This window comes from Talpa europaea (genome assembly GCF_964194135.1).
Source record: "Talpa europaea genome assembly, chromosome: 2".
Lineage (NCBI taxonomy): Eukaryota > Metazoa > Chordata > Mammalia > Eulipotyphla > Talpidae > Talpa > Talpa europaea.
The window spans coordinates 83,165,795-83,237,883 of NC_140068.1; the positions used below are offsets into that span (position 1 = coordinate 83,165,795).

Sequence of the window (72,089 nt, forward strand, 5' to 3'; positions counted from 1 at the left end):
GGATATAGGTGATAGGCATACAATGAGAAAATAATATCAAGGTATTGATGCCATATATATATATTTAAAGATTTATTTATTTACTTATTTATACAAGCACTGGGTACAGTCAGAAGCTCGGGGAGGGTGAGAGAATTCACCAGAGCCAGAGCGGAGAGCAGAACAGGCAGACTGACGAAATACACAGGCAGAAGGATCAAAGTACTGCTGAGGGGAACAGCGGGTGAGACAGGAGAGGTCTGCCGCCCCAGGTGGGACCCTCGCTGGCCCGCCGGGATCTCAACCAGGCTGCAGAAGCTGTGGACAGCTTCACAGCACGGCGCTCAACTGTCTGTACCACCAGGGGAAGCCCTATCTATTTATTTTAAGGATGTTACTTAGGGCAACATACAACTGTGGCTCTAAGAATTGTCCATAAATCTATTCTTTTCTAAATATCATCTAAGGGAAATTGATTTTAAAAATAGACAGAAGCTGTTGTTTGTAGAATAGACACTGTTTTAGATTTGAAATACATCATCAGAGAAAACCTAAAAAAGTTAAGGATCAAGTTATTTATGAGCTCTGGGAGACATGTAAATATCTTCTGAGATTCACCTTACATCCTATTCCTAAGTGCATCCAAAGCAATACTTCTATACTTTTTTCAAAGTTCTCTGCTCTCTATAAAACATCACAGTTAAGTAGAGTATCTGCTTTTTTTTTTTTTTTGCCATAAGGACAAATAAACCAAAAGACAAAGCACATTACTTTCCAAGAAAAATTGCATTAGTTATAGGTAATTACATTTGGAATGTATCCATCAAGCTAAGCTGAACTTTTCTCTGAGTTTAAAAGGAAAAAGAAAAAAAAAAAAAAAGAGGTGTGGGGAGGATGGATACTACTAATGTGAGATAAATTTAAAGAGCTTTGTTGTATAAATATAAGCGAACAAATTGATACCTAGAGAAATAGATGCATTTATACATTATTACAAGATTTACTCATAAGCTTCATCGCTCTTTCTATTTATAGCATATCAGAAAATTCCTACAAAGTCAAATTATAATTTTTTTCACTTCTTAGTTCAATCATTTATTGTTTAAGTAATTTTAAGACTGGAACTTAGTCTCTCTGTGCCTCAGATATACAGGATGGGAAAATAGTGACTATTCTAGGATTTACTCCTCATAGGGTTGTTAATTACAATTAAACATTAATATAAATGCATATATACATGTAATGGGCTTAAAATAGTGACTGGCATATAGAACAGATCAATAAAAACCATTTTTTTTTATCACTGTTGTTGTAATATAGCCCTGTTGTACCATTTGAAAAGCTATACTAATTTTGAGGACCTCCTTGGGGGTGAAATTGGCTAAGGCGCATTAGTTTCTATTACTTAAAAAAATAATTTCATTTTTCAAAAGAACTCTAAAGTAGTTTTATTATTGAATTTGGAAAATGTCCCTCCTTCATCTTTCTCTTTTTTGTTTTAATAACTACAACCAAGTTTTGAATATAGTTGGTACAGTAACTTCATTGCCTTGATAATAATAGAGGTCATTAAAAGGAGAGTAAACTTACCTAAGACAAGAGAAAGTGGTTCTATGGCAGTTTAGTAGCGAAGAAATACATTCAACGGCAGGAACTCTTGTCAAGAAAAGCACGTTAGAACACAAAAATTATTCAGTCATTTTAGACATGATAAAGCGCAAATGGCAAATTTGAATATTTGTTTTTGCTTCCCTCCTTTCCTCTTTCTCTTCCTCAAAGCTGAATATTTCTTGACAATAAATGAAACATGAGAGGATTTAGGGGACTCTAGTTTGGAAATGAAGCCAACCTGAACTATTCACCTACTAATTATGACAGGTGCACTTGTATTTATTTTTGGTAAGCAGAGAATGCCAGGATATTCTATCCAACCAAAAGAAAAGAAAGCTAATCCCTTAATCTTAGGTTCCAATGCAGGTGTCTCATATTTAAACAAAAACTGTTTGTTGAATATATGCCCAACTGAGAGTTGGGGAAACCGGAAGGGCTTACGTAAAATAATTTTATTTTTTTAATTTATTTTTTAATTTATTTATTTATACAAGCACTGGGTACAGTCAGAAGCGTGGGAGGGTGAGAGAATTCACCAGAGCCAGAGCGGGGAACAGAACAGGCAGATGGACGAAATACACTGCTGAGGGGAGCAGCGGGCGGCAGGAGAGGTCTGCGCGCCATGTGGGACCCTCACCGGCAGCCGGGAATTGAACCTGCGCTGCAGAGGCTGCGGGCAGCTTCGCAACCCAGCGCTTAACCGCTGGGCCACCGGGGAGGCCTATGTAAAATAATTTTAAATGATTGACAGAACAATAAGGTTCTGCAACGGATCAGAACATGTTGTTCTTGCCCTTTTCCCCCAAAATTACACCAGCTTACCTTTCTTCAGTGGCATTATTGGGGATTGATTCCCCTGTGTGTTCAACAGCTTTCTCTTTTGGTCTTTTTCAATCTTTTTCAAGATGGTATGTGAAAATATTTGATTGATTTACTTTTAAAGATCATCCTTTTTTGTTTGTTTCTGGGGTAACATTGGTTTGCGGCACTGTATATGATTCAGGGGAATAGCTTCACATCTCTTCAGATGTACATCACTCCCCACTCCCCACCAGAGAACCCTTTACCATATGCCATTGGACCCCTCCCTAATTCATTTTGTCCCTACCCCCCCACCCCCCACCAGTAGGCTCAATTCTGCAGTAAAGTTTTTAGGTTTTGTTTTGGTTGAATTTTTGTCATTTTTTTATAGGACAGGTAGAGGGGCAGCCCAAACCCTCCCTTAGGTGGGGCAGGGAACCTCCCCCTTTCCTGGGGACCACCCTGTTACAATTTCAGTTCTTTTTTTTCTTTCTCTATATTCCACATCGGAATGAAATCATCTGGTATTTGTCTTTCTCCCTCTGGCTTATTTTGTTTAGCACAATCCTCTCTAGTTCTATCTATGTTGTTGTCAATGGCAAGAGTTCAATAGCTGGGTAGTATTCCAGCACATACACATGTTACACCTTAATCCAATCATCTGTTCTTGGACACTAGAATTGTTTCCATAACTTGGTTACTGTGAGTAGTGCTGCCATAAATGCCTGGGACCAGCCTCTGCAAACTGTCGTGTCAGGGGTTCCTGAAGGATGAGATGGCGCCAGCGCAACTGTGGAAATGAGGGGTGTGGGGGGTGGAGTGAGGAGATGCAAACACTTGATCAGGGAGCAGACATCATCCAGCGGAGGGTCTCAGCAGCCCTTTATTTATACATTTCAAGCAAACCTCGAGAGTGCATATGCATATGCGTTAAGGCAGGAAGATGGGCCTCCCCGGTGGTGCAGTGGTTGAGCGCTGGGTTGCGAAGCTGCCAGCAGCCTCTGCAGCACTGGTTCAATCCCCGGTTGCTCCCAGGCCACCCGCGGAGGATCCCACTTGGCACGCAGACCTCTCCGGCCGCCCGCTGCTCCCCTCAGCAGTGTACTTCGGTCCTTCTGCCTGCTCTGCTCCCCTCTCTGGCCCTGGTGAATTCTGAAACTAACATTTCTATGTTTGCCATAGTGAACGATTAAGGGCTAGGGGAAGCAAAACACAGGAAGTTACCTGGGGGAAGGGAGACAAAGGGATTTTTTTCTAGGTAACCTATAAAGTTTAGACTAACATAAACTGAAAGGTCCATGCAGCAGGCCGCAATGCAAAAGCCTACTAGGAAGCCCACCTGGGGGGCAGGAATGAGGATACCTGCCTGGAGGACTCAGACAATGAGCCTCCCCCCTCCCCCTATGAGTCTCTTCTCAGACAAAGAACCTCTACCTGCCCTACAAACGTTTCCCGCAGAAGGAGCCCAACTACCCACCTGACCTCTCCTCACCCTATAAAACCCTGCTTCCCCCTAACAACGTGGGCGGCTTCACTGACCCCCACCTTGGGTGCGTGAGGTCCGCCCGGGGCGCAATAAACTTTCTCTCCCTTTGAGAAATGTAGCCTGGCTCTCCTTTTCTTTACTGCGCCGAACCTTTCAATAACCATATGATTAAAGCAAAAAACAGAAGGCTTTCATATAAAAATCATCATCTAATAATGTATTGTTTTAACTGAAAGGTACGGCGAGGTAAAGAACAGTCAGGCCAAGCTTCCTTGGGGGAAGGGAAAGTTTATTGCTCCCGGGCGGACGTCACAGACCCAAGGCGGGGGGTCAGTGGAGTCGCACACGTTGTCAGGGGGAAGCAGAGTTTTATAGGGTGAGGAGAGGTCAGGTGGATAGTTGGGCTCGTTCAGCGGGAAAAGTTTGTAGGGCGCGAAAAGGTTTGTGGGGCAGGTAGAGATTCTTTGTCTGAGAAGAGACACGTAGGGGGATGGGGGAGGCTCACTGCCTGAATCCTCCAGGCAGGTATCCTATCCGCATTCCTGCCCCCCAGGTGGGCTTCCTGGTTGGCTCCTGCATTCCGGCCCCCTGCATGGACCTTTCATTAATAAGATATTGATTTAATATTAAGGAACCAAGGGGCTGAAGGGCATCAGTGCTGGGCAGGCTGCAGACTTTTCCCTAGCCCCAAGCCTTTAATTAAGGGAGGAATTTTCCTAATCTAACAAAAGAGGTGGTTTTTTTTTTTTTTTTTTTTACCTATTACTCCTCTACTTATCTAGTCAGCCTAGTTTCTGTATCTAACTTTAAGATCAAGGGGAAATTCCTTTTTCTGTAAGATTGCTGATTGTTGTTTCAAGGAACTACAAATATTTCATTGGAGGTATACTCTAACAGCTACCATACCAACTGTCACCTCCAGGGGAGTCAGCCTAAACAAACAGGAAGAATTTAGCAGGAGTTTGCTATGGTGCCTCCTCGCTTATTAGGAATTTTCTTAGACTTGGAGAGTGGCTCACGTCTGCCACCCAACTGCCATCTTTATTTTTATTTATTTATTTATTTATTAAATATATGAATTTTTTTTTTAAGATTTATTTATTTATTTATTTATACACGCTGGTAAGAAACGCTGCCTCTGATCTCAACAAGCAGCTGCCTGGACATTTTCTCCAGTGTTGAGATCACTGGTATATCTCTGCTACCTTCCAGCTGTGGGGAAATTAGTCTGTCCCTTTGTCCACCCTAAAAAACAAAAAACAAAAACAAAAACAAAAAAAACTATAATTTACTAAATTGTAGTTTCTCAGTGTTTTTGCAAATATTGGTAAAAATAACTGTTTCTTAAAATTAGTGCACGTGGCAAAAAAATTTCAAATAAAAATTAAGAGATCTCTTTATTCTTGCTTTTTGCCTCCGGAAAATTAATTATAAATGGCGCCTAAAAAAAAAAAAATCCTAAATTTTAAAATTACAATCTAAAATTGTAGTAAACAAAAGCTAATTCAAAATTTAATAGTTTAGAGCATACATGCCTTAAGGTTTAAGTGTTAAAAAAAAAAATTGGTGCTTTGCTTTGTTTAAATATGTTTACTTGTGCTGTACGAAAAAAAATAATTAACCTGGCCTATGCTAACAAACTTACTTCTAGGCTTTTATCTAAACTTCTCTTGATAAGATCTTGTTCCAGAAAGACTGATCTACTTGTCTTTTCCCCTTGGACAAAAACAATATATTTTCCCAGTAAAGGACTAAACTTCCTTGCAAAATTCAAGGTAATATCTAAAGCCATATGGACAAGTTACTGAAAAAATGTATATAGTATTAGGTGTCTATTTTTTTTTCCTTTTCTTTCTTGCTTTTGTCAATCTATCTGTAACAGGGTGGTCCCCAGGAAAGGGGGAAATTCCAGGTTCCCTGCCCCACCCAAAAGAGGGAGGAAAAAAAATCCAGAAGGAGACCTGGAGGAGGCACATGGAGCCTAGGGACACGTGAAAAAACTGCGCTTGCCTTTTGGTTGTGGACTGGGTAACACAGATGTGGGTGAGACCCGTGGGGAGGAGACAATGGCAACTTTTACCTTAATTTTAATTTTGCTCTTTTCCTTCCGAGCTTGTCTGGTTGTTTCTAACCCTTTCCTGTGGGTCCTCACTGGAAGAGGCCTTAAACTTGTGGCAGGCTTTGGGGCCTGGCTTGGGCCAATCCCATTTGGACAGAGTTTTACCCATGAGGGGACAGAGTTTTACCCACTTTGGGTGCTTAATTTAGAAACTAAATTCTTTGCCTTTCCTGTATTGTCTCCTAATTGTATTAAAGTTCCTTCCCATTAAAGTCTTGTATGTTTTGTGTTGATGCAGCTGATGGCAGAACCTATTTAGAACAGGCAGGTTTGGGGGTCTGGGCTGCCCCTCTCCCTGCCCTGTAACATATCTAGTGCTTGCCTAAAGAAAAAAACTTGGTATATAAAATTATTACAGTGACACCTCTGAAGTTGACTTAAAATTCCAGTTCTAAGGAAAAACTAAAACTAAACTAAGGTTTTGCTAAGTTTAATAATAAAAATTTGCTAACCATTTACTGAACTTTGTTTACATTTTGTTCCTTATTGTAAGGAGACTAAAGTTTAATGTCATCTCAACTAAATTTTTAATTAAAAATGTGTCTAAGTTGTGCATTCTAAAGAAATGATAAATAGCTATTACGGTGTCTTACATGCACAGATTAGAAACTAGGATGTAATAATTCTGAATACAAGTAAAGTGAAGGTAATGCCTTATACTGTTGTGCGTGTTTTAACTTCTTTTCCCAGGAGTCCTGTATCTCTGTATTTTGGCCTTGACTCTATAAACTGTATAATGTTATAATTGTTTTTAATAGTCTGGACTCTGGTTAAAAATTAGTATAAAAATTTTAACTTCTTAAGTAAATCTAAAAATTTCAGTTTTGTATTTTATGAAATCCCTTGCCTTTTTGGTAATACATTACTGGATTTTGGCAATTGCCTATTCATTGCTTGGTTGAAAAAAACCAACTATTTTATCCCATGTGCCCCTGGCAAAGAGGTGTTATATCCAAAAGTGTGTATGTGAAAAATAGTAACATTTTAGACACAGGACAGGTAAACAAGGTAAAGTAAAATAATTTATATCAAACACCTGTTTTATAGTTAATGACAGAAATGGTAAAAAACTAGTTAGCTTCTTCACAAAAGAGGCAGCATAATAACTTTTGTGTTTCCTGTATTTTTCTCTCCAGTACTATATGTAGACACTATAAAAAAAATTTATAATGTTTAATTATTCAAAATTGGGAGAATATTATTCACTGTTTTGGTGTCACTTAATATCCAAGTGGTCTTTGGTCTCTATTTTATAAAGATTGTATAAAACATATAAAAATGTATAATTAAAATATGTATCTTTTAGCCATCCTTGTTCTGACATCAGGTGCAGGCTCCGGAGACTAAATCAAGGGCCTAAAATCCTTTTAACACTTTTATTAGACATAGCCTTCAAGGCCTACAGTAAGATGGAGGGGACTTGCTAAAAAAAAAAAAAAAAAAAAAAAAATGGGAGAGAGGCAAAAAAAAGGGCTCAGTAGATGGCAGTTGCCATCACAGTATTCTGCCACCTCAGACTCACCCAAGGCTCCATGCGACCTAGGGCATTCAGGACCTCAACCTCTCAATGGGCTGCCAGCTTGCATCCACTGCCAGTAACCAGGATACCTAGGCTGCAAAAAGCTGTCCCCAGGGCCATGCCTTCAGTGCCATCATACAAGGCTCTGAAAAAGGGGTCTGTCCCACTCTCCAGAGAGGGAGGGGGCCAGCCCAAACCACAGGCCAGGATGGGAGGACAGGCTTGACGGTCAGCTGCCTCTGATGAAGAATCCAGTGCAGGAGAAGACCTTCTCTGAAGAAGCCCAGAGGTGAGACAAGCTCCCCTGTTTACTGTTTATATGGATAAGCCTCGGGTGACCCTAGAAGTGGCAGACAAAAAGATCATCTTTTTGGTAAATAAGGGGCCACTTGCTCTGCCTTACTCCAATTCTTTGGATTGACCTACTGGTCGATTGTCCCCCTCACTAATAAAGATGGCCAGACTGAGCCAAGACACTTTACAGCACTGCTACCTTGCTCGCTACAAGGCTACTTGTTTAAAGAATAGCTTTGTGTTTCTTTGTCATTGACAAAGTTGCACCAGAAATGTTTATGAAAGTATTTCTTTAAAACCGTTTTATAAAAACATAAAAATATAACTGTGAAAAATTTTTGTTTGCATGATCATGGTTGGCCAGGTCTCGTTGTGCATTGATGTTGAGCATCAGTTCAAAGAAACTGTTCGTTGCAGATCTTGATTGGTACCGGTGAGTCTGTAATTTTGCAACTTGTCCACATTTAAAAAAATTATCATGTAAAATTTCCATTTTTCTATAAAAATAAGTGCAATAATAATCAAAGTTTTAATGTCCTGAGTCTTCATCTTGGAGAATTACCTTATTCTGTGTAAACTTAACATTTTATGTACTAACATTTAGAGGGCCACATTTTGATAACTGCAGTAACATTAAGTATGTATAAAACCCTAAAGCCCTAGACCTGTTAATGGCTAAAGTTTAAAAAAAAAAAAAATTGTGACCTCCTTACTCTTGAACTGAAATCTTTTGTTTTTGTTTTTCTCTTGCTTGGGCCTTACATCATCAATGCCTTCATCAAGGTCATTTCTCACCTGGAGACCATCGAACTATAAAGTCTCCACTGTCCTTTCGAGGTCCCTTAGATCATCGCCCTGCGGTGGAGCCCTGACTGTTTCCCCTCATCGCCCACTTTCAGCAGGAAGCAGTTACTGATCAGAACGACGCCCCTTTTCCTAATTGCAGTTAGGGGCTCCATTCGCAGAAGGGGAGAAATGAGACATAGAGCAAGTTAGGGTAATTAGGCAGTGTTAGGGACAGTGCAGGAGGGGACCTCTGAAGAGTTTAGGAAGGCTTCAGAGATAACAACTAAAGGAATGTGTTAACGTTGGCCTTGGTTTCCTTCAAGTGATAACAGAGAGTGTTTTAATTGGAGCAGCAGACTCATTTATGCAAGGAGGAAATGAAAAGGGGTTAGTATTAAGACTGGTGGGCAGCAACCTGTTTTATTCAATAGCTGATGTTTAGTGACCAAATGAATAACTCTGTGACTGGCTAACTGGAGAGAGATCCCTTGTTTGAGCAGAGTAATTCTCATTTGTTACTGAAGATAATACCTCTTGCTGACTAAATAGATGGTTTAGAGTCTGATTTTCAGAGGTCGTGGTCTGAGATGACCCAAAAAAAGTCAGTGTTTTGTATAAGAATGGCAATTTTAAATTTTCCTGTACTTATAAACCTGTAAACACATTATGTGGCTGAACTTAACCATAATTCTGAGACTGACTAACGGATAAAAGGCTTGGTAGCTGTTGTTTTCTTAGCTGACTAGCCATTTTTCAGAAAAAAAAAAAAAAAAAATGGGGGAATGTGGAACCAAGCTTAGCCGAGGTTTCGCCATTTTGTATATCCTCCACCTTGATATGTTAGTCCTTGTCCAGCCGCATTCCGGAGATAGTTTCAGCAGTCACAACCCTCACTCCACTTGGTGACGAAAAAGCAAACCACCCCAGCCGCCAATGAGGGCAGTCCTATCCATAAATGGGACAGCATCTCTAACCGTCCAATCAGTTTGAAACTGTAACCGCGCGCGCCAAAATGCCTTTGTAGTAGCCAGTGAGTAATTGCCAGCTTCTTGCAAAGTTCGCGCCACTCACGACCCTATAAGATACCCCTGCTTCCTCTGTTCGGGGCTCTCGACCTCTGCCGTTGCATCGGTGTGTGTCGAGGGCCCGGTCTCGAGCCCGTAATAAACTCCCTTTTGCATTTGCATCAGCTGTCTTTGGATTCTTGGAGGCTATGCTCGCCGAGTCTGCTGATCTTGGGCACAACACTGGGTACAGTCAGAAGTGCGGGAGGTTGAGAGAATTCACCAGAGCCAGAGCGGGGAGCAGAGCAGGCAGAAGGACCAAAGTACACTGCTGAAGAATTTCCTTCTCCATTTAGCCCTTGCCTCAAAAGACCACATATACACATATCCACATTAAAGACTTGGCCAAGGGATGTTTACAGCCTTTTGTTCCCAGAAGTTTTTTCACTTGTTTATGTAAGGCCGAATGTGAATTACTGCCTTTTGGCAGAGAATTACTAATTTTATAAAAAATGTAATATTTGTATCACGCAGTGCCATTTGCCATCAAATTGGTTTTTCAGTAATTGATCAAACAGCATTTGCAGTTTTGCCTTTAAATGCATATTTTAACAATGGTAGAAACTAGCCATAAACAAATGAGGAGAATCTAGCAGGAGTCAGCTAGAGATTCCTGACTTTTCAGGAATCTGCCCCATGCCTGGGGACTCCCAGCACATAAACATACTGTAACAGGGTGATCCCCAGGAAAGGGGGAGGTTCCCTGCCCCTCCCAAGGGAGGGTGGAGCTGAGCAGGAAGAGGAGAAGCTGCAGAAGAGACTGAGGAAAGAAGCAGGATGGAGCCAGGAGACCTGGAGGAGGCGCATGGAGCCTAGAGACATGTGAAGAAACTGCGCTTGTCTTTTGGTCGTGGACTGGGTGACACAGATGTGGGTGAGACCCGTGGGGAGGTGACAATGGCAGCTTTTATCTTGATGTTGATTTTGCTCTTTTCCTTCTGGGCTTGTCTGATTGTTTCTGACCCTTTGCTGTGGGTCCCCACTGGAAGGTGCTTTAGACTCATGGCAGGCTTTGGGGCCTTGCTCTGGGCCAATCCCATATGGATGGACTTTTACCCACGAGGGGACGGGTAACTTTGGGTGCTTCACTTAGAAACTAGACTCTTTGCCTTACCTGTATTGTTTCCTAGTTTTATTAAAGTTCCTTCCCATTAAAGTCTCATATGTTTTGTGTTGATGCGGCAGATGGCAGAACCCATTTAGAATAGGCAGGTTTGCGGGGTTTGGGCTGCCCCTCTCCCTGTCCTATAACAATACTGCGGCATGTATCCCTCAGAATTAGTGGATAATACCAAATAGTGGAATTTGGATAACACCAAGTAGTGGAATTGTTAGATCAATTTTTTTTTTTTAATATTTCGAGACTCCTCTATATTACTTACCAGAGGGACTGGACCAGTCTATATTTCTACCAATAAAGAACGTTTTTATCTCTACACCCTTTGTTAATAGTTATAGATTTTGTGATCCTTCATTTGGATTTTGTGTGTGTGCGTGTGTGATGTCTTCCCATGTACTTTTCTCTTAGTCATATAATAGCCATCCCTGTCTTTAGTTGCCTTTATTAGGTGGAAATTTATCTGACATAGGTTTGGCTGTCACAACCCTTCTTTGTGTCCCATTTGCTTATAGGATTGTTTTCCGTCCATTCACCATGAGCCTCAGTTTCTTTAGAACTTGGATGGATTTCTTGGAGATAACAGAAAGCTGCAAATTTCAATGTGTCTTGGTGTAATTTCATTAAATTTAGGTAACCAGCTATTCTTTTAGCTTCATGATTTACATATTTAATTCCTTCTCTGGGTGAGGGAAGTTTTCCTCTATCATTTCTTTGTATAGACTCTCTGCCTTCTCTGCTATTATCTCTACTGAGAACCCAATCTGTGTGAACCATTGGGCTCCTCTACAAGTCATTCCCCTCCTTCAAGGGTGTAAGCACTACACAACCTTTGATACCACCCCACCCCACCCCCACCTTCCCTCCAGATGCCCTGGCTGAATCAACAGTTCTGTTACCAACATCCTCTACTCCAAACCACAACCTCCGAGTTCCTCTTGATCACTTCTTCGATGTAGAATGATGAATCTCCTCAGTATTAAAGTCTGCACCGGTCTCTTGGAGGATAAAGGTTAATCAATTCCACTCCTATCCATGCAACTGAGTCTCAAACCTGTGTCCCTCTGGTTTGCTGCTCCAAGAGCCACTGTCAGTGGGGAGCCAGGCCTTGTCATTGGCTCTTATAACTGGCAGTTGGTGGTCAGGAGTGACTGGGCTTCTGCCTCTGATGGCTGGGTTCCATTCCATTGTTTTAATTTGCACTTAAGTGATTATTATAAGGTTGAACCGCTTTCAAATAATTACTGACCATTTATGTATCTTCCCTTGATAACTGCCCATCTTCCTTTTGGTATTAGGTATTTCAGAGCTTTTCATAAGAGGTTATACATATAAACACAGAAATTGTTTTATGTATTTTGTAGTTGTGTTTCAGTCTGTGCAATCTTCAGCTTGATTTTTTTTTTTCTTAAAAAGTCTGAAGTTTAATGACCAACCTTTTTCCCTTGTTTATTTTTGCTTACATGTATGATAAGGCTTTTGATACATTAACATCAGTTATCCATTTATAATTTCTTTGTGGTTTCTAGGTTTACACTTAACTTTATTTATTTTGAATATATTCTAGCATAAAGTAGAACTATTAACCACTGCCCTCTGCTCTCATCTTTGGTGTGATGAGCTAGTCTTCTCAAGACCATTTATGGGATAATGTATTTTTTTCTGCACTTTATTTAAAATGCTATCATCAGATGCTACATTTTATCTTATATATTGCCATTTCAAAATACTCTTTTATTAAATGTTTTATTAAAGGAACAGTCACTAGAGAGGTGTCGTATCATGGCTTGTGCATGTGAGAACTTATATAGGTAAGGCTATTACATAGGATGGTCATAGAATTATTGGGGCATATACAGTTGAATTTTCATTTTATTTGGGCCTATGATCATGTTTTCAATTTTCACAAAGACTATACCAAAGTTCAGCCTTTGAAAAATGTGTTTTTGATTGTCTGTCACCTGCCAGAGCTTTCTGTAGATCTTCTAGAATTAAATCACAGATTTTAAACCTCAAAGAGGGTATACCAGTTCAAGACTAATGAAGAACTACCCCTTAGCAATAACGGTTAAGTAAAATTTCTGTTGACTTTTAATATCTTGACTTTCAAAAGATGTTTTGAGAGGAACACAAACATTAACTACAACTCCTCCCCCCTCACCAAAAGCTACTGTACACATTTCGACTGATGACAGAAATCAGTGAGGTAGGCGCTCTATGACTCTAAGAACATTAAGTATTAAGTTTCCATGTGAAGAGTTTTTAAGTTCTAAGACATTTCAAAATCTACATTTAGTTGTTTTGCCTATCTGTCATGTAATAGGCAGTGCAAAGTATAGATAATGTTTTTACTTTAAATTAAATGTGTGCACTATAGATTTCATTTCTTCAAGACTTTCTTTCCATCTAAAATTTATCAGCCTTCTTTTACCATTATTTTCTAAAAGAATACTGCTTTTGACCAATTTACTGAGCCGCCCCAGGGTTTCCCATCCCATAATGTGTGATCTTCTTCACTTCAATAAGCATTAAACTCAACTTTGTTTAATTAAAGTTGTGTTCTAGTAGTCATTATCTGGAGGGCATTAGCAGAGTCACCTTCTGATAACTGACTAAATATTCTAGGTTAGACAGAAAAATAGCAGTTATTTTCTTTTATAAATAGACAAAAGCAACTCAGACAATAAACTATAGTTGGTTGAAAATGACTTTTAATATACTTAAGTAATAATGCATTCACATGTATATACATTCAGGAAGGTTTAGAAAAAAGGGTTTTATTTTTGACTTTTAAGGGAATAAATGTGCTTAGATTCCTTTTTAATAAAGATATGCTTTGATGGCAATGGAAAACAGTCAGCATCTATTCATCATTTCCCAACCAAAGCAATAAAATGTCCATGCCAACTCCAATAATGAAGACACCAGGGATATTTTAATAATGCCACAAAAAGTCTATGGAGTTATATAAAAAAGAAAAGGTATTTGGGGATTTTTCATATTCTACATCACCAGACAGAAAATGCAAATCTTTAGCTAAAGAATGATAGTAAATAGTTATCATTTTTATGTACTAGGTACTACATATACTTTACATATTGTCAGTATCATATTTCCATTAATAAGTGCTCTATTCAGTCATCATATGCCATGAGATTGTGGCTTTCATTATTTATGGTTTCAGGCAGATAACTGTAAGTAGAGCAAGACAAATGTGAGATCCTAGACTTGGAAATTGTTAAAAATAATTTTCAGGATGTCATCAGATGCTAACGGTAGATCTATAGTGGCCAATTTTAAAGTGCATATTAGGATACAAAAAATCCTGAGGAAGGCTTGGTTTATCATATCACTGGTTAGCAGTTTTACAAATTCATAAAAATTAAGTTACTATCTCATCCAATCTCTTATAGGTTTCTTCAAAGAAAATGAACATGTTCTTCATCTGGGATGAATTGTGCAGAACATCCAAGTCGTTCAGAAGAGCATTCTTGTTTGGAATTAATGCCAAAATTTCTTCCTATGGGCATGATAGTACAATTATCTTTAAACATTTTATTATGAAAAATGTCAAAAGTATGTTATTTAGAGAGCTGGTATAATAAACTTCATGACCTATTACCCAACTTCAATAATCATCAATTCATTGACATTCTTCTTGCAAATTTATAATACTCTGTTTTCTCTCAGATTATTCCTGCTCCTCTCATCCTATTATTTCCTATTATAGCTAGGAAAGCTTTAATTTTTAAGTAGACATGAAGACTTCTACCACATAACGATTTTACAGTATCCCAGTAGACCCTTTGAAGAAAGATAAATTTTCGGGATACAGTTTACTACAAATAAGACATAGTACTATTTTATGAAGCCATTGTTATAAGAATAAACAAAAAAAAAGTTAAAATTTACATACAGAAATAGAAATCTATTCTACAGTATAACTACACAAATATGTAAGTATATATGTACAGAAATGTAGCCAGAATGGTCTGTAATAAAAAAAGTTTTTCTATCAGTAATTCACAAATTACATTATGGGACATCAATATAATAGATTATTACATAGCTATTGACAAGAATGAGGCAGATCTACATGAACTGACAAGAAAAGATATTCAAAGGAGACTGTCAAACAAGAAAAATAATTTTGCCAGTTTCTATCATGGATTCTATTTGTTTAAAAAAAAAAACCAAAAAGAGTAAGATAAACATGTACATTTTTTGGTACACAGTCAGTATTGCAAATTGGTACTTACCTGAAGTGTGGGTGCTTTGAGACTCTTTTGAGAAAGTTCTGGAAGAGAGAGTTCCCCATTGCTATCTATTTGAAGCACCTAAAGTAGAAAAAGTAAACTATGGATCATTTTAGTATATTTAATTTCTATCTCCTTAGTACACTCAAAAGTTTTCTTGGTAGATATTAAACATTGAAAATTATACCCAGATCTAAAAATATATTTTTTAGCAATTACCTGCTTCAGTTTCTCCTCCTCTTCTTCTACCTGACTTGTCAGAATTTCAATTTTGTTCTTTAGGCTCTCAATACTTCCAGTCATTGACTCTACAGTCTCCACTATTTTATCTATTTCTTCCTGAGGCAGAAAGAGAAAGTTAATATCTTATGTTAATTATTAATATTTATTATTGATTTGTTTTAATACCTCTATTATTAAATGTAACCCAAACATTCATATATATCTTTTTTTTTAAAGTTTTTTTTTAAATTAATTTACTTATTTATACAAGCACTGGGTACAGTCAGAAGCACGGGAGGGTGAGAGAATTCACCAGAGCCAGAGCAGGGAACAGAATAGGCAGACTGACAAAATACACTTCTGAGGGGAGCAGTGGGTGCGGCAGGAGAGGTCTGTGCGCCATGTGGGACCCTCTCCAGTAGCCGGGGATCGAACCGGCACTGCAAAGGCTGCGGACAGCTTCGCAGCCCAGAGCTCAACTGCTGCGCCACCAGGGGAGGCTCCATATATACATCTTTAAAACATTTTTTTACATATTTTTAAACACCTTATATCGAAAAACTTCCAAAGCTGCTAAAGGGAGCCTGGAAGACCCATGTAGATTTAGATGAACCTCAGGACTGATGGCAGCACATACAATAGATTCCTTTTTATAATTTAGAAATATTTGAATGCTGATATTTTCATTTGCCAAAATAAAGCAATACTGGGTATTAGGGCAGAAATAGTAATAGAAAATGAGTGGCAATTTCTCCCACAAGAGATGTAATTTATGGAAGAAAGAAAATAAGAAATGAATGAAATGAGTGCAGGAAATCAGGAATATGCTGGTTGTAAGTCAAGTACAGAATTAGCCAGTTTCCAGGTTTTGGGTAATAAGTATGGAATTGCTTCCAAATCTCATCCTAGGAATAATCAGTGACAGAAAATGTGCTTGAGAATATGGGAACAAGTGAATAAGCTGCACAGAAGTCTTAAATCCTGCTAAGCTATAGTATCAATACTATATCTACAGTTTTCTCCAAAACTGGAAGCAGAATTGTTACTGGCAACTACAGTAATTTTCCTCAACAAATATGATTTCTATTGATCATTAAAAACAAAGAAACAAGCAAACAAAAGAGGTACATTTTAAAGTTAAAATGTAAAACAAAAGCACAACAAAAAATTATGCAACAGAAACCACATATAGCCCATAAAGTAAAATATTTGTGATCTGACTGTTTACATGAAGATTATGCTGAAAGCTGAGAACCTAAGGCTTTGGGACTGTGAGCCTCACTTAATAGGATGTAAACTCCAGGGAGGCAGAGGTTTTAATTTTTTATTATACTTTCAGTATTCTGGATTTTTGGCTATTCTAATAAGTGAGCATTAAGTTATTTTTTCATTTATGGTTTCCCACTCTTTTTTTTTTCTTTTAGTTCCTTTCATTTTTGCAGGAAACTAGATAGTTTGCTCTGTCAAATTTTCCACATCTAGAATTTTACCAAATGCATTTGTTGATCAAGAATAACCTATTTCTCAGACCTTTATTCCTGAATTGGTTGTTGGATTTAGAGTGCTGTCCAATACAAAAATAATGTGAACCACATGTATTAATTTTCTGTGCCTACTAAACAAATTACCACAAACTTGGTGGCTTAAAACAACCAAATTTATTCTCTCACAGTTCTGGGGGGCAGTTGTTCTAAAGGCAAGGAGATGCTCTCTCTGTAGGCTCTAGGAAAGAAACCTGTCTTGCCCCCGCCAGCTTCTAATAACTGAGAATTGCTTATGGCTGCATCAATCTAATTTCTGCATGTCTTCCTCCTGGTCTTCTCCTTGTCTCTGTGTCTTGCACAAGGTCATTTGTCATTGGATTTAGGGGCCTACCCACTTAGGATGGTCTCATCTCAAAATCTTTCACTTTTTTTTTTTTTTAATATATAGAGGCATGTTTTATTTATTTATTTGTTTGTTTGTTTGTTTTGTTTATACATGCACTGGGTACAGTCAGAAGCGCGGGAGGGTGAGAGAATTCACCAGAGCCAGAGCGGGGAGCAGAGCAGCCAGAAGGACCGAAGTACACTGCTGAGGGGAGCAGCGGGCGGCAGGAGAGGTCTGCGCACCATGTGGGACCCTCCTTCGGTGGCTGGGGAGCAGCCGGGGATCGAACTGGCGCCGCAGAGGCTGCGGGCAGCTTCGCAACCCAGCGCTCAACCACTGCGCCACCAGGGAGGCCCTCAAAATCTTTCACTTAATTAGATCTAGAAAAATTGTCTTGAATATAGTCACATTCAATTTCCAGGGATTAAGACTGAGACGTATCTTTTGAGAGAGCACATTTCAATGCACTACAAAAGGAAATGAAGTAAAATGAAATTAATACACTAAAGGCTAAAATGTTTCATTATAAATTAAAGAAATTTATTTTGTTCCATTACTTTCATTATCTTCTTTAGGTACTCCTACTATACCTGTGTCATATCTTATTTGCCATATTTTTAATTTTTTAAAGATTTATTTATTTATTTATACAAGAACTGGGGTACCGGCCAGATGCGTGGGAAGGTGAGAGGATTCACCAGAGAAATAGTGGGTAACATAACAGGCAGACTGATGAAATACACTGCTGAGGGGAGCAGCGAGTGAGACAGGAGAGGTCTGCCGCGCCATGTGGGACCCTCACTGGCCGGCCGGGATTGAACTGGCGCTGTAGAGGCTGCAGACAGCTTCACAGTGCAGCGCTCAACCACCTGCGCCACCAGGGGAGGCCCTTATTTGCCATATTTTTATATTGGTCACTTTTTCTCAATACTTTTAAAATTATCTTTTAGATTCTTACACATTTTCATTTTTTATTTACTGTAAGCATTATCTGTTGTTTACTTGCTTTAGTGTGCTAATTTAGTGTGCCTAAAGTTAAAATTAAAAAAATTTTTCTTGAATTCTTTATTTTTTAGTATTTCTAATACTAATTTATGATTATTTACCTATCTCTAACTCTTTTTTTAAATCCAGTTCACTTGAGAAATTAGTGTTCATCTGTATCATCATCATTTATTTTTGGCATGATTTATTGCATATGGGAGTACTACTTTATGTCTGGTGAAAATTTATAAAGGATATCTTAGAGTGGAACGCTTGTAGAGGGTATTCTGATGTTCTATCACACATCCTCAATTACAACAAACAGAAGAAGTCAATTAAATGTCAGTTATATTCCCCAGTAAGAAGGAAGATTTCCTTCTAACCCAGCAACAAGTTCAGTAAACAAGAAGTCATTGTTACGTGAACTTTATTTTATGATTCATGAACCAAGCAGCACCTCATATGGCAAGCAGAAAGAAACTTCAAGATGTTATACAACATGGAAAACACTTTGAGAGACAGGACAGGAACTCTTGAGAAAGAGAAAAATGAAAGTTTATCAGATAGCAAGAGTTCAGGTGACAGTGCCTTCTCATTGGCTGAGCTGCAGTGTTTCCATTGGCTGGGCTTATATCTGGGCAAGGACATTTTCTCGTTGTGTCTGTGATGAGGTTTAACTGATTGATACTCAATTGGCATATCTTTCAGTTTGGGGTAGCTGATGGGTAGTAGAGTGAGAGCTCCCTCTACAGGTCTTACCAAATTAAATTTCTGTTGAGATTTCCTATATTAACTTCCACAATAATAAATGGCAATAGTAAGTACAGTGCTTTCCTAAGTTCTATGAGTTTCTCTCTCAAATTATGAAGCCCAAAGAGACCTGAGAAACCCCAATTTATACTTGGTTAGAAGTACATGAGGTTTGGATTTGAAGTCTGGAAGTGTAATATCTCTGGTTCTAACTCTTTTTTTTAATCAGGATTGCTTTAACTATTTGGGGTCTTTTGTGGTTCCATATAAATTCTAGTAATGTTGTATTTCCTTTAAGAATGCCATTGAAACTTTGATAGGAAGTATACTGAATCTGTATATTCCTTTGAATAAGATGTCCATTTAACAATGTTAATTCTTCCAATCCATGAGCAGGGAAGATCTTTCCCTTTCTTTGGGACTTCTATTTATTTTAACAATGTCTTATAGTTTTCATTGTATATATCTTTTGTTAAGTTTATTCCTAGTCATTTAATACTTTTTGATGTTATACTAAAGGGGATTGTTTTCTTGATTACTTTCTCTTCTAGTTCTTTGCATATAAGAACACAAGTGATTTGTGTAGACTGATTTTGTAACTCATCTCTACTATACTGGTTTATTGTTTCTAACAATTTTTTTAGCAGAGTCCTTATTAGGGTTTTCCATGTATATTATCATGTCAAAAAGTAATATTTTTACTTCTTTCACAATTTGGATTTATATCTTTCTCAAATACTTTAAAATTTTATTTATAAGTTATATCTTAATCAAATTAAAATAAGCTCTCTTAATGTCATCCCAAACTGTTCTTTCTACGGTAAAGTTAGTAAAGAAGTAAGGTTGGATGAAAACTAAATATCATCTCACACTATGAAGAAAGTGAGGCAACCACTATAAAACACTCCTCCATTAATTTATATGTGAATTTGTTGTTCAGAAATTAATCCTACCAATGTAATTCAAATCATTAATAAAACTGAAATGAATTATTTGTGAATTTTAAATTGCTAGAATTTCCTGGGGATGCATTCCTTGATAAACTACCTTGCATTTACAGAATGCTTAACAAAAACCTAAGTACCACATCTACAAAGTACTTTGAAATGGCGAAGGAATCTACAGTCCAATTAGTTTTAGTTTTTTTTATTATTTACTAAGTCCCTAATAGTTGCTTTTCTTAATAATTCAAGTATCCTAAAATTAAAACTCTACAGATAATCACGGCAGCTAATGTTATCATGTTGTCCCTCATCACCTTATACAAAACAATGATTAATAACCATGTCCTGAAGTCAGGCTAACTACATTTGCATCTCAATTTTAAGCAGTTCATTTAAAATTCAATTAGAAATGTTAGCGAGTCTTTTTTTTCACAATTGTAAAGTGAGGTTAATATAGTATAGACCTTTATAAGTCATTGTGAGGTTTAAAGAATATATATATATATATATAAAGTGCTCAGAATGTCTAGAACATAGAAAATACTTATTACGTGTTAGCTATAATGATAACAACAATGTCAATTGTGTAGTTCTTACCAATTAAGTACCATCTGCAGAATGGAAAGGCTAATAGGCTGTGAAATTCCATAGCATTTAATGACTAATTACTGTAATATGATAATCAAAAATGCTAACTTCAGTTATAGCTATACTCTAATGAGAAAAATAGGACAGAAAATTAATTAACATATCTGAAATACTTTTAACTATAAAGGCCCAAAGTTCATGCAACATTTTGGCTTTGATTTAAAATAAAACAAAAAAAAATAAAAAACCTGGTCTAACATCTAAAATAACTAGGAGAACATCTTGGGGCCTCCTTGGTGGTGCAGGGGTTAAAGACAGTGCTATCAAGCTGTCACCAGCTACTGCAGCACAAGTTCAATCCCTGGTCAGCCAGGAAGCTAACCCAAATGGTGCAGCAGAACTCTTCTGTCTCACCTGCTGCTCTCTTTAGCAGTGTATTTTAGTAGATGCCTGTTCTGCTCCTTACTCTCTTTGGTGAATCCTCTCACCCCCCCATACCTCTAGCTCACAACCCAGTTCTTGTATGCATAAACAAATAAATCTTTAAAAAAATTAAAAATTAAAACAAACAAACAAACAAACAAAAACCTCTTGACTTCCTCCCTTTCCCCTCTCTAATTATGGACTACCTGTTCAAATTTCATACCTGCAACAATGCCAGACCTTCTTCATTAGCTTTGTGCTGTGTTCTTTCCATTTTCAGTAGATTTGACACATTAGTTAAATCTTTTACCTTTTGGGGAGGGACTTGCAGGGTTTCACACAGTTGGAGCAATCTTCAGGACAGAACAAAAAAAATAATTATTTGTTTAATTTTTAGTACCATTATTATTATTTTGTTTTGCTTTGAAATGCTGTTGTCATCTTTTTTTCTGCCCTCTTATACCCAAAGGCTATGCTATTCTTTTATTATCAGTAGCTAACCTTAGCACTGAGTCTCCCCAAAATAGTACTGACAGATATCATTTAACCTATTAATTTATTAAGATTTGCCTCAAATCATGGGACACTTAGATTGCTTTATAAAAGTTTTAATTGTATATATTTACTAGACTAACACAGCACATCCATGTATCATTTACTATGAATTACTGAATAAGAGATGGAATACTACTCTATTAAAAGTCTTAACTGTGACCTCGTTTTAGAGAATGTAATCAATAACTGAGAATTTCTGTATCAGTTGATCTACCTTAATGTTTTCCAAAAAAAAAAGGTCACATAGTTTAAGGCAAATAAAACATTAAGATTAAAATGCTCTGTTCTAAAGTACTATTAACACAAAGAGTACTCAAGTTTAAAAAACTTCCTTCAAATTTGGATCAATTAAATCAACAAAAACTGACCTATTCACACGCTATATAACTGACAAGGGGTTAATGTCCAAAATATACAAACACCTCATGCAATTCAATAATAGAAAAACAAACTACCCAGTTAATAAAAGAGTGGCAGACAGAAACAATTTACCAAAAAGGATATCCAAAAGGCCTATAAGACATGGTAAAAAGTTCAATATTGCTTCCGATTAGAGATGCACGCTGAAAATACAATGTGCTATCATACCCATCATAAAGAGGAATCCTAGTACCTATTGGTGGGAATATAAACTGGTGCAGCCATTATCAAAGTGATCTCAATTTATCTGAAACACAAATCAAAACTGGAAATACCAACTGACTCAGCTACCCCACTGTTGGGTACTACCCAAAAAGCATAAACCATCAACGCAAAAAACTATATGATCTACAATGTTTAATGTAGTACTATTTATAACAGCTAAGATATGGAAGCAACTTATATCCATCAATCGATGACTGGATCAAGAATAGGCATATATAACCAAATTACAAAATACTACTCAGCTATAAGGAAAGATGAAATACAGCCATTTATGGCAAAATGGAGGGAGTTTGAGGGTATTATGTGTAGCAAAACAAGTCAGAATTACAAAGACAAATACAAGACATTTATATAGTGGATGATTTGACAAAATATTCACAAAAACTAGTAAACATTAATAAACATGGTAAAGGCTCTGAGGTTAAAGGGAAGGAGAAGAGAGAAAAGGAAAAAAGGATATGAAGGATCCTGGTGGAGAAAAAAATAAAAAAACAAAACAAAGAGAAAGGTTGAACTGTTAATCTATGGTACTTGCAAACCAGGGGAGCCACTCAGCAATTTAAAAAAAAAAAAAGTACTACCAACACGAACAGTATTCAATATCAAAGTTAAACAATCATCTTAAAATTTAGGTTGATTGTATCAATAGGCACTGACCTATCACTGTCCTCACTTCCAGCAGAGACTAACCTATTTTCCCAGATTTGAGTTTTGAATTTGATGAGGCAGAAATAGAGGAGGAAAATCTATATTTGATTTCTTCCACTTAAACCATTTTTTGGGTTCTAAGAAGTTCTAATATTTGGGATTTGTAGGCAATTTGAACACTACTGGAACCCAAGACTTTTTTTTTTGGGATCTTATTCAAAATATTAATTTTTGTAAAGAAAAAGCAGCAGACATTATAAATCCCACAAATTACAGTTTTCATGAAACTTTTGAGATAAACTTCAGTTATTCAGAAAATCATTACTAGGCCATCATAATGAAACATAAAAACCTGTGTGTATAAGTCTTCCCAAGAGGGATAAGGTTTTGATTTCTTAACTAAATGTTCCATTCATGAACAGTTTCTTCTAAAAACATATTAAAAGTCAATACTGTGGGTCATTCATATTCCACATGTTTTCAACAGTGGTCAGATTTTCAGAATTCTTAAAAAATCTTATTAAAGAAAAAGTGTGATATGTATACATGTTACTGTATCAACAACATCTAAATGACACATTGGTTGCTATAGGACAGAATTCCCAAAGTAGTTCCTCTGAAACTGTAGTCTTTTTTTATTTAACTAACAGTCCTATTTGTCTGATCATGGGGCTATGCATATGTTCCAGTTTAGCTCAAACATTACAGCTTTGCCAAAAAATCAGCTCAAAGATAGGCAAGCACATCACCTAATTTGGGTCAATCAAAGATCATCTCCCAGAATTTCAAAATGATGCTAAGAGGACAAGATTTTTCTTTCTCTTCTTTCTTTACAAGGCTGAAAAGAGAAACAGGGAGAGGGCTATGCCTACAGATCTAATGCAATGGGACAACTTGTCTATTTTTATTTATTTTTATTTTTTTATTTTTATAGAGGCATGTTTATTTATTTGTTTGTTTGTTTGTTTTGTTTATACATGCACTGGGTACAGTCAGAAGTGCAGGAGGGTGAGAGAATTCATCAGAGCCAGAGCGGGGAGCAGAGCAGGCAGAAGGACCGAAGTACACTGCTGAGGGGAGCAGCGGGCGGCAGGAGAGGTCTGCGTGCCATGTGGGACCCTCCTCCAGTGGCCGGGGAGCAGCCGGGGATCGAACCGGCGCCGCAGAGGCTGCAGGCAGGTTCGCAACCCAGGGCTCAACCGCTGCGCCACCGGGGAGGCCCCATGGGACAACTTGTCTAAAAGAATGAGGTTAAATGCAGACAGAAGCAGGGATGAGACTAATATATGAATATATGAAATAGAGAATCATTGTAGTAAATATCAATTTGAGATGCTAGGTTAAACAAAATAGATTTATTTACTCAGGACTTTAATAGGCTCATGTATCCAAGCATAATTCATTATACATCACTTCTATTCAGAGAGTAACTATAAGAACAACTGTTCCAAATATACTTTGAGAGATGCAGTTATAGGAAAACTTATTCAGGGTTCCAATTAGCATCAGTTGTATTTTGCTATATCAAGAAAAAAGGAAATATCTTGGGTATTGTTACTTTGGGAACATGAGAGTTTTGAAAGCAAAAATGAGAAGACAACATTTAGGTCTTCAAGTATATATCTCCATTGCTGCTACATGAACAAGAGACAGCATATATACTGATTAGAATTTGATCTTTCCTTCTTTCCTGATCACAGTGGGTGATCACTGTGAAGAATAGCTATTACATATTGTAAAATTCTTACTCATAAACATGACTATTTATTCTGTATTAAAAAAAACCTCTAAATAGCCATATTTTCATCACATTAGCTTATCAATTTTTTAGTGTTCCTTTTCCTCTACTATTAGGCTGTCATTCCCTTAAGTAGTTTACAAATCTACTTCTAGCAGTCTTTCTTTAATCTCTCAACCTTTCTCTACAAACTCATATACCCCACACCCCTATGCCATGCCATCCCACTTTTTTCTATACTGCTGCTATGATGAGCATAGAATTATACTCAAAGAAAATGTAATAAGAATTTATTCCTAGACTTCTCTTCTTAGACTTCTGAAGAATAACAGACTAGGTCATAAATATATCCAGAATGTTCTGAATATTCAGAACATTTTTCCATTAAAAAGACAAAGTTGTGCCAATATTAGAGAACAGCTGTCACTGAAAATCACTGGCAGTGGAGTGAATTTTAAGAGCACTTGAAAAGAAAGTTCCATTTGTGACTTGTTATAGATCTTGGGAAATCATACTTGTTATTTATGCAAACAATGTAATACAATATGAACAGAAGCAATAGGGTAGGGGTGATAAGCTGTCAACTTCAAATTATTCAAAATGAAGTTGAAGAGAGTTAAAGTTGAAATCCTTATCAAATTTCAGTATGGAAGTCAACTATGGAAGTGTTTGTGATTTTCAGTTTCTTTATAAACTTAACTTACTTCATAATTGCACGCAGCAGAAGTTTGGAATATGTATTTCCAAATTGTACATCATCTTTTTTTTTTTTTTAATTGAAGCAACATTGGTTTACATTGTTGTTGGTATTTTGGAAGTACAGGATTCACTCCTCAGGTATCTATAGTAGTGTACCCTCCACTAAATCACCCATAATATACCACTTTAAAATAATAACAATGAAAAACCAAAACCCCAAAATTTATCTTCTACAAATGTATGTCCTGGCAATGTGTTAGAATTTCACAAATTATGTTTTAATTATTTTCTATTGATAATATGATTTACCTTGTCTTCAGGCAATTAAGATGATAGTGAATTTGGTCATGTGTTTTACTATGGGTACTCAAAATTTCTCTAGATGTGAAAAAAAAAAAAAAGGATTGAATAATTGTTAGTTTGAAACACAAATAATGTAACCTATTTTTTTCTCTGATTTTTTTTTAGGAGTTACTCCTTACTAACCCGGTAGATTTTTTCTTTTATGTTAAACACATTTTAAGTAGCGGTATAATGAAAGATTTAAATGCTCAACTTTCGCAATGGATTTCACTGTTGATAACATAATTCTGTCTTATTTTCTTTGTAACCTTCTTACATGTAGCTTCCATATTAAGTGTCAATTTGAATTCAGCATCTTCCTAAAGTATCCCCAGTGACAAAACAAGCTCAAATTTTAGAGAGCAGATCAAGCCTGAGATTTAAATTTTTATTTCACTGAGACTATGAAGTCTATCAGATGTTAATAAGGACATTTTTGCTGAAGGTGAATGCCATCAAAAGGCAATAATCTGAAATAACAAAACACGCTATCATAAAATAGGCAACATTTAAAAGGATAGATTCCTTGGGACGCCCTGGTGACCTGGAGGGTGAGTCACAGGGCTGACACTGCTGTGGCCTAGGGTTGATCCCCGGCCAGGGAGCTAATCCACATATGGTGCAGCAGAACCTCTCCTCTCTTTTCTGCTGCTCCCCTTGGCAGTATGTTTTGGTAGATCAACTGTTCTACTCCCCACTCTGTCTCTGGTGAGTCCTCTCACCCCACCCCTCTATGGTTCTACACAAAAATAAGTTAAAAAATAAATAAAAGGATAGATTCCATACTCACATAATTACTGGTTCCATCATGGTTTGCAAATGCTCTCTAGTACTCTTTGGAAAAGGCTGCCAGGTTTTTCTCCTGTTAGGTGCTATCTTTACCTGTTTTAGATTACTATGGTCTGTCTGTCCTGTTTCTGGTGATTGAAAAAAGACTCCAGTCAATTTAGAAGTTTGTTTTCACTTTTAAAAGTAATTCAAATATATTTATCTAAAACAGCTAAGATTATGAGGACCAAAATATTATAAAGATGATAAACTGTTTAATTTCTTTTATTGCCTAGCTATAACATAACAGGTATTGCATATGGAAAGACCATCTATTATAGTGAAACATGACTAAAATATAGCTGATGTTGCAGATATAAACCCAAGACATTTAGATATTTCCTTTTTAAAAGTGAATCTGACCAATGGCTATAAATAAGGAATCAAGAGTAGAGGTAGAGTGAAGTTTAAGGAGAGATCATTTGCTAAAAGAGGGAAATTTGGTTAAAATGACGTCTTTCCAGAAGCTGGTATCCCATGCAGTCACAACACTGAGTTAGTTTCCCAATACCAGCAAGCTGGAAGCTGGCAGTCTTCCATCACAGGTAAAAATTATCAATCACTGATTACTGAATATTGATTACTTAATCACATAGTCTACCACTAAAGGTTTACTGAGTATGTATGTATGGAACTTAATCAAATGGCCAAAGAAGCATCAAAATACAGAGTAGAAATTAAAGGTATGGGCTTTGGAGGATGAGAACTCAGGGTTTGCATCCCAGCTCTGCCACTCACCAGCTGTGTGACCTTGGACATGTGGCTTAACATCTCTGAACCTCAAGTCTCTCATAAGCAGCAATGGGTATACAATCATGCATCGGCTCAGCAAAGTAGCTGATATCAGGTAACCACTAAGTAAATGGCAGTTAATTTTATCATTCTTATGTTTTTTAAATTTTTTAAAAACTATGATTATCATGTACATTTCTTGTACTGATGTGTTTGCCCTTTTGGCCTCCTTTCTCCCAATTCTCCCTCCCTCTTCTGATAACCATAAATCTGATCTCTTTTTCCACGAGTGTATTTCTAAGATTCTACATCTGAGATTATACAGTATTTGTCTTTCTCTGACTTATTTCACTGAGTATAATACCCTCAAATTCCATTCATGTTGTTTCAAATGGGAGGGTGTCCTTTTTTTTTATGGTGGACTACTTTATTGTGTGAATATGCGTGCGTGTGTGGGGTGTGTAATTTCTATTTTTATATATATAAACATGCATATGTTATGTTCTGGCTACTATAAACAATTCTGCTATGACCATGGGGATGCAGATTCCTTTTTGAGTTAGTGTCTTCATTTACTATGGCTATATTCTCAGAAGTGGAATTGCTGAATTATATGGTAGTTCTAGTTTTAATTTTTTGAGGCTCCGCCATACTGTTTTCCATACTACAGCAGCAGTACCAATTTACAGTCCCACCAACAGTACATAAAGTTCCTCTTTTCTCCACAACCTTGCCAACATTTGTTGGCAAGATTTAATTTTAAGAGAAGAATCAAACTATATTAGGATTCTACAAATAAAGTTTGGTTCTCAGAAATGATCTGGATTAAAGAGCTTTGTTGAGAAGACTAGAAAACCACTTCTACCAAATGTTGGATGGCAAATGCAACAAAACAGATTAACTAAACTATAAATAAATATTCAGAATCTGCTAGGTTGCTACTGTTCTACTCACAAGGAATAAAGAAAGGACATATACTAATGAATGGCTCAGTAAAGATTAGTTTTGGAGAGAATGGAGATAAATTACAAGTTTATAAAACATTACAAAGGTATTAAGCAATATGAAAATAATAAACCAGGGAACCTAACTGATTTTGAGTGAGGGGCAGTAAGGAATCCACCCATGAAAAAGGTGATGTTTATAAAAAAAAAAAAAAAAAAAAAAAAGAAGAAAAAGGTGATGTTTAAATAAAAAAAAAAAAGTAAACAAATTTAGTCAAAACAAAATTAGATAGGGGTTCCATACTAATGTATACATTAATGGTAGAACATGTCTTTTGCCTTAAAGAGAAATCTGTTTAGTTGTCTATCATAGATCAGTAACAATTCAAAGTGTGGAACACACTAATTTTCTCTAGTTCTTATCAACTGACACACCTACCCAGTGTATTTGCTAACAATAGTTAAGTAAAATTTTAGTTGACCAAAATAACTGATTAACCAATACTACTTATTCTAGCATTGCAGTGAGATATGTGGATGTTTATTACTCTACCCTTTGCTTTTGCAGAACTCAAAAACAAGATGCTGAGAATTTTTTTCATGAATATAGATAGCTTGGGAAAGACAGGTTAAACAAGATATACAAAAGAAATACCTTCAGAAGACAGATGCTTTTTATTTCTTTTCTTTGTGTTTCTAACCTGGAGGGAAAAATACATGTACATGCACATAAAATTAAACATAAAAAGATATTGCTTTTGCAACAATTGTAATACATGTTGAAGAATAGTTACAGACCTTCTAGTTAGATGGGAAAAAAGTATACTTTTTTCTTCTATAGAAAAAGGGTGTGCATTTATCACCAGGAGGGGATTTACTAAAGTAATTCCTGGATAATGGTTATAATGTATGACAGAATTTCATGTGGTGTCAAGAATGTTTTAAATAAATCATTATTTATTTTGCCGGTGAAATAATTCACCAGCAAAACAAATATAGACAATGCCAAAACACACAAAAAGGTTTTGATTAATTCATTTTTTTTTTATAAGAGGGGCAAAATTATGGCAGGAAGATGGTAATTCCTCCCAAACTATTTTTTTCTCCGAGTTAACAAATAGTCTATCTACCAATAGATTTCTTGTCTTTTAACTCATAAAAGTCATAAGCATTTATACTTTATTTCTAGACTTCCTGTTAAACAACTTAGCAATATTCCATGATTCCCACCTGTCCAAAGAGTTCTATGACCAGTCTTAGAAACTGAAGAAAACATGTTATTGAGAACTTTTACAAATCATGTTGCAACACTCCATAGAACAATATGAATTATTATAAATTGAGGGGAAACTGACCCATAGTTTTCATATACTCCTTTAACAAAAAACAGATGAAATTTCTAATCAGAGTTTTGAATGAATTTAAGTTTCATTACCTCTTTCTCTAAGAAATCCATTTCTTCATCATGAGTTTTCCGTTTTACATTTTTTTTTAACTGTTGAGATTTTTTCTTGGAAGTATTTGCTTTGGCAGGCATCTTGATGAAAACAAAACAATTATAACAGTGCCTCCAAAAAAAATCTATAAAGATGAAAATGACACAAAAAATGTTAAGAAGTTGCAAAATATTTTATTAAAAAGACACATATAAATGTTCCAAATTTGTTTCTAAAAAATCATAATAAAGTTTTTGAGATACAGTGTTCTTTTAAATAGACATTTAAAAACAAGTAACTTTGGTTATAAGTAAATAAGGACATCTAATTTGATTTCATTCCTAGAAATTTCTTTCTTTTGTACGGCTTTTAAAAAATCATGAAATCTTTTTCCCCCTACTGAAGCGCTGCCCGGCCTACACTGCTCTGGCAAATCGCAGACAACTAGTGTTTGCGCCACAAAATGGGGTTTGTAAAAGTTGTCAAGAATAAGGCCTACTTCAAGAGATATCAAGTGAAATTTAGAAGGCCAGAGGGCAAAAGTGATTACTATGCTTGAAAACGCTTGGTAATCCAGGATAAAAATAAGTACAACACACCCAAATACAGGATGATAGTTCGGGTAACCAACAGAGATATCATTTGTCAGATTGCTTATGCCCGTATAGAAGGAGATAGGATAGTTTGTGCAGCTTATGCTCATGAACTCCCCAACTATGGTGTGAAGGTTGGCCTGACAAATTATGCTGCAGCATATTGTACTGGCCTGCTGCTGGCCCGCAGGCGTCTCAATAGGTTTGGCATGGACAAGATCTATGAAGGCCAAGTAAAGGTGACTGGAGATGAATACAATGTGGAAAGCATCGATGGTCAGCCAGCCAGGTGCCTTTACTTGCTTTTTGGATGCTGGACTTGCCAGAACTACTACAGGGAATAAAGTTTTTGGGGCCCTGAAGGGAGCTGTGGATGGAGGCTTGTCTATTCCTCATAGTATCAAACGATTCCCTGGTTATGATTCAGAAAGCAAGAAATTCCATGCTGAAGTACATCATGGGAAGCACATCATGGGCCAGAATGTTGCAGATTACATGCGTTACTTAATGGAGGAAGATGAAGATGCTTATAAGAAACAATTCTCTCAGTACATAAAGAACAACGTTAATGCCAGACATGATGGAGGAGATGTATAAGAAAGCTCATGCTGCTATATGAGAGAATGGAGTCTATGAAAAGAAGCTGAAGAAAGAAGTTAAGAAGAGGTGGAACCATCCCAAGATGTCTCTTGCCCAGAAGAAAGATGGGGTAGCTCAGAAGGCAAGCTTCCTCAGAGCTCAGGAGCTGGCTGCTGAGAGCTAATAAGCCGAACCATTTTTTAATGGAGATTTTTAAAGACAATACAATAATAAAATTATTGACCCAGCAATGAAAAAAAAATCATGTAAAAATGCTTTTACATTTCTTACTTTATACGCCTCACACAATAGTATCTTCACATTTTATATTTAAGACAAAAGAAATATAAAGTGTTAAATTGTCTTATTGTTCATAGATAATGTTAATTTTATTAGCAATACTGAGATCTTATGTTAAGCCTAATGCATCTAACATTCAATTTATGCCTAAGGGGAAGGAGGTAACTTTTAGGATTATGTATTTATGCTGATTAATTCAGATAACAGTCTGACACTCAAAAGGATTTAGATGTAACTCTGGCTATGTGCATTGTAATAAGAGTTCCCACAAATTACAAAACAGACACAGAGGTGGGGATGGGAGAATGTCACTGACCAAATTTAGATGAATTTCCTTTCCCTATGAAGTCTCCTTTATGACCAAACTCATTTCTGATAAAAAGAACAGAGGAATAGATTATATATTCTTGCATTAGACCAGGAGACAGTTTAGAAGTTAGGTACTGAATACAGTAGACACATATGTACACACACATCTGTGGCATGTACATTTTTTTCAGGCACATACAAAAATATTAATAGGTGATTAGTCACTGTTCTTTTTTAAAAATTTAAGTTAATTGTGTTAATATAGTTTAAATATATTTGCAGATTGAGAGTCAGACAATAAATGGGTTACTTTGGGGGCAATGTTTTCATTGATACCTTGAGTTGAAGCAAGAAACCACAGTGCAGTTTCTCAATCTCAACGCTTAATATTTTGGATGGGTAACTCTTTGTTGAAGAAGGCGTTCTGTGCACTGTAGGATGTTCAGCAGCATTCCTGGCCTCTACCCACTAGATGCCAGTACCTCTCCAATACTGCTCCACCTCCCCAAATTGTGACAACCCATATTGTCTCCATATGTTATCAAATGTCTCCTTATGTCAAATGGCCTGAGATTGAGAACCACTGCCAGGAGTGGGTCAGGGATGACAATAAATTTCCCATGTTCCAAATCCTGGCTCTGCCATTTAAGTAGCTATATAGCCTTGCTGAAAGTTAATGTGCTCACTTTCCCCAGTGGTAAATGGACTAATAAAAGTACCAACACCAAGACTTTTGTAAAATTTTGTACAGAACACATCAAGTGTCTGGAATAATACTTGAACCACAGTAATAAATTAATAAATAGAAGCCATAATTTTCTATCACAATTGGGCTAGTGATATTTTGCCTTGTTATAGATCTTAAAGATTTATAGGAAATCAGAGCCCAGTTGTGAGTAGACACATATGAAAACAATTACTATATACAATATGATAAATACTATGAGACATATGAGTAAATGTCTCAAGTCGTTGCTTTGGCGTAGAACTATACAATATTCAGAGAAAAAAGTAATTATCTGAACTACATTTTTAATTGTTTAGCCAGAAGGAAGGGGAATGAAATATTCGAGAGAAAACAACAAAGGCCTGATGGCAGCACAGCTTGAAATAAACCGATGTGAGGAGGAACAGTGAAGTTTAGCGAGATTCTTTACTGTAAGGGAGGAATGGAAAGAAGACAGACTGGAATAATTTGCAGCAAACAATATATCGCAGGTAGGAAACAGGGAAGTATCCCAGGCTGTTTTGTTTGCCGAAAGTGATGGAAAGAAGGATCTCAATCTAAAATTCATGAGGGCGAACAAGTGATACACAACGTTTGACAAAACACAAATACACACTATTTAAGCTTAGACAACTGACGCCGCCTCTGGAGAGCGACGATGCTGACCGCTGCAACCTAAAATCCAAAGTCACGAACCTCTAAAAATGCACTTCACCTTCGACTAGCTGCAGAAGAGATAAAGAAAGGAGGGTGAAGAGAACTAGGAAGGCGGTTAGAACCATGCGTGGATTCACGCCTTCTCCGCCTCCTTTTTTTTTTTTTTAAAGATTTATTTATTCATGCATACAAGAACTGGGGTACAGGTCAGAAGTGTGGGGGATGAGAGGATTTACCAGAGACATAGTGGGGAACAGAATAGGCAGAATGGCCGAAATACACTGCTGAGGGAAGTGGGCGAGTTAGGAGGGGTCTGCTGCGCTATGTTGGTAGCTCCCTGGCCGTGGATGGCACTCGTGCTGCAGAGGCTGCGGACAGCTTCACAGTGCTGTGCTTAGCCCCTTGCGCCACCGGAGAGGCGGTTCCCCGCATCTTAAATAACTTCTGCCTGTGGTCCCAAAGAGCAGGGCTGTCCTGATTTCCCTCCCATCACGCTCCTCAAACACAAATCGCGGGGCGCGTACAAAATCCACCCCCCAAGCTGCCCCACAGGGCGGGGGTTATGCGTTCTCTTTACTCACTTATAAATCATACAGCATCCTCCGGACCTCCGCGCTCAGAGCAATTCGCGCCCAAACATTCGAAAGCCGAGCAGACCCGGAAGAGGGAGGCTAGGGACCGGAAGCACTTGTGGCGAGCGGCGGAAAGCAAGTAGCTGTTGACGTCATCAGGAGCGCGTCCCCTAGAGAGCCTGGGGATTGGCTGGCGCGAGGGCGGTGTCGGCCTACGCCTCCAGACTGGCTCGGCTGACTTTGGCGCTTGCCTGGTGGGACGTCCAGGTGTGTGGACTTCTGACTTTGAGGGCTTGGGGTATCGAAATCCCGCCTTCTCCTGCCACAGCGGAGGCCCGACGACAGCCGGCTGGTGAGTAGGACTGTGGACGTGGAGGCACGTCGGCGTTTCAGGTTCCTCCTTTCCACTAGGACCTCTCTTCACAGGCCCCTACTCTTGTCCTCCGAATCTCTGTCCTTTCCCTCCTGTCAACTTTCTCCTTTTTCACCTTCCTTACGGTGGCGGCATCCCGTCCTTCTCTACCTTCCTTAGGTTTAGATTCTCCACCGACCTGTCACTTAAAGTGATGTTCTTGGGAATTGGGCAATACTCAGGAGAGAAGTTGCTTGTAATGTCTCAGGGGCCATTTTGCCGTGTTTCCTGGCCACCCAAGTACCCGAAGTTCCTCTAAGGCAGAGGTCACTTGTAGGGTTCCAAAGGGGTGCTCTTGACGCCATAGCTGTTAGGCCTGGGCTACTGTTACTCTGAGGGTTTTCTAAAAGACGTGACGGGACTCAAAGTGATTTTCTGTATAAAAGTGGAGGTAAGGGTGAGAGGTGGAATAGGAAAGAAAGTTATAAATTGACATAAAACTATAAGTTACTTACTTGTTCGAAGTTTTATCTAGAAAGAGAGCACTCTTTCAGAAACTTGAAACCCTGGATAATATATGTATGCAAAGTTTTAAATCACTTGACCATTTAAAAAAATTGTGCTTATGTTTATTTATGCTAATATTTAATTTGCATGCTCTATGTTGTCATCTCCAACTCAGATTGGCTGAATGTTAGAAGTGACTAGCCTTTCTTGAAGTATTGTTATAGGGCAGGGAGAGGGGCAGCCCAAATCCCACAAACCTGCCTATTCTAAATGAGTTCGGCAAATTGACATATGAAACAAACACACTAGAGAAACCAAAAATCACATTTGCGCTTATGGTAGCCAGTGCCATAGGGAAGCCCAATTTCCCCATGGGGCTGACTAACCACGGATGGCTCTGTCCTAAATCACGTTGGACGCCAAATCTGTTATAGGGCAGGGAGAGGGGCAGCCCAAACCCCGCAAACCTGCCTATTCTAAATGGGTTCGGCCATCCGCCGCATCAACACAAAACACATGAGACTAATGGGAAGGATCTTTAATAAAACTAGGAAACAATACAGGTAAGGCAAAGAGTCTAGTTTCTAAATGAAGCACCCAGAGTTACCCGTCCCCTCGTGGGTAAAAGTCCATCCATATGGGATCGGCCCAGAGCAAAGCCCCAAAGCCTGCCACAAGTCTAAAGCATCTTCCAGTGGGGACCCACAGCAAAGGGTCACAAACAACCGGACAAGCCCGGAAGGAAAAGAGCAAAATCAACATCAAGATAAAAACTGCCATTGTCACCTCCCCACGGGTCTCACCCACATTTGTGTCACCCAGTCTACGACCAAAAGACAAGTACAGTTTCTTTACGTGTCTGTAGGCTTCATGCGCCTCTTCCAGGTCTCCTGGCTTCATCCTGCTTCCTTCCTCAGTCTCTTCTGCAGCTTTTTCTCTTCCTGCTCAGCTCCACCCTCCCTTGGGTGGGGCAGGGAACCTCCCTCTTTTCTGGGGACCACCCTGTTACAATATGACCACATGTAAGCAGTCAAAATATGATAGTGGCCTTCCTGATGGCGCAAGGGGTGAAGACACAACCTTTGAAGCTGTCCGCAGCCACTGCAGCACGAGTTCGATCCCCAGCCAGGGATTGACCCACATGGCACATCAGACCTCTCCTGACTTGCCTGCTGCTCCCCTCAGCAGTGTATTTCAGTCAATCTGCCTGTTATGTTCCCCACTGTATCTCTGGTGAATCCTCTCACCTCCCACACCTCTGGCCTGTACCCCAGGGGATGTGGGATGTGGGGGTGGAGTTCACTGCTCTTTAACACATTCTGATCTTCAATAACTTACTATCATTTCTTTGCATGTTGCTTTTTTGAGTGCTTGAAACCTTGCTTGATTGATTTTTCTGAAAAATTCAGAAATCCTGTTACCATAAACAGTAGTTGTCTTCTCATCTAAAAATGACATCTATTTCCAGTCTTTGCCAATTTGCCATGTGATTTGCAGAAGTCTTTTATATGTAGGGCTCTTTCCTGTAATTTTTCCAGGTTTAGGAAAGCCCCACGAGTATTTTGTGTGAGGTGTGATCTTTCCTATCTACAATCTAGTCACAGGGAGTTTTCAAATTATCTTTTATATCATTACAACCCTAATGGTTCAATTCTAACTTAATTATTTTCTCACCCAACTTTCAAGCTAGTGCATGTATTATATGGCTTACAAGAGGATAGATGACAAAAATCATAATAGTTTTTTTGAAAGTGGAAATTGTTTTTGTTGTATTTCTGTTTAGACTCTTAATGCACTTCTTAACTTAGTTGAACATATATTTATGATTTTTTGTCCTCTTTCAATTTTTTTTTTGTTTTTTTCTTTTTTTTAAAGATTTATTTATTTATTTATACAAGCACTGGGTACAGTCAGAAGCATGGGAGAGTGAGAGAATTCACCAGAGCCAGAGCGGGGAGCAGAGCAGGCAGAAGGACCGAAGTACACTGCTGAGGGGAGCAGTGGGCGGCAGGAGAGGTCTGTGCGCCATGTGGGACCTTCTTCCGGTGGCCAGGGAGCAGCTGGGGATCGAACTGAGACAGGGCAAGCTAGGGTTATTAGGCAGTTTTAGGTATAGTGCAGGAGGGGACCTCTGAAAAATTTAGGGAGGCTTCAGAGATAAGGACAAGCAAGGGAAAGTAACCCATTCCATTAGAAAAAACAAACATGCCAGGACCAAGGACAACATTGTTAATGCTGGTCCTGGTTTCCTTCAGGTGGTAAAGGGAGGCAGAGATTGGAGAAATGGAGAGTGGTTTAATTTATGGTCACATTAGAAGGGCAGCTGTTTAACTTCAATGCAGGGATACCTATCCAGAAGACTGGGCCATAAATTTAAAGATGCAACAAATGGGGAAAGAGAAAGCTGTTAGATAAGGAATGTGAAGATCCTGCACTCAGTAGCAAATTAAGTAAGACAGCCGAGAACTAACCAATCACAAAGAGACTGGTGAAGTTTTAGAATAATGAGGGAAAAAAGGTATATATTCCCTAAGACAGGACTCTACTTTGGCTTCCTTGCCCCTCCCAGGCCTGGTTCCCTGGCCTGGGAGTCCCACTTTATTTCTGCTCTTTTTCTCCTCAATAAACTTTTCTTCTAAACAAACCTGCCTCTTCTCGCTTGCTTGCCTGAGCGTCTGCGAAGTTCCTGCTGCAGCTTCGTGAGAGACACCAACCCGTGGGGGTCTAGCGGCTGGGGCTCAGCGCTGCCCTGCAGCCTGAAATTCGATCCTGGCTGGGAGACTAGGCCTGACAATTCCGGCATCAGAACCGGCGCTGCAGTGGCTGCTGGCAGCTTCGCAACCCAGCGCGCTCAACCGCTGCGCCTCTGGGGAGGCCCTTTCAATGTTTTAAGCCTGTCTCTTTTTTAAAGAAACTCCATAACATATTTAAAATTTTCACTCATGTATAGTGTACTTAGATAAATGCACACATCAAAATTGCAAATTTCGACAGATTTCCACAAACTGAACATATCTATAGGATCAGCATTTCTATGTCACCCCAAAACTCCTCCCTTGTTGCTTTTCTGTACTAAGTTTTTTCATTACAAATAAAATGATAGGAAACGTGGACTTTATGTAATCACTATCCAAGGAGTGATGTTCCTCCATTGAATGACATAATCATTTCTGAAACTTTTGTACATATTGCCAATTTGCTTTCTGAAGTAGTTTAAATAGTTTGTACTCCTACCAGTGGTTTATGTCTTATTTCCAAACTGCCTAACAAATGATGAGTGTTACTATTTTCTTCATTGAATTGATAGGTAAGATAGTATGGAGAATTGAATGTTAAGCTCACTTGTTGTTTTATCTATTATAAAACAATATAGCATGATGAATATATTAATGAAATTAGCATATCAAAAATACTACCTTATATGTTGACTAACAAGTATTTGGTAATTCAAGTGAATACTTTACTGCTTTGTTGTATGGAATTTTGATCAAGCTACTTTATTTCTCTGCTTCTTAATTTCTATATCTCTAAAATCATGTAATTAAACTGCATCACCTAGTATAAGACTCTGTCAGTTATCAGAAATAGACAACTCTAATGTTGGAACACTTTATAGACTAGCTGAAAAGAAATACACATATTTGTGTACTCACACATACACACATATATATGTATATAATTTTATATATATGAGCCCCCCTGGTGGCACAAGGGGTTAAAATGCAACCTATGAAGCTTGCCGCAGCCACTGCAGCACAAGTTCCATCCCCAGCCAGGGAGCTACCCACATGGCGCAGTAGACCTCTCCTCTCTCTCCCGCTGCTTCCCTCAGCAGTGTATTTTAGTCGATCTGCCTGTTCTGTTTCCCACTCTGTCTCTGGTGAATCTTCTCCCCCCCCAACTCTGGCCTGTACCCCAGTTCTTGTATGTATAAATAAATAAATCTTAAAAAAATAATTTTATATATAGGTATTTTATGTAAACAAAATATGAATGCAAACATAAAATATGAATGCATATATTTTATGCTAAACATCAAAAATAGTCTTCTGTATGTTGTCATGTAGGAAATAATAGATGATAGATGTTTAAACAGGGACACAGAGTGTTGTAGATTACAGAAGAGGTCATTAGCCCAGCTTGTGGCTTCAAGGAGAGACTGTGAGTATATTAGTTAAACGTAAGAACTTTGAAACCTGGCTCTCAGGTTCAAAACTGCCTCTTCTCTGCTTTGGTTTCCTCATAGGTAAAATGGGGATAATAGTATCTATCTCTTGGTGTTGTGAGGAATAAAATTACTATTATATGTAAAGTTCTTAGAACAATGCCTGTCACATAGAAAATGCTGTACACTGAGGATGATGTCTTAGCCAAATTAAACAAAGAACATCGTAGGGAGATGGAAGAGCAAGTCATATAGCTTTCACATATGTAAAGAACTGTAGTTAATCTGAAACGGGGCTCCTCAGAGGAGGCCAAAGCCAAACCAAGGGGTATAACTACTATAGAGTACCAAATGTTTAGAATACAAAGACAGAAATGAGTCTAAGAGGTAAGGAGGAATCAGGTCATTGAGGTCTTGAATACCAATTTGTCTTGTGATCACTTTTTTCCCCAGCATGCACACAGTCCTGTCATAAAGTAGGTATTAAAAACCTTCTGAATGAAAAAAATCAATGAGTAAGATGCTATATCTTCTGTATGAATGAGAACCTTTGAAAAATCAGAACTAAAACAACATGATAGATTTTCTTTGGTGTGATTGTGCAAAGTGGTTATGGGGAGCCAAGAATGGTCAGTGTAACCAGCTAAGAGGTGTTGAAGACTACAATTAGAACAGTGATACTAGTTGTGGAGAAGTTGGGCTAATATTATGAACTATCAGGAACAGGAAACAGGAAAGAAGAGGTGAAATCACACTAATATCTTCTTTCTTCTTTTTTCCCCTTTTCACCAATAGCTCCCATTTTCTTCTCTTATAAATACATACGCACTGTGCTTTTTCCCTAGGTCAATTCTTGTTCCTGTTGGGTATTTTCCATGCTCCATCATGTTGAGGGCTAAGACTCGGCTTTTTTTGCTTTCACCTCATCACCTGAAGCAGCTGAAAGAATCATCCAGCTCCAAGCTTATATGGCAGCGACTTCTACACCAGCAACAACCTCTTCATCCAGAATGGGCTGCCCTTGCTAAAAAGCAGCTGAAAGGCAAAAACCCAGAAGACCTAATATGGCACACTCCAGAGGGAATCTCCATAAAGCCTTTATATTCCAGCAGAGATACCAAGGATTTACCTGAAGAACTTCCAGGGGTGAAGCCATTCACACGTGGACCATATCCCACCATGTATACCTTTAGGCCCTGGACCATCCGCCAGTATGCTGGATTTAGTACTGTGGAAGAGAGCAATAAATTCTATAAGGACAATATTAAGGGTGAGATTTTAATATGAGATATAATATTTATGAGTAAATCTATATTTCCTAATCATAGGTTTTTTTTTGAAGGGAAGCTGGCTAATCTTTGTAAAGATAATATATAGTTACTTAATAATTCAGTAGACTATCCTGTGAAAAATGAATTTTTCAACTTCCGTGATCAAAAAAATAGTGAGCCAGATTAAAACACCAAAATCTTGAGAGAAAACAATACTTACATGCACATTGTATAAAAGGAAATAGGTGAAGAGTCATTGACTTTGCCTCTGAAAAAATTTAATTAACATTAAATTAACTCTAACATGTTAGAGTAAGAATTGGAGGGAGAAATGGTTCACATGGTCCCAAAGAAAGTTATAAGTAGTAATATGCTACAGAAATATTCAGTGCAACAAGCAAACAGTCTCTGAAAATCATTTTAACTATAATCTTTTTCAGATCTGTAATAAAACCATATTGTTTGAATCCTAACTTTGAGGATCTCTATATTTGGATTGCCCATAGAGGACTGGTATTGTATTTAGTTTTTGGCAGTTTTCACAATTCTATTTCCAGAATATTTGAGTAGCCCAAGCATCTAGTTATGACCATAGTAAATAAAGAACAAAAATAAATAAGCAAATTTAATGCAAGTGTTATATTGACTTGCATATATATAAATAGCCAGATCTTTTATGAATCTTAAAAATATTCCTATCAAAAGCTGTGAAGATAAAAAAAATCTTTGGATAAACCTGAGATAACTGAGGTGTTTTGGTCCTTTAATTCTTTCTTATAGGAAGGTCTGGAACTCCATTTGTGCATTTTTAGCACATGGGAAATAACTGACCCTCTTAGGAAATGAAGTATCTTTAGTTTATTTTGACATGTGTCAGTTTAAAATGTTATAAAAAGACACAATAGTGAGATGAATCAACACTTTTGGTAGTTTAAAGGCAAAAAGGTAGGTCAGTTTACTTTGATGCCAAACTAATCCTATGTCATTTTTTTACATATTTAGCTGGTCAGCAGGGATTATCAGTTGCTTTTGATCTTGCAACACATCGTGGCTATGATTCAGACAACCCTCGAGTTCGTGGTGATGTTGGAATGGCTGGAGTTGCTATTGACACTGTGGAAGATACCAAAATTCTTTTTGATGGAATTCCTTTAGAAAAAATGTCAGTTTCTATGACCATGAATGGAGCAGTTATTCCAGTTCTTGCAACTTTTATAGTAACTGGAGAAGAGCAAGGTGTACCTAAAGAGAAACTTACTGGTACAATCCAAAATGATATACTAAAGGAGTTTATGGTCAGAAATACTTATATTTTTCCTCCAGAACCATCTATGAAAATTATTGCTGACATCTTCCAATATACAGCAAAGGTATCCTCTGTGGTTATTATAGATTTTTCTATATTTCTTTAAATGTAGGGTTTTTGTAATATACCCTAACCTAATTTGAATTTGATGATTGAATCTGAGTGTGGCTCTGTATGTGTGTGGCTTTATTATTTTGTTTTTTAATTTCATTAAATTAAAATGAAAGGACTGTAGGACTCAGGGCATTAGATGTTTATTATATTTTATTATTGAAATTTTTTTCTTGATAATCTTTAGAATTGGGGAGTGATCACAATTTATACTTCTTTAGTCTCTCTGGGGTTCAGATTCAGTTTTGAAGTAGACACTGGTGTAAGACAGATGAGGAGCAAAATGTCAGCTTTATTTCTGCTAAATACTGAATTAAAAACATCACTTATATCTGCAATCAAAATGCAAGTTCCTAATATTTAATACCTGAATTAGGTTCATCTTTCTGTGTCCAAGTGGTGGAAAAAGTTTCTTACAATGTTTTTATATTTAGTAGCAGTCCTTCCATGGGGAAATAGAAAGTTTATTCATTTTCCTCTAAGTAATTTATATGTATTTCCCCTATCATTTACACTGCTTCTTGCTGGCGGTGCTCTCCATCTCTTTATATACCTTAAAATTCTCTACCATCAAACCTTTTCTTTTTTAATCTCTTGTAAATGTGATTATCTCAGAACTCTTGTAGGCATTGCCTTCTCTCCTCATTTGATACTTAGTCTTTATAATTTGCAACTTTATTTCTTTTCACTGATTTTATCTACCCTCGTGAATTGTATTATATAGAATTGTATATTCATCACCTTTCAATTTCAAGAACATATAAATAGATAGGTTACATTTAGCTAGCAGTATGTGACACATAAACAGACACACACAAATATGTACAAATACAGCTTCAACTAAATAGGAGTCAGTTCTTTTTCATTTATAATATGTTGGCAAGGAGGCCATCAGGGTTTTGGTTGTATCAAACTTCCATGGACCTTAGTCCAGGCTTCTCTTGTTAGTGTGCCACTTTATGGTTAGCGAAGTAGTTGGGCCAGGTGTGTTTCATGGAGAGACAACCCTGCTCTTCTTACTTTTAAGGTGAACTTCTAGAAGGAACAAATCAAACTTCTGTTTATATCGTGGACACATATAATAGTGGGAGTAGATTAGAAATGTAAGTCCTTACACATTGGCACTTTGAATTTATGTTTCATATTACAGGATAAGTGTGGAGAATGGCTAGCCAATTTCAAAGTTTAAACTTTTACTATTGTAAAATTTACTTTTTTTTTATTTCATATAGCACATGCCAAAATTTAATTCAATTTCAATTAGTGGATACCATATGCAGGAAGCAGGAGCTGATGCCATTCTAGAACTGGCCTATACTATAGCAGATGGATTGGAGTACTGTAGAACTGGACTCCAAGCTGGTCTGACAATTGATGAATTTGCACCCAGGTGAGTAAATTAAACTCAGGTACTGTCTCAACATCAAGAAAATTCATAGGACCATTGTATGAGTATACAGAAAAATATTTGATACAATAAATTTGTACATATAAATGTCATATTAGATTCTCATATTGTATCTGAGTGACAATGAGAAAATACGCCAAAACTATTTGGAATGAAAAACCAGGTATTAAATTTGATCATACTTATTAGTAAATTAGAGGAATCTTATTCCTATTTATTCAGAGAACACAACTGGCATATTTTGACAAATCTTAAATATAAATAAGGTTCAAGACAGATTTGCTTTTTTCCATTTTAAACAGAAGTCATCCAGTTTTCTTATCACTTCTGTAATATAAATGTTTTGGAATGCACAGTACTATTGAAAACATTACTATTTTAAAACAACTTGTTAATAATGTTGTATAAAAATGTAGAAACAACTAAAAAAAGGAATATATGGAAGAACTTAACTGAATTTTTTGAAGTATTTAAGTGAGTCAGATGATTAGTTAATTGCTCAACCTTGCTCTGGGCCAAACACTAACTTTTTTTTGCTGTGAATGAAACATGTGACAAACATGGTTTTCACTTTCGGAATTTATATATAGACTAGTGACTGTTTCTTTATACCAGTGGTTGTTGCATACTTACCATGACAGTAGTTCTGAAAGTGTGATTCAAGGACCCCTGGAGGTTACTGAAACCCTTCCTGGGGTCTTTGAGGTCAGAATTCTTTTCATGATTATGTTAAGATTTTATTTGTCTTGTTTACTTTCATTCTCTCAAAAACATACAGTGGTGTTTTCTAGCATATCTGCAACATGATCAATGCAGAAGCAGATATGAGACTCCAACTCTCTTCTACTAAGCTACATATTATAAAGAGATTTGTAAAAATGTAAAATAATGATTTTTTGTTACATTTTTTGTTTTAACAAGTTCTATTTTTTAATAAAAATAGCATATTAACATATTGTCAGTTTATTTTTATTTCTAAATGAATTGATATATAAATTATCCAAATAGAGAAACATTTTGGGGATCTTTAGTAATTTTTAAGTGTGGAAAAAAAATCCTGAGATAAGTTTTTTAACTACATCTTGCACGTGTATATAAAACTAAATAATAAACCTAGGGTTAGTTTCTTTAATAAACCTAGGGTTTAGTTTTTTCCCTAAAGGTGAGCCTATTTTAATACAAGGGATTTTAATCTTTGTATCTTTGGATGCAGGCAGGTAAACTAAATATATAAATTAGCTACAGTTAAGATAAAAGGGATGGTGTAAGATGAGAATGGCACATATTAAAAAAAACTAGCAACAACAAATGTTGTCGAGGTTGTGGAGAAAAAGGAACTCTCCTGCATTGCTGGTGGGAGTGTAAACTGGTCCAACCACTATGGAGAGCTGTGTGGAGATTTCGTGACCTACTAAACATAGAGCTTCCGTATGATCCAGCATTTCCACTGCTAGGTATTTACCCAAATAACACAGAAATATTAATTCCAAAGGACACCTGCACCCCTATGTTTATAGCAGCACTATTTACAATAGCTAAGCTATGGAAACAATGCAAATGCCCAAAAATAGATTACTAGATCAAGAAGATGTGCATATACACAATGGAATATTACTCAGCAATCAAAAAAGATAAACACATGCAGTTTGCAGCAACATGGATGGAGCTAGAAAGGATCAGGCTCAGCGAAATAAGTCAGAAAGAAAAAGAAAAATACTGGATGGTCTCACTCATAGCAGGAATTTAGAAAACCTAAATAAGGGACCAGGAAAAAGACTAATTACTACAAAGTAAAAATCAAAATCAACAAGCAACTATAAACCAGAGACATACTACGGGGGGGGGGGAGGGATGGGGAGAGGAAGGATTAGGGTCAAAATAAGGGGGGGTGCAATTGTATGGGGACTATAACCAAATTGAAAATGCATACATTGTGCAAAAATGAAAAATGATGTAAGAATTATATAAAATAAAATATTTAAAAAAAAGATAAAAGGGATTACTAAGATTAGGGACAATTGGCAAAATATACCTATAGCAAATGCACATTCTTTGAAAGTTTTCTTGCTATCCAAATCAAGGGAATTTGTGGTTTAATTCCTTTTATATTATAAATCCTACATTATGTATTGGGTATTCTTGATTTTTTATATATGTATATATATAAAATACACATATATTTATTTATATATGTTTATATTTATATGTATATATATATATATATTTAGAAAGTGTAATTAAGGATATAAGAGGAGTTTCTTTCCTAACAAAAATTTACTATAAAGTGAATGATCACAGTTATTTACAGTAATTTACTTATTGTAAAGCAAATAATCTCAGTGATATCTTCTCTATACATAAAACTGTACTGTACTTTTTTATATTTTTTTTATTTTATTTATTTATACAAGTACTGGGTACAGTCAGAAGCACGGGAGGGTGAGAGAATTCACCAGAGCCAGAGCGGGGAGCAGAGCAGGCAGAAGGACCGAAGTACACTGCTGAGGGGAGCAGCGGGAGGCAGGAGAGGTCTGCGCGCCATGTGGGACCCTCCTCCGGTGGCCGGGGAGCAGCCGGGGATCGAACCGGTGCTGCTGAGGCTGCGGGCAGCTTCGCAACCCAGTGCTCAACCGCTGCGCCACTGGGGAGGCCCCATAAAACTGTACTTTTGTCTGTTAGGTTAAAAGTTACTTTATACTTTTATTTTAATTCAAGTTAAATTGTTTGCAAATAAAATATGCACATTGATTTTGGTATATTTTTAGTATGTTTATGTGTAGTATGTTTTAGTATGTTGTATAATTTTATTTTCTGTTTCATATTGTATATAATCAAATTCTGGGCTTAATATTACTATTTTAGGTTGTCTTTCTTCTGGGGAATTGGGATGAACTTCTATATGGAAATAGCAAAAATGCGAGCTGGGCGACGACTCTGGGCCCACTTAATAGAGAAAATGTTTCATCCCAAAGACTCTAAATCTCTTCTTCTAAGAGCGCATTGTCAGACATCGGGATGGTCACTTACTGAGCAGGTATATGTATATATATAATTTAAAGTGTAGAATTTTATTTTATTTATTTTTTTAATAGAGGCATGTTTATTTATTTGTTTGTTTGTTTGTTTGTTCACACATGCACTGGGTACAGTCAGAAGCGCGGGAGGGTGAGAGAATTCACCAGAGCCAGAGCGGGGAGCAGAGCAGGCAGAGGGACCGAAGTACACTGTTGAGGGGAGCAGCGGGCGGCAGGAGAGGTCTGCGCGCCATGTGGGACCCTCCTCTGGTGGCCGGGGAGCAGCCGGGGATCGAACCGGCGCCGCAGAAGCTGCGGGCAGCTTCGTAACCCAGCGCTCAACCGCTGCGTCACCGGGGAGGCCCTAAAGTGTAGAATTTTAATAAAGTCATATAATTTACTCTGAGCAACATCACACAGTCCGGAAATGTATTTAATAACCTACCTGCTAGTATTTTAAAATCATAATTATTGTGAAGCATAATGTCCACTTAAATTTGTTTTTATACATATAATAATAAACAAATGAAATTGGCTCCCTCTAGTGGTTAGCAATGTGAAATCACTTTAAATCAGCTTACTTGTAATGTGCATGTACTTTTTGAAAGAAAAAAATGTGATGATGAGAGGAGATACAAATCACAATTTAATTAATATTGTCAAATTATTTTAAAATTTAAAATTCTTAACATGAAGCTGGCAAATTAAAATTCAGATTTATACATATTTATTTTATAGTCTGCAAACAGACTAAGGACAGTTATCACTTAGGTAATTTATTTTAACTGAATTTCATTTTATTAAAAATTGTGTACTGTAATATTTTTTACATGTGTTTATATATTAAACTATTTTGATTTAAAAATAACTTAAAAGAGTTACATTGCTTTTATACTCTTAAAAAATGAAAACTGATATACTCCATATTAAATATAGTTTCATGTCCTCATAAATGGAGAAATATAGATTTCAGGGTGAGAAGGAACTATAATAATCATTTTTGTCTTATCCTCCTCATTTTTACAGTGAAGGAAACTGAAGTTCATAAAGGTCCAGTGTCTTTCCCAAATCACAGTGAGAAATGGAATGAACTAGTACCGATATTTCTAATCTCACAGTCCATTCTTCATCTGTTCTATAAATTATTTATTGAGTGCCTGTTTTATGCATATCATTGTAATAGATACTTTGAGGTATACAAAGTAACTAGTACATGTTGGCTTTAGTAAGGTACATATTCATGATACACTTACAAAAGCGTATTTAGCCAATACAAAAATAAAAGCAACAGATATTTAATATTTCAAAGATTTATAAGAGAATGTTTTAGTGCCTAAACACAGGTTAGACACTTTGACTCTTAAGGCTAGCTCATTACTTCTTTGTCTACACTTATTGGATAGTCTGAAGCCATATATAGATATTACCAAAAAAAGCATGCAGACACTTTTTAATCATATCATCTTTTCTAGATGAGCAATATGTATAAACTGACTTGTTTTTTGTTTTTTTATTAAATGTTTTAGGATCCTTATAATAATATTATTCGTACTGCAGTAGAAGCAATGGCAGCAGTGTTTGGAGGGACTCAGTCTTTGCACACAAATTCTTTTGATGAAGCCTTGGGTTTGCCAACTGTGAAAAGTGCTCGAATTGCCAGGAACACACAAATCATCATTCAGGAAGAATCTGGGATTCCCAAAGTGGCTGATCCTTGGGGAGGTTCATATATGATGGAATCGCTCACAAATGACGTTTATAATGCTGCCTTGAAGGTTACTTTCTGTTCTTTGAAACTTTGCTTTTAGGATTTACAGATAAATAGAGATTAATAAACCATTGATAGGTTTTATCAAAACTTATAAAATGGGACAAAAAGGGAAATTGTTACTTGACTTTAAAGTTTCAAGACTGAAACTTAATTTAAAAATACATTTGTATTTGTGTATATTCAAAGAGTTGAAAAAACAGCTATTACTAAGACACTTACAAATTAAAAGGCTGGTTATTTGTCCTCTGCTTTCTTTTTTCCTGCTTCCTTGAGTCAGTATATCTTCTTGTTTTTTTCAGAATATACTTGTTAGTTTTTCTGTTGTTTTTCAGGTAACTTAAAACTCTTTGTTAACCTAATTCCTTTATTATGATAAATTTACTACTAAGAGTTTATGATTTATTAATATTAGCAGCTATTTAACTTAACAAATTTATATGTTTCTAAAAACATATTCATATCCTCTTTGAGTTTTATTAATCTGTTTTTTTTACTAGCTTATTAATGAAATTGAAGAGATGGGTGGAATGGCCAAAGCTGTAGCAGAGGGGATACCTAAACTTCGAATTGAAGAATGTGCTGCCCGAAGGCAAGCTAGAATTGATTCTGGTAAGATAAGGTGGAAAAGTTTATATATGAAATCCATATTTTCAAAGAAATATTAATTTCAGCTTGAAGATAACATACTGTCAATTATACAAAAACAATGGGAAAATGAAGTGGATAAAATACTTTTGTCCATATCTGTCTTTCTGTTTCTGTATTGCATGCATGGATGCAATAGGGAGCATATGCTCAAAGTATGTGTGGAGTCATGTTCACTCTGTGTGTATGTGTGTGTGTGTATCTTCAGATTTTTGAAGATGACATTATTGGTTTTTGTGTTCCTCTTTGGTATATTCATTTATTCACTCAGTCAACACTAGTATTTTTATTTAGAGTAGTATTTGAGGCACTGTGTTATGTCTGGGTATAGAACTGTGAACAGGACAGACTTGATTTATGCATCTGTAGAGCTTATATTTTAGTGAGAGAAAATGAACCAGTAAACAAATAAAATCATTATAGATTATAATAAGTTCCATAAATGAAATAAGAAGGACTATAACATGGTCCAAGTGTGATAGAATATCTTTAGAGTAACTCTGCTAGGTTAAGCCAAAGTAGGTTCTTAATCATGTTAAGAAAGTGTAATCTGATTTATTGCTTATAATAAAGGTATTTTAAAGGGTCTTTTGTTTGTTTAAAAGTGACTGGCAATAAGAGAATTCAAGAAAATATTAGAAAAGCTACTGGATGTTAACCTTCTACCTTTCAAATGTTAGGTAATAGCTGTTAATACTATTTGAATTTTGTAGTGTTAAAGTTTGCTAGAAACTCTGGAAAAATATGTATTTTGGGAGAATAATAGAAGTTCTCCCTTACAGAGATTCTGATGTATTTGCTAATCTATACTGAAGATTCCTTAAGAATTAAGAGTACTACTTAAAAATATATTAAAATTATAAGAAAAATAGGTGGTAATTCGAAAAATAGGTAGTAATTCAATACTGTTAGACAATAATTTGTGAATAGAATCTATATGTTATTTTCCTCCGGGAAACTAACAGGTTCTGAAGTAATTGTTGGAGTAAATAAGTACCAATTGGAACAAGAAGAATCTGTGGATGTTCTGGCAATTGATAATACTTCAGTGCGTAATAAGCAGATTGAGAAGCTTAAGAAGGTAATGATAGCTATTATTCACTGAGTGTTTTCTTTGTTCTGAGCATTAGTTAAGCCCTCATTATCTTGCTTAATCCTTAGGACACATGAGGTAGATATTATTTCCCAATATTTTAAAGATAAGGAGACTAAAGAGACATTGAGATACTTGTCCTAGATAAATAATTGACCAGCTAAGCTCAAATCTACATTTTTTTGACACCCAAAACTCATTCTTTAAATCATGTTATCTGCTTCTGTGAAACTTAGATGTTATATAAACCACACTGTACTAGGGATTCCCCTGGTGGTGCAGCAGTTGAGCTCTGGGCTGTGAAGTTGCCCACAGCCTCTGCAGTGCCGGTTCAATCCCCGGCCACCAGTGAGGGTCATACATGGTGCACAGACCTCTCCTGCCATGCCCACTGCTCCCCTCAGCAGTGTATTTCATCGGTCTGCCTGTTGTGTTCCCTGCTCTGGCTCTGGTGAATTCTCTCACCCTCCCGAGCTTCTGACTGTACCCAGTGCTTGTATAAATAAATAAATAAATCTTTAAAAAAATAACAACACACTGTACTAATTATAGTTCCCATAATTTATAGATTGGTTCTAAAACATAGTAATTATGTAACTCATTTAAAATTAAAAGCAAAATAAACTTCACAATCAGTATTTGAACTCAGGTCTTCTCACTGTAGTTTATTTCCATTAGACTGTAGTTTCTGTTACTACTATGAAAGTTATTTCCGTTCTGCTTATTTTTTTACTTAAGTATATTTGGTAGTATATAGTAAACTACTATTTATAATGACCTATATTTATTTTGATTGAAACGAGTACTATTTCTCCAATTTCCAATTTCTCACTGAGATGATCCAAAGCTTATGAAATAAATCATTAATTCTTTCTTTTGTAATCTATGTGTATGAAACTACTTTGGTCTCTTAACTTCTGACTTTTGTAAGATAGGAAAATTGAAATCCCTTAATGTTTTTTCTTTGTTCACTTTGGCTGTGATTGTTTAAGGAATGATTTTATTTCCTCTCAGTTCAAATGTTCTTTAAGAATCTGATAGACTTTGTCCAGTTAGATTTAATACATAGTTAATACCTTTTTCCCCCCTTTAGAGTTAATTGTACTTGTTAAATGATATTATTTCCTCTTCATTTTCAGTGAAGAGATAATGGCTCCTCTCGAATTTTGCAGTTTTTTTTTAAAAGGTCCTATTTATGGTGTAGCATTTTATTTTCAGTGATCACAAAAGTCTCAGTATTTATTTTATATCAAAAACTCCTTTTCTCTTATACTGTAGACTTTTAGTAACTCTATATTCATAGATTGAGTCTTTTTTTTTTTTTTTTTGTATTCGTACTGGGTACAGTCTGAAGTGCGGGAGGGTGAGAGAATTCACCAGAACCAGAACGGGGAACAGAACAGGCAGACCGGCGAAATACACTGCTGAGGGGAGCAGTGGGCACGGCAGGAGAGGTCTGTCGCACCATGTGGGACCCTCACCGGGGGCCGGGGATCAAACCGGCGCTGCAGAGGCTGCGGGCAGCTTCGCAGCCCAGAGCTTAACCGCTGCCCCACCAGGAGAGGCCCATTATACTCATAGATTGAATGGTTCCATTTACCATAAGTATTGCTAATGTTTTAGGGACAAGAGAGAAATTCAGTAGTGATAATTGAGTTGGATTTTTCCATACCCTTAGTATAAATTTTCTGTTCCACCTCTGCTTTATAGAGACTATGTGATTTTCTATGGCAACTTGAGCAGTCTCATAGTTTAGATTCTTTTTTTTTTTTAAAGATTTATTTTTTTTAATTATCTATATAAGCACTGGGTACAGTCAGAAGTGCGGGAGGGTGAGAGAATTCACCAGAGCCAGAGTGGGTTGCAGAACAGGCAGAAGGACCGAAGCACACTGCTGAGGGGAGCAGCGGATGGCAGGAGAGGTCTGCGCGCCATGTGGGGCCCTCCTCCAGTGGCCAGGGAGCAGCTGGGGATCGTATCGGCGCTGTAGAGGCTGCGGGCAGCTTCGCAACCCAGCGCTCAACCGCTGCACCACCGGGGAGGCCCCCATAGTTTAGATTCTCATAGGTAGTGAAAGCTTAGAAGATAATTGCATTTTAAGTTGGAACTTTGTTTAGGAAGGTTGTTGGCAGAGCAAAACTAGAACCTGAGGAAAAACTATGATGATGCTTTTCGTTGTCGATCTCAGTATTTCTCATTATCTCTGTCTCATTTACACTCTCAGCATCATTTTTAAATATACACAGTAGCAGTGTACATACATATTATTACTAATATATTTTTAATTGACAAAGGAACACCTAAAATGTAACTAAAATATTTTCTAAGTTCCAATCTGTTCTTTTTTCTTGTCACTATTTTTGTGTTCCTTTAAATATCTTCATATACAAGATCCACTTGTCTTCAATGTTTTGTTATGTTTGAAAAGCTTAAGTAGCAAGTACTAATAGGGATGTTAGCACCATTGTTTATTACCTTGTTTGTTTCTGATTTTTCAGGCTTATACAGAGTGTAGTATTATTTTGGACAGTGCTTAAATGCTTATTTATTAAATGAGTTATTTAATAATAAGAATGAAATTCAGAGATAGGATACATATTGTATTTTTGATGTTAGGATTGAACAGTTTCCATTATGATGTTTATAAGTTTAATCTCATCTCTGTTTTATTTACTCACATAAATTGCCCTTTTCCATAAGGTCAAATCCAGCAGGGATCAAGCTTTGGCTGAACGTTGTCTTACTGCACTGACTGAATGTGCTGCCAGTGGAGATGGAAACATTCTGTCTCTTGCTGTGGATGCAGCTCGTGCAAGGTGAGGATGTATAAGTTTGGAGGTTTCCAAATACAAAAAGTTGGCCAGTTTAGTTTTTCAGAGTGTATTTAAATAAAAGGTTGATCCTATGAACCATGTGAGACTAAAAGAAAATATTAGAAACCAACATAAATTTGTTTTTCTGAAACATCTGTGCATTTAAACATTCAGGTTTTGAGTGCTTGTATCCTTCCCTGTGGCTCAGATGTTTGAAGCTATGTAATGAAACCATTTCAAAGATTTGCAGGTTGATGTTTGATGTACTTTCAAATATAGGGAGATATTGTATTGGACAGTAAGCATATCTATACATTGTCCAAAAGTAGACAATACATCTTTTTTCCTTGGCTATACAGACTTCTTTGAAAAGATAGTCCAGAATAAGGAGTACTTCTTTGTGTCATCAGACATGCAGAAAAGTGAGCAACCCATGAAAATTTTTTCCCCGAGTTTATAATAATGTCACTAATTAAATTATTCTTGTTTTTATTATTTATTGTTTAATATAATGAACTTTTCTGCCATGTGTGTTGAACTGCTTAAGGCATAGAGAAATCATTTAGGTGGGTTTTTTTTTCAGTTTTAATTTCTTGAAGGAAATTAGATGAATTTTTTTACTTAAAATATTCCAATGCTGTCCCATTTCTTTTAAATTTAAACCTAATTTTATGGCTTGCAGGATTGTGTTAGATGTGACTTTTGCCTACCTCTGTGATGTTATATCCTCACTATGCTCACTATGCCAATTAAAGGCTTTTTTATTTTTAGGATACAAAACATGTTTTCCTACTTCTCAGAGTCTTTACATTTAGTGTTTCCTTTATCAAACACTGTTCTCTGCCTCTCCCATTTTTCCTTGGGTTTCTTCTTTTCATCAGTAGGTCTTAATTTATTTATTTATTTAGTTAGTTAGTTAGTTATTGAAGATTTATTTATTTATTTATACAAGCACTGGGTACAGTCAGATATGCAGGAGGTGAGAGAATTCACCAGAGCCAGAGAGGGGAGCAGAACAGGCAGAAGGACCGAAGTACACTGCTGAGGGGGGCAGCGGGTGGCAGGAGAGGTCTGCGCGCCATGTGGGACCCTTGCCCGGTGGCAGGGGATCGAACCAGCCCTGCAGAGGCCGCGGGCAGCTTCGCAGCCCAGCGCTCAACTGCTGCGCCACCAGGGAGACCCCATTAGGTCTTAATTTAAAAGTTATATCTCCAATATCTTTTGTCCCGTCATCCCGTTCCATTTTGCCTATATTAGGGTATTCATAGTACTTATTGCCATATCAAATTATGTTACTATTGATTATTTGTCTGTATCCCTACTACATGATAAGCTCTAGAGAGCAGGTACTTCATTTTTGTCCTAGTTATCATTGTATGTCTGGTAATTGCCAGGGTCAGGCACTAATTAAGCACTCAGTGCATGTCAAATGAGTTAATAAACAAATAGATGAAATATGCTGTAAAAGATTTACTTTTTTTTTTTATAGAGGCATGTTTTATTTATTTATTTGTTTGTTTGTTTGCTTGTTTGTTTATACATGCACTGGGTACAGTCAGAAGCGCGGGAGGGTGAGAGAATTCACCAGAGCGGGGAGCAGAGCAGGCAGAAGGACCAAAGTACACTGCTGAGGGGAGCAGCGGGTGGCAGGAGAGGTCTGCACGCCATGTGGGACCCTCCTCCGCTGGCCGGGAAGCAGCCGGGGATCGAACCGGCGCCGCAGAGGCTGCAGGCAGCTTCCCAACCCAGCGCTCAACCGCTGCGCCACTGGGGAGGCCCAAAAGATTTACTTTTTATCAGAAAGTATCTGTGGGAATCTTCTTTATCCATTTTCAGATGCTTATCTTTTTATAATTTTAGGTAATTTAATCATTTTTTTTTGGTTGACAAATATTAAAAGGATTACTGTGTATGAAGGCTTACTTATAAGTATCCTGAGTAAAGATGTGTTTATGAATACAGAAAAAAGCAGTCTCATTTAGATTTTTGACAGCCCTTTTTTCAGGTGATAAAATATGTCTAATTATGCTGAATATCAATGTAAATATTTTTATTTCAAGTAATGATGTTAGTAGAACCTCCACTTAATATTTTAGATGTACAGTTGGAGAAATCACAGATGCCATGAAAAAGGTATTTGGTGAACATAAAGCTAATGATCGCATGGTGAGTGGAGCCTATCGTCAGGAATTTGGAGAAAGTAAAGAGATATCATCTGCTATCAAGAGGTATTATGTGAAGTATCTTAAAACAGAATTTTGTCTTTTAACTTAATCTTCATGAACTTAATGGGTGTTTAATTTTCTTATGTACCGCTTGGAAAATACTTAAGTTGACTTTCCTCTTAGTCTGTAAATATTTTTAACTTTAACCGTAGTCCATTTTAGGAGTTTTTCATCTCAAACAAATGTTTAACATTGATACTGCTTCATATCTTCCAGGTGTGTACATTTTAATCTTAGTGTGGTTAGACTTTAATATTTTTTTCTTTATTTGTATTATGTAATTGCTGAAATAATCCTAAGATGTTATTTTTCCTATGTAAAATTAAATATTGGGTTGCCATCTATGCATAAATTAAAGTCAGTCTTCATTGAACTGACAGTAAATAACAGTGCCACAACAAGATTTAGAAATATAAATTGTCATGACCTTGTGGTCACTTTTCTCATCATACTTTACTGTAATATTCTCCATTTTATGGGCTTGCAAACTGTGTAATCATTCATACTTTCCTCCGAGGGGAGGGAGGAGGTAAATATTTTCATTTGATGGAGTTATTTATGTGAAATAGAGATATTAACAAAATATGATTAAACATTTGATGCAAATAAGTGATAGTTTTTATATCTTACCTTTGGACAATTAATATATAATTATTCTCGTATTTTAAAATGTTTCTTAGGGTTCAGAATTTCATGGAACATGAAGGTCGTAGACCTCGTCTTCTTGTGGCAAAAATGGGACAAGATGGACATGACAGAGGAGCAAAAGTTATTGCTACAGGATTTGCTGATCTTGGTTTTGATGTAGACATAGGTCCTCTATTTCAGGTACTAAAATTTTTTGGAGAAAGAAGTCACAATTAGAAAAAATGTTAAATGATATGTCAAGTTAATGTTTATAAAACTGTAAAAGAAAAGCATACTGAACAAATTTCCTAATTCATTTTGAAAGCATGTATTCATTATTATAGCAGCTATAAGAATAAAATATAATTCATGTTAATGTACTTTTTACTCAGACTCTGTAAAAGTAAAATGTGAGTTCAGAGCTAAAACTTTTCTTAGGCTGCTGAAACTATTAAATCACTTTCAAAGATGATGATGTTCTATCTGTTGACATGTGGCTAATATTTTGTGGGAAAGATAACCCACATTGGATAGATGAAGAGTTTTGAAAAGGAAATCAAGCATCAGAATGGGCTCAACTTATAATTAAATATTCTTTCTTTTGTACTGTCTAGTAGTATTTATTCATAGAATATTAGGCCTAAATAAGAAAATAATTTGTTGGAAATACATGAGGCTGGAATCTCTATAGAGAAATAAAACAATAGTCTTTCACTTCAAAAATATCTTTTGCTGAAAAATACATTGTAATAACTTTTATATTGCATATTTATTGATCATCTACCATATGCCAGGTTCTGAGTTGAATAAGATACGATTTTTTTCTCAGGGAGATTATTGAGTCCTAAGAGAGAGATTTATTTGACAGTAATCACAGCAGAATAATAATTATCATAATTAAAGTTTGAATAAGGTGAGCACTTCACTTATCTGGGAACTTAAAGCTTGAACTGTATCTTTCAGAACCCTGGAGTGCAAGACAGGGAAGGGCATACTAAGAAGAATTACAGAGCTAAACAGTGTAAGGAGGCATAGTGCCTTAAAGTAACTGCAAGAAGTTTAATGAGATGAGAATACAGTGCTGGGTGTAGATTATGAGTAGCTTTATATGACTTTCTAAGGAGTTTGGACTTTATCCCACCGGTGTTTAGGAAGAGTGGCACAATCAAATTTATACTTTAGAAAGTTTACTTCTAAGTAAAATCACTTACTAAAGTGTATTGAGGGCCTCCCTGGTGGCACAGCGGTTGAGCGCTGGGTTGCGAAGCTGTCCGCAGCCTCTGCAGCACCGGTTTGATCCCCGGCTGCTCCCTGGCCACCGGAGGAGGGTCCCACATGGCGCGCAGCCCTCTCCTGCTGCCCGCTGCTTCCCTCAGCAGTGTACTTCGGTCCTTCTGCCTGCTCTGCTTCTCGCTCTGGCTCTGGTGAATTCTTGCGCCCTCCCGTGCTTCTGACTGTACCCAGTGCTTGTATAAATAAATAAATCTTTAAAAAAAATTATGATGAAGAAAGATAATATATTTTACCTATTTTCCTTCTTTGTCTTGAAGATTTTGGAGGAAACTATACTTTGGCGTAACTTAAATCTAATTTAAATATAATACTGTAAGAAGCAAATGAAGCACTAGTATTTATTGTATCAATTGGACTAGTGGCATTTATGATTTGAGAATAATATATGAAAAGCTATATTCATTTTAAGATTTTTAATGCAGAATATTATTAAAGATGTAGTTGATGTACGTAGTAAATACTTTTAAAACATTTTTCAGAGTAAATAACGATTTGTCTCTTTACTTCCTGTTTAGACTCCCCGTGAAGTAGCCCAGCAGGCAGTGGATGCAGATGTGCATGCTGTGGGTGTGAGCACACTTGCTGCTGGTCATAAAACCTTAGTTCCTGAGCTCATCAAGGAACTTAATTCCCTTGGGCGGCCAGATATTCTTGTCATGTGTGGAGGGGTGATACCACCACAGGTATTTTTCATCTATATTTTTTAATACATTGATGGGATTCTTGAGTAACCATAGCTTATATGAAGTTTTTAATTTACTGTACATTTTTACTAAAGTTAAATTTATTGTAGGTTTATAGTCAAATTATTTTGTAGTGATTTTATGAAGTAAATTCTATATAAATGGAAAATGTTGCTTTCTCTTCTGGCTGTATATAATTATTATAAATAATTAAATAGTTTACAAAGCTTCTATGAGAGAATATCTCCCTGCAATGAGAGAATACCTCCCTAGATAGAGATTTACCTTTTTTCCTAGTCAATAAACATTGGTGGAGAAGGAATAGGATATTTATATACTATTTTTTCTGAGATTGTTCTAAGTAAATGATATATAGATGCTACCAAGGCTCATCAAAGGAATCTATTCATGAAATATAACATTGTGTCCATGTATACATTTTTTCCTCTCCATTATAACTCAACATGAAATACTGAATTTATAATCTACTTATGAAATGAGAAAATACATAACTATGAGTTGATATTGGTGATAATGTGGTACTGGCAAACTAACTACTATTTATTCTTTCTAACCATACAGTACTAAATGAGATACAGTCAACACAAAACTGCTTTTGTTAAATACGTGCCTATTATTACTATTTGGGAATATGACTTGCTTTATTCTTTATTGCTATCTGTGAATAACTTCTATCTGTATTGCAGTTTTAGTCTATAATACCAAAGCCCTTGGGCATGATATTAAAATTTAAGAACCAAATTAACTAGGCAGTTCAAAATATTAAAATTGCAATGTAAGTTGAGAAAAAAATGCAGGACTCTTATATAAGTGAGCTGATATTTGTAAGAAGTGTATCTTATATAAGTTGTTTTAGTGCTCTGGATATTTGAATTACTTAGAGCATTAATAGCTTGCCATACTCCCCCTCCCCACCACCATGAGTTTATAGACTAAGAAACATTTTCTGTAATGATACACTATATGTTAAAATGGGTATCCTTTATAATTATAGTAGTCAACACCCATGTATTTCTCTCATTATTTGTTTTCAGTGAATGTATAAAATGTTATTTAACTGAAAGTTGCTTAGATTTCAAATTAGAAAGCTAGTGTATGGTGGTTAATCAGACAGATTTTGCCATGCCATTATGGAGCTTATAGTTTCTGTAGCCCCATTAAGTAAGTATAGTCTTTCCTTATTAGAATATGTCACTACAATTGGGATCTTTGAACTCTTTTACCAGTAGTGCCTTCCAAGAATTTTAGACAAGGTTAGAGCCTTATGATGCCTGCTGCCATCAAACAGGGTGATGCGATGTCCCTGACACAGCTCAGTGGTGAGGACATTTCACAATGATAACTTTTTCTTGGAAATAATTTCAAACAAACATAAGGTGCAAAAATGAAAATAGTACAAAAATCACTTTATACCCTTTATTCAGATTCACTTATTTCTAATATTTTACCCATTTACTATAGTGAATGTTATAACACCTGTTTAAGATTTAGGTAATTCAGGAATCCTTTCTCTAGTTGCAACATTTTATACTCCTCTCCCAGTTGAGTCTTCCATTCCAAATCCACAACTCAGATGTCAGAACAAATGGTACACATAATTACTAGGAAAGACAGAAAGGATATAGCCTATCAGTTTGACCATCTCCAACTGGACATAAATGTTATTTCTTCAACTTTTTTTGTAAACTGTGAAGTCTATAGCAGCTGCCCGAGAACAATGACATTTTGAATGTCTTTATGTATCAAGTGCTGAGAACACAAAGTTGATTAGACATGATCTCTGCCTTTAGAAATTCACATGCTACAAATGAAAAGCTTAAGAAAATGTGTTAAGTACCATTGCAGTAATAATACTAGAAAAATATTACAAGGCAATAATAGAGACAAAAAAGTAATGGTTGGAGGACAATTAGCATGCCCATATAATTTATCATCCTAATGTGATCACTTTTGAGGATGAAAATGAGTGCTATTGCAAAGGGAGCTACAATAAGTACAAAGCACACTCTTCTGAAATTGCACTAACACATAAGGATTATGGCTTTAGAACATGTCCTAAAGTCAGTTATAACTTCAAGTGTTCTGATGATAAAATAGCCGAAAGCCTAGAGAATATTTGTGTGCTTGGAATCTTTTCACTCATACTTTGACTGTGAAAGCTAGTCTTCACTTACAGAAATTCTAATTGCATTGTGAAGTCAAATTCAAAGTACCACCATTCACTATTTACAGACAGAATCCTAGGAAAAAATATTAGCCTTACAAACTCAAAACTAATATACTAAATTTAAAACAAAAAATGACAAGTAGTAAAAATTTAGGTGAGACAGAATTATTAAGGTTTTGGGCTTAGAAGTTCATAGTCAGTGGGTCATACTACTTCTCATCCTGACAACACAAGGGGGTATTTGGGAAGCGGGCCGTGTGTGTTTGTTCTTTTAATGACTCTGAATGTACATGTGGTGCTAGTGGCTGTTGGTAGTAGCTCCATTCAAGGAGGAGTTTTTTTACCTCAGATCCAAATGGTGTGCTCATTGAGAAAGTTGCATTGAGGAAGTTTTGGCTTGAGGGAACAAAGAAGAAAGAACAGGATTTTCTGTCTTTTTGTTTCATTTCTTTGAAATTGGAAATATTGTGTCTTTTATTAATGAAACAAATTCTTTCAACAGGATTATGAATTTCTGTTTGAAGTTGGTGTTTCCAATGTATTTGGTCCTGGTACTCGAATTCCAAGGGCTGCCATCCAAGTGCTTGATGATATTGAGAAGTGTTTGGAAAAGAAGCAGCAATCTATGTAAAATCTTGTTTTTGTTTTAGCTTTTTTCTAAAATTGAATCTCTCAATTATAATGTTGAGAAGAGAGCAAAGCCATGTCTACAGTTTATTTCAACATCTGATACATACTTTCCAAAAAGCTTTACGTTCAATAGCTTACTTTTAAGAATGCTGTCATGCTCCAAGTGTGATTTACAGTTTCACTTTAAAATATTAAAAAATTTATCCTTCAAAACTCTATAAGACATGTTCAATACTTTGTCAGAAACTCTAGACAAATGTATTATTTTTAAAAATAGTAATACTTATTAGAAATGTTTCTTAAGAATCTATTTATTTTCTTTTTAAATAAACTTTACCTAAAAAAAGGCTGACTAATCCTAATCAGTTTAGCATTGCATTGACTTGAGCACCAGAAAATAAAATTCAAAAGTGAATAAAATAATTGAACCTATTTATGTGGCAATGAATTGTGACTTAGGTCCTTAGCCAAAGTTACCAGAATTACTGCTATCAGAGTGTTACCTCCATAACAGTATTCAGTCAGACTCAAAATTAAAACAGGGGAAATGACAGACTATTTCTTAAGGTCTGATTTATTTTGTTCCTGGTCATGAACATATGACCTTCTTGCTGGACTTGGCTCAAGATCCAGGAGAGTAGATGTATATTATGACTATTCCCTAAAATGAAAGTGTTTAGTTATCAACGTGGTTTCCTCCAGAATGGTGATGTAAGCTGAGAGTGTAGGACTATGATATAGCAGGAACTGAGCTTTTCAGATCCTGAAAAATGCTACTATATATAGATTTTCCCAATAAGTTACGATATAAAAAAAGTACAGAGTACACCTGTAATTTCCTCATGAAAAGATTTGCTCATTAAAGAAAAAGTTACCTTTTATTTTTAACATAATCCTTACATGAGTGATTCTTTTGTAATGACTTTCTATTGTATCTTATTAGGTCAAAGAGCAATCTTATAGAAGTCATTATATTTATATATTACTGTAGAGTTTATAAACTGCATTCAACATAACTTATTTAATTCACAGAACATGCCTATTAAAAAATGTATTGTCTTGATTATTGTTCCCATTTTATAGATGAGTAATCTGACTTCTAAACCCAGAGATATCTTCACTCTGCTTTTTATTTACTTTTCCTTGTAAAGAAATGCATATCAATTCAATAAATATTTGGTTTCTGTGACATTTGTGTGCTGGGTGAATTATGTGAAAGAAACTCATCCTTGAAGAATTTATTATTCTTGACATTTGGTATCTTTAGATTAGGCCATTTTGGGAAGAATGGCAGCTGCCTGCTATCAAATTTCATATCCATTCTTTATTTTTCACTTGAAAACACAAGTATGGACTCCACTGGCCTTACTGCTTGAAAATCTGCTTGCTGAAATAATACCAAGTGACATGGTCTTTCGACATTAAATGTAAATCTTTTTGATTGCTGCATAGTATTCCTGTGTGCATCCCACATCTTCTTGATCCGGTCATCTATTTTTGAGCATTTGGGTCATTTCCATCTTTTGCCTATTATAAACATAGGGGTGCAAGTATCCAAGAAAAGAAAGCTAACATTGTAGAAAAAGAAAAAGGAGCAAGGGAGGGAGGGAGGGAAGGAAGGAAGGAAGGAAGGAAGGAAGGGAGGAGGGAAGGAAGGAAGGAAGGAAGGGAGGAGGGAAGGAAGGAAGGAAGGAAGGGAGGAGGGAAGGAAGGAAGGAAGGAAGGGAGGAGGGAAGGAAGGAAGGAAGGAAGGAAGGAAGGAAGGAAGGAAGGAAGGAAGGAAGGAAGGAAGGAAGGAAGGAAACTGTGTGTGTGTGTGTGTGTGTGTGTGTGTGTGAAATCAGTCTGAGTCTGAAGGCCAGAGAACCAGAGGATTTAATGGGATAAATCATAGTAAAGTGTGGGGCAAGACATCTCTCAGCTACTGAGATGTACTTAGCTCAAGCAGTGAGGGCACGAGAAGGTGAATTTCTCCTTCCTCTGCCATTTGTTCTACCTAGGCCCTCAACAAATTTTATGATGCCCTCCCATATTGGAGATGGCCATCTGATAACAAATACTAATCCACTGACTAAGAGTCCACTGATAACAAATACTAATCTGGAGCCATCTTCACAGACACACCAAAAGTAATGCTTAATCTGGATGCCCTGTGGCTACTCAAATTGACAAAATTTGCTATCTCAGAGCCATTGCACGTTGCTGGTGATAATGTATAATGATGAAGTAACAGCTATGGAAAATGATACAGTAGTTTCTTAAAAAACTAAACAGAATTACATCATCCAGCAATTCCTCTTGGTATATTTCCACAAGTATTGAAAGCAGGATTCAAAATTTTTTATGCTCATTTTCATAGCAGTATTATTCACAATACCCAAAAATCAGCAGCCACACCAGTGTCTACTGACAGATGAATGGACAAACAAAAACTACATAATAGTAATGGACCATTATTCAATGTTTTGTTTTTTTTTTTAAAGATTTATTTATTTATTTATACAAGCACTGGGTACAGTCAGAAGCACGGGAGGGTGAGAGAATTCACCAGAGCCAGAGCCGGGAATAGAACAGGCAGACTGACTGACGATACACTGCTGAGGGGAGCAGCGGATAGCAGGAGAGGTCTGCGCGCCATGTGGGACCGGAGCTGCAGAGGCTGCAGGCAGCTTCACAGCCCAGCGCTCAACCGCTGCGCCACCAGGGGAGGCCCCATTATTCAGTCTTAAAAAAGGAACTTCGACACATTTGCAATAACACAGATGAATTTTAGGGATAATATGCTCAGTGAAGTAAGCCAGCCACAAAAGGACTATCATTATATGATTCCATTTATGTGAGGCTCCTAGAACAGTCAAATTCAAAGAGACAAAGTTGAATGGTGATTGTCAGGGCATGTGGAGAGGAAGGAATGGGAAATTAGTGTGCAAGTAAGGGAAAGGTAAAGTTCCAGGCATGGACATCAGCAATAGTTGTTTTTAAAACTATGAATTACATTTAAAAATGGTTAGTAATTTTTATGTCATGCATGTTGTCATAATTTATAAAGTGATGTAAGACAACTCTTACATTTGGTTCATGTTTTATGTTTTATGAATGTTAGTCATTAGCATTGTTACTGTATTGCTACCGTTACTACAATTATCTTTAGAAAAAAAATGAGAGCCTGCTCTGGTGGCTCAGCGGTTGAGCGCTGGGCTGTGAAGCTGCCCGCAGCCTCTGCAGCGCTGGTTCGATCCCTGGACACTGGGCGAGGGTCCCACGTGGCGCGCAGACCTATTCTGCCGCGCCTGCTGCTCCCCCCAGCAGTGTACTTCAGTCCTTCTGCCTGCTCTGCTCCCCGCTCTGGCTCTGGTGAATTCTCTCACTCTCCCGTGCTTCTGACTGTACCCAGTGCTTGCATAAATAAATAAATAAATCTTAAAAAAAAAAAAGAATGAGTGGTGAGGTATGAAACTGGGAAGGTTGGCACAGGCCAAATCTTGTATAGAGGCTTGTATACAAGTAAGGGATTTGGATTTTATCCTGAGGATAATGATATAGAATCATAAGGGTTTAAACCAGTGTAATAATCTGCTAAGATTTATGTTTAGCACAATAGCTGGGTGGAAGATGCCTTTTAATGGGGGCAAGAATGTCACAGTGATGTTACAGTGGGCAAGACTGTTACAGTGATGTGCAGAGAAGTTCAGTATCTGAGCTTATCTGCGTAAGTGCTGTTCAGCGATGGCAATGATGGACAAGATGCAGTTTTATTTTGGAAAACTGAATTGACAGAATCTGACTTTTGTCTTAGAAAAAAAAACCAGACTCTTGTTCCTTAGGTGTTTTCTGTGTGTAATCTGCTTCGTCTCCTGGTTTACTTTGGTTATTTTTCTGTGGGCCATTTTTAATGTGTAGTGATTTCATGATGATCCATTAGCTTAGTGTCAAAATCAGGAAAAGGTAATATTATGGAATTTGTTTTTCAGTCATCTTTTTGTCAGTGTTAGAGCTTTGACATTGTTAGAGCACATTATAATTATGTCTTTAGGGTGTTCTGAAGATATAAAATTCTTTCCCTGCAAATTAATACAAATTTAAGTGTTAATATTATAACAGCAGAATAGGAAGTGAAAGAGAGACTTGGAGATGCATCCTTTCTAAGTGAAACTGGAGGGAAAGTAGGAGAGATAAAGTAACAAAACGTTTCTTTCCTTTGCTTACCACACCACGGGGGTGGGGTGGGGTGGGGTGGGGTGGGGTGGGGTAATGGATTTATGTAAGCAAGTAAAGAGGTGAGAGGTGGGGTGTTAGCTTTCTGCTTATCTATCCACTGAGAACATAGTGTCATGTCACCAGAACCTCTCAAATATTCTTAAATGCTTATCCACTTCATACTAATCAAAAAATATTTTTAAAAGGAATCTAGTAATATCTATATTGAATCAGAAATGTCTGCTAATGTAGACTGCTTATTCTACAGGAGATATTTTAATTTTAAATGAGAAAAAACATGGAAGTGATGAATATCTAAATTTACTTGTTGCTCTTCGGTAAACAAAAAAAATGATGATGAGGATCACAATGACATGATGATGATGATGGTGAAGATTATGATAAATAATATTTATTTCTACAGAGAAAATAGTGATTCATTTCCAAAGAATTATGGATCATTCTTTAACCATTAGACAAGCTTGATTTTAAAAGTAGCCTAAAATTGAGAGAGAAAATTAAGTATATATTCACATATAATTGCTATTAAGTTAGTTTTGTCTAATTTAGTATTATGAAAATTGCTCTCAGCATGTAAACTTTTTTAAAGAAAAGTTAATTTGGTTTTTCTGATTAAGTATACTATTTTCTTGCAGAGCCTTCATTTATTTTTACTACTGTCCTGTAGGTGTCTCCCTAAGATCAGTATTATTCTAATTCTCTGCACCATACTTGAAGTGAAGCCCAAGCTAGAAACCCACTATAAACACTCCCAGGAAAAGCATGTCTGCTTAATAATCTAATTAATCTATCGTGATTGATAGAACTAAATGTTGATAATTGTTTATGAACTGTGATACATTTTTGCCAAAATGATTAGTTCATTAGCAGTGAAGCTAGAATATGACCTTGGATATAAGAGTATTACTGAATTCTACTCAATAAAGCTATCGTTAATTCATATTGACTCATTAAAATTACTGAGAATTTATGGCCTATTTCCTCTCACTGCATTTAAACTTATTTTTTACTGATACCCTCTTACCATTTACCTTGAGAGAACAGGGCCTGATGTTCAGGATATCTATACACAAAAAACCCAGCACACAAACTCCCCTGAAGTTCTTAAAGAAAGAGAAATGCAGGGCCTCCCTGGTGGTGCAGCAGTTGAGTGTGGGCTGCAAAGCTACCCGCAGCCTCTGCAGTGCCGGTTCAATCCCCGGCCGCCAGCGAGGGTCCCACATGGCGCACAGTCCTCTTCTGCCGAGCCTGCTGCCCCCCTCAGCAGTGTATTTTGTCAGTCTGCCTGTTCTGCTCCTGCTCTGTCTCCGGTGAATCCTCTCACCCTTTCACGCTTCTGACTGTACCCAGTGCTTGTATAAATAAATAAATAAATCTTAAAAAAAAAAAGAAATGCAGAATTTAGTGATTTTTTTGTAACACCATTCTAATTCTGAGATCATGGGCAAAATATTGGTTAAGATACATGCCATGAATTCATAATACATATTTTTATTGGTCATGATAACCTTGTTAAATATTAATATAAAAATAAAAAATACAAGATTTTATTGTTTTTGCAATGGGTTCTGCATGGTCAATAAGCATGATACATGTGTAAATCAGAAACAGTTTTGTTGTTTAGTTCCGTAAATGGAAAGCTTAGCCTAGAGTTTGCTTAGGATAGAGGTAGGAGAGCAGAGTAACCGTGATGTTCTTAGGCTTTTGAAACTATTTTTACATGGCTTCAAGCAACCTGGCCTTTTTCACCTTTGGTTTCTTATTAGACCATATGGCCTTCATAGCAATGTCAGTGACAATTTTTTTGTCAGACCAAACATGATGATTAGAAGATTTGGACACTGGGCAGATGGATCTCTTTGCCTCTAACCTGTTCTTTTTGATTTAAGGCATCAAGGTTTCTAAAAAATATTCTCTAAAATTGAAATCCAACCATAAAAGAAGATGCAGTCTTGCTATTCCTGACAAAATGGATGGAACTGGAGGGGGTTAAATTAAGTGAAATAAGTCAGAATGATAAATACAAATGGATAAATACCAGATGATTTCACTCATATATGGAATATCGAGAAACAGAACAAAACAAAACAAAAATAAACCTTAGAAATATGACTGTGGAATTGAAAAGGGGAGGGGCCAATAGTCTAAGGTAAAGGGATAGGAGTGCTGTGGGGGTGGGGTTGGCATGGAGACACATTTGAGAAGGAATGAACTTAGTCCCCTCGATCATATAAAGTGTTGTAAACCAATGTAGACTTAGTAAGAAAAATTTAGAAAGTCTTGCTTGTGATAAACTCTAGTGTCATAAATAGCAAAAATTTCAAAAATACTTAAAATAAAGTTCTAAAATTACAAGTTCATCTAAAAAAAGAATATTAAGTTGGACATTTTAATTTCTTCCTAAAAACTTTGATTGAGAGGTCATGCTAATTGCACAAGGATTGAGCCCCACCCAACTCCAGAAAAGCCATCTACTCTGTCGTGTGTACTGTTGTGGTCCTACACACTTAATGCTACAATTTTCTGTCTTAAAACAAGGATAATGATAGAGCTCAGGTCAAATGTTTAAAGGTTAAATAAGATAATGCATGGAATTTGTTTTGAATTGTGTGGCATACAATGAAAGAAAAATAAATTTCTGCTATAGTAACAATAATAATTTGTCTATTATTATTATTATTTAAGCCAGTCTTATTCCAGCCATTGCAAATAAGTGAAAAATACCCATGACGTGGTTCTTCTCAAGCTGATGGTGAAGCTGCAGAAGATAAACTTATAAAGACTGTATGTTGTTAAGGGGATCTCCAAATAGTTATGTGAAAACATGAAAGGATTTGATAATTTTCTCCTGTGAGAGAGAAATTAAAGCTTCAAAAAGAAGACATCTGGAAACTAAACAATGAGAGCAATTAAATGGAGAGAAGACTGCATTTATTAGAGGTATGAAAACTGCATATTCAGGAAAATGGGAACAATGGATAGAGTTGAAGCATGAAATTTATAAAAAGGTTGAAATGTAGGGTAAGGGGGGGGGGCCTCCCTGATTGTGCAAGCAGTTGAGTGCTGCACAGTGAGGCTGTCTGCAGCCTCTGCAGCTCGGGGTCGGTCCTGGCTGGCCAGCGAGAATCCCACATGGCGCGGCAGACCTCTCCTGTCTTGCCCACTGCTCCTCTCAGCAGTGTATTTCAGTCAATCTGCCTGTTCTGTTCCCCACTCTGTCTCTGGTGAATCCTCTCACCCTCCCACGCATCTGGCCTGTACCCCGGTTCTTATATAAATAAATAAATCTTAAAAAAAAAAAGAAATGTAGGGTAAGGATTTTAATAACATCTTACCATGAATTCCTTTTTAAAAATTAATTTCCTGAGGAAGTTAACATTACATGGCTGCATTATTCAAGTAGCTAAATAATTCTATATTTTATAATATCTAAGGCCTTTGTGATAGATAATACCTTTTTCTGATGCCCATGAATAGGAGGCAGGGAGACATTTTGCATTTTCTTTTTGCCTAGAAATTGGTTAAAGCCTCTGTGATAAAGAAGCTATTTCTCAAATTGTGGCACATGACCCACTTAGCTTAGAAGAGATGCCCTCAGTTTCCATCCACTTTGCAAGTTCCACACTCATTTATTGTTCACAATATTGTTCATAGGCAAACCATTCCACTCTTTGGGGAAAAAACAGACTTTCCGTATGTACCTTAGATCTTCATGTATTGGTCATATAAAATGGTTTGGGGTGGTGTCTGCAATTGGCCAAAAAATTAAGATAACCTATGGGATTGCCTTTTACCTAAGAGAAGTTAATCATTTCCCATTTTGACTTGCCCAAACAAAGAGATAATTCTCCCCTCAAACTAAACTTTTTGATTAGAGGAGTTATTTAGATTTTCAAAGACTCAGGAGCAGAAAGAGTTTTATTATTTTTTTATCTCTCTCAAGATTGAAAGTATCCTTCAAAATGCCACACCTCATTACAGAGGACATTTGAGATAATTATAGATTTCCATTTCCTAAGATTCCAGCTAAGGATTATTTTGACATCCAATTGTTAACTAACCTGTGGGTATGAATCACTCTTCAGTTGAGTAAAAATGATTTTATGAAATACCTTTCCTCCGTCATTTTTCTGAGGATGTAACTAATTAGAGCACCATGGTATACTTGCTAGAAATATCATTTTACTCATACAAAATTTTTGATTCTCATCAGAGTCATTATTTGTTTGGACAATAAAATTGTAGACTAAGAGAATAAACAGCATGATTTCAAACATTCTGTCCCAAAATATACTTTCCTGCATGCTTAGTTGTGCTAGCAATTCCTTTAACTGTAGACTGCATATTTAATTTCAGTTAGAACTGAGAATAAACTGTAACCAGTTCTGGAAGAGGTGTTGACAATCCATACTACATCTTTTTACACCCAAGCATTCTGATCTGGGAGAGATTATAAAGCAGTTGAAGGAGTGAAAGTGTGTTTATATGAATAATAAAACTGGGGAAGGAGCAGAGAAAAAAATCAGGTGGAAGCACTTTTTTGCAAAGGCTTTTCCTGAACAATTTGAAATTGGCAGCAGTTTTTTCAGTGCCTTGTGCACAACTTACGCTCTTCTCTACACTACCAACCCATCTTTTATTCCTGATGAAAATAGAGCTTAATTGAGGCCAAATTCAGTTCAGGAGCCAGGAGAACCCAGCATATGTGTAACAGAACATTTCCTAAGAAAAATCTCTGTAAGAACTGTGCACTCCATAGGGAACCGAGAATGAAAAAAAATAGTGTGCTAAGGAAGGCTGCATATAAAGCACCTCTATACACATCTCCTCTCTCAATTTTTAAAATTTTCTTTAAATAGTTAGAGTATCTTAACAGGTGTATATGTGTATGTATGTGTCGGTGTGTCTATGAGTGTGTGTGTATAGGACTCAAAGAAAGCATTTTTATTACATGTCTTTATTAAGTGATAGCGCAGATACACTAGGAAAGTGAAAGCAACCTCATTATGGGCTTTGGTGGGTATAATCTTTCCTATTTCTAAAGATTCTAATCCCAATTTGGAAATAAATTTCCCTTTCCTGCTCTGTCCCATGGAACAAGTTTCTTCTCTAGACTTTTATGGCTGTGCACCCAGGGCAGAGCTGCTCAGCTGAATCTCAGCAAACCACACAGAGCTGTGCAAAGAGTCTGGACATGGACCTCAGATCGATCCAGGTTCTAGTTCTAGTTCAGTTGCCTACCAGATGTTGGATTCTGGCAAGTTGTCTACTTATCCTACTGTGTCTGTGTTTTCTGAACACTTTAGTATTCTCCTTGAATTTTTTAATATGAACGTTTAAACACTGGAGAATGTTAGTTTTACTTCCCACATAGAAAAAAAAAACAAAACAAAAATGAGGTTATCCAATGAGATAATGGGCAAAATAGTTCACTCAGCACGTTAAGATAGGAAGTAAAAAATCAGATTCTATTTTCTGTGACTGCTAAAGATATGCGGACACTAGTACATATGGTATGATATTTATTTAGTCTGTTTCTAAGGTTTACATTTGTGATATATAGAAATCTACAGCAGCACATCTAAAATAAGTTCTGCAAATGGATTTGATTTGAGTCACCTTGTCAGTTTAGAAACAATATCATAAATATAAATGACAAAGTCCCAAGGAAAGGCAACAGACATGCCAGCTTTCACAAAACCTAATTTTCCATGCAATCTCTAGAGCATTAAAAAAATGAAATGTAACATCAGTGTTGAAGGGTGTCTCCAGATGGCCTTTTATTAGTTACTGAGGAGGCTGCTTCTATTCGCTATCAACAGTGCACAAGGCAGCAACAATTTTCACCTTTCTACATGGGAAGCTATCATTGTTGCATAAGATACTAAATGACATTTGGAGGACTAGTTGCTAGATTTTTTGAAACGCCACATGCATGATAGAGTTCACATGACCACAAATCCGGTTTGCTCTATTTACTGGAAGGTCAGACAAAGTCAGTGAGTCCCTTTTTTGTTTATTTTCTGGGTTTTTTTTTTTCATTGTTTCTCCATTTGACCTCTCTTATGAACGTTCCATTGAATGGAATATATATCCCAGAAGAATTTTAAGTTGGAAAAAGTAAATTAATGTCTGAGAGTTTATTCAGCTGAGCACATCCCAACTGTTCAAGAGTAGACAGGTCTTGTAATGGCAGGTCAAGTTAATTGTATTATGAACACTGAGGGTGGGAAAACTTACTGCCACTTTCCATCAGCTTACAGAAAAGCTTTGTCTACGTACCACGAGCATCCCTGCCATGTTCCAGGGCAAGTAAAATATGAGTATTTCTTAATATTACCTTGAGTTTGAATGAAAAGAATTTGTTTCGGAAATACACTTTTGATCTTCTAGTTGGCTGATAATTTCTACAACTTTTCTCCCTGCAGCAAAGCAAGAAGACTCACAAAAGAAAAGAGTCATTCTAGATATTCAGTCAAGAATTTCCCAAAAAATGCTAAGACGATTTATTTGTGATGTTTTGAGCTTGTGCTGAAGTGTTCATTTTATGAGAAAGAGCAAAGCTCTGAAGTCAGAGGCATCATACCTCTGATGAGGGTAGACTCAGGGAAAGAGTCTCATTGTATATGTGGAATGTCAGAATCCCAAGAAGCTGATTGCAGCCCAACAGAGTTCCCTCCTTGGTATCAGGTCTCTGAGGCCCCAGTTAGGCATATTTAGATGCCCATTTTTGTTTGTCTGCCTTTTTGGTGTATTTCCCTTCATGAAATTGTTGCTTTAGAGGGCTGGGCTGGATATCTAAGTTAATTTCAAGAATATTGTTAACTGTTGTTTATGACACACACAGGATGTCATTCTGAAGCTTTCCCTCTATTGTTTGCTACCTATCCACACTCCACCTGCTCTACTAGATTCCCTTCTGTTTTCCATGTACTCCAGCCTATTTTTATCTCTTTGCTAATGAACATTGTTTCTACCTATAGTTAACTTTCCTCTGATGTCTATACTTTCTTCAATGTCAAACAAAGATGCTGCCTCCTTTCTCACATCTGCTGACAGCCTTTCATTTTTCTCTATGTATTCATGGAATATTGAGCTTCATATTTCTGTTAGAGCGCTCACTAGTTGATGTTATATTAGACTTTGCTCTTAGAGGATGGACTCAATTTAATTCACATTGATTTTTTTCATAGTCTAAACTGCACAGACTAATTTGCCTAATAAAATCTGTGAGACAGATTTTGTCAGGAGATCTTCCATTAATGGTTCCTGTCTTAGAATTTACCCTTTATTTGTGCTAATTTTCCTTGTTTGCTAATTTCCTCTTCTCCTAACTAGAAGCTGTTTTTGGGTAGCGATCTGGCTATGTGGCACCTGGCTTCCTTGACTCAGTCTCCACTCCTTCCTCTCTCATTCTAGTTCTAATTTAAGTTGTATACTACTAGATTAGAAAGTTGAAGTTGGCTTAATATGTGCTATAGTGCAAGTCTTGTCCCATCCCGAGATTCCCTTTCCTCATTAAAAATATAAACAAGGGCCTCCCCTGGAGGCGCAGGTGGTTGAGTGCTGCACTGTGAAGCTGTCTGCAGCCTCTGCAGTGTGGGGTCGATCCCGGCCGGCCGGTGAGAATCCCACACGGCCAGGCAGACCTCTCCTGTCTCTCCCGCTGCCCCTCTCAGCAGTGTATTTCATCAGTCTGCCTGTTCTGTTCCCCACTCTGTCTCTGGTGAATCCTCTCAGCCTCCCTCGCATTTGGCCTGTACCCCGGTGTAGGGTAAGGAAAAATGTCAGGCTTTTCTGCCCTCCCGCCATCAGGATAGATGATGGATCCTTGCAGTCCTGAATGCATGCCTGATGGTGGGCACCTGGAATAGGGTGTGGGCCTAGGTAGATAGGATTCACCTGGGCTAAGACTGGGCTTTTAAGGGCAGTGTCAGGGGGACACCAGTAGAAGCCGAGAGAAAGGCAAGAGAAGCAGAAGCTGAGAGAAGGCCGGAGAGCCCAGAGTGAAGACTTGCTGGGGTCTGGGAGGCCTGCCAGCCTACTGGCCCCCCAGCGTCCCTGCCTGCCGTGTACCTGGTAATCCCAATAAAAGACCTGCAAAAACCACTGAGGACTCTGACTCCTCCTTTACCCAGTCTGCGGGATCATAGAAAACCTGCTCCTTGACCATTCCTGCCCTTACACCCGGTTCTTGTATAAATAAATCTTTAAAAAAATATAAACAAGCAATTAAATCTACTTTCCAATGGAATGTGAAGATTAATGGAGGCAATTTATATGAAAGTGCTTTGTGAACCCTCAATCATCATACAAAATGATGCTAACATTAATAGTTAATTGTAGGCTCTTTGAGAGTAAAACAAGACTTCTATTTATGGCAGACTGTTTCTTCATCCACCCGCAATCTCTGTCTGCACTCTGCCTCCTCTTTCATATTTCTTTCCCAGCAAAATCGTAGTTCAGCTTCAAAGGCTGAAAATGCCTAAATTCTCTCTTTGTTAAATCTCTGGAAGGTAGGGCTTGGGCAGTGGCTCCAAATCTGGCCAAAAATCCTGAATGAAAACCAGTTCCGTGGATTTGGGGAAACATTTACTTCTTGATTTTTAAAAATGCATGAAAATAAAATCATGTATTTTCTGCTTCATGTTGA

General features: G+C 36.9%; 2 protein-coding genes and 1 pseudogene across 4 annotated transcripts; 2 read left to right on the forward strand and 1 right to left on the reverse strand.

Moving 5' to 3' along the window:
• Positions 1–13,942: 13,942 nt before the first annotated feature.
• CENPQ (centromere protein Q) lies at positions 13,943–29,480 on the reverse strand (the record flags this gene model as incomplete). The annotated part of the gene is made up of 8 exons (XM_084258925.1): positions 13,943–14,296; positions 15,036–15,113; positions 15,252–15,371; positions 21,036–21,165; positions 25,407–25,475; positions 26,230–26,356; positions 28,599–28,644; positions 29,379–29,480. 8 exons carry the CDS (start codon positions 29,478–29,480, stop codon positions 14,159–14,161), a joined length of 810 nt encoding a protein of 269 aa, XP_084115051.1. The 3' UTR covers positions 13,943–14,158.
• A 362-nt stretch (positions 29,481–29,842) lies between these two features.
• Positions 29,843–30,735, forward strand: LOC311167043 (large ribosomal subunit protein uL18-like; annotated as a pseudogene). Its single transcript has one exon. The product of its transcript is annotated as a large ribosomal subunit protein uL18-like (transcript).
• Positions 30,736–39,025: 8,290 nt separating this feature from the next.
• Positions 39,026–59,219, forward strand: MMUT (methylmalonyl-CoA mutase; the record flags this gene model as incomplete). 2 transcript variants are annotated; one of them, XM_084256538.1, is made up of 12 exons in its annotated part: positions 39,026–39,410; positions 40,414–40,781; positions 42,061–42,218; positions 45,099–45,270; positions 46,777–47,025; positions 47,519–47,630; positions 48,632–48,747; positions 51,460–51,575; positions 53,669–53,807; positions 54,485–54,625; positions 56,233–56,400; positions 59,091–59,219. In XM_084256538.1, the coding sequence occupies 12 exons, from the start codon at positions 39,026–39,028 to the stop codon at positions 59,217–59,219; spliced, it is 2,253 nt and encodes a 750-aa protein (XP_084112664.1). The 2 variants fall into 2 exon arrangements, with proteins under 2 accessions (XP_084112664.1, XP_084112663.1); XM_084256537.1 differs by having other exon boundaries at positions 53,669–53,800; positions 54,478–54,625.
• Between the last annotated feature and the right edge of the window lie 12,870 nt (positions 59,220–72,089).